The 72,089-nt window shown below is 38.4% G+C and overlaps 4 protein-coding genes across 6 annotated transcripts in view; 1 reads left to right on the top strand and 3 right to left on the bottom strand.

The window, feature by feature from the left end:
* Positions 1-1,904: 1,904 nt before the first annotated feature.
* On the bottom strand, positions 1,905-14,593 carry LOC101487690 (voltage-dependent calcium channel gamma-4 subunit). The gene is made up of 5 exons (XM_004539203.3): positions 14,508-14,593; positions 13,930-14,382; positions 6,375-6,458; positions 3,797-3,937; positions 1,905-3,524 (listed from the first exon to the last, which is right to left on the bottom strand). The coding sequence occupies exons 2-5, from the start codon at positions 14,150-14,152 to the stop codon at positions 2,968-2,970; spliced, it is 1,005 nt and encodes a 334-aa protein (XP_004539260.1). The 5' UTR covers positions 14,153-14,382; positions 14,508-14,593; the 3' UTR covers positions 1,905-2,967.
* A 9,590-nt stretch (positions 14,594-24,183) lies between these two features.
* Positions 24,184-43,642, bottom strand: LOC101463767 (voltage-dependent calcium channel gamma-5 subunit). 2 transcript variants are annotated; one of them, XM_004539205.4, is made up of 7 exons: positions 43,453-43,642; positions 33,558-33,798; positions 32,805-32,846; positions 30,122-30,208; positions 27,752-27,892; positions 27,116-27,261; positions 24,184-26,871 (listed from the first exon to the last, which is right to left on the bottom strand). In XM_004539205.4, exons 2-7 carry the CDS (start codon positions 33,751-33,753, stop codon positions 26,608-26,610), a joined length of 876 nt encoding a protein of 291 aa, XP_004539262.1. In that variant the 5' UTR covers positions 33,754-33,798; positions 43,453-43,642; the 3' UTR covers positions 24,184-26,607. The 2 variants fall into 2 exon arrangements, with proteins under 2 accessions (XP_004539262.1, XP_004539263.1); XM_004539206.4 differs by lacking the exon at positions 32,805-32,846 and having other exon boundaries at positions 43,453-43,641.
* Positions 43,643-49,040: 5,398 nt separating this feature from the next.
* LOC112436526 (sterile alpha motif domain-containing protein 3-like) lies at positions 49,041-55,566 on the top strand. The gene is made up of 9 exons (XM_076885076.1): positions 49,041-49,318; positions 50,246-50,441; positions 50,611-50,769; positions 50,928-51,015; positions 51,211-51,366; positions 51,838-52,044; positions 52,309-52,480; positions 52,586-52,665; positions 52,770-55,566. The coding sequence occupies exons 1-9, from the start codon at positions 49,048-49,050 to the stop codon at positions 53,064-53,066; spliced, it is 1,626 nt and encodes a 541-aa protein (XP_076741191.1). The 5' UTR covers positions 49,041-49,047; the 3' UTR covers positions 53,067-55,566.
* Positions 55,567-58,441: 2,875 nt separating this feature from the next.
* Positions 58,442-72,089, bottom strand: part of prkcaa (protein kinase C, alpha, a) — a 143,966-nt gene continuing 130,318 nt past the window's right edge. For both annotated transcript variants that reach the window (XM_004539207.5, XM_004539208.5), the window contains one exon: positions 58,442-64,034. In XM_004539207.5, coding sequence (XP_004539264.1) covers positions 63,870-64,034 — 165 coding nt within the window. In that variant the 3' untranslated portion in view covers positions 58,442-63,869. The remainder of the gene's footprint in view (positions 64,035-72,089) is intronic.

Genomic DNA, 72,089 nt, shown 5'->3' with positions numbered 1-72,089 from the left:
AAAACCAACAACCAAATTAAACCGATTCCAGCTTCTGCTAAAAATACCCAACAGGGAAGCAAACCATGACACGGAAGCCTGACAAGCATGATGTACTATACCAAGAATGAGTAATTTGAACTTATACTAGCCCTTCCCGCACACACACACACATACAAAACACCCACTTTACTCCAGCTCTTGTTTGGAGACAGGGGGACAAGCTTTTCAAAGTCTGGATGAGCATTTATGAGCCTGTTAGTTCAGTCAAGCATTAACTTGGCTGATGCCGATTTCCTTTAACACCCTGTGGTTGGCCGCCTGTCTTTCATGCAGCTTCATAGTAGAACATAACAGGCCTATCAGCCCTGCGTCATTACCTACTTCTACGAGGAAAAGCAAAGGCTATGAAAAATAACGGCATGCTGTCTCTTCAGACTGAGTCTCAGCTCATATTTTGCATTAAACCAAATGTGAAGACAGCTGAAAGTTGAGTTTTAGAATTTGTCTCCCTGGTGGATGAGCTTGACAAATTTGCATGGGGGTGGCCATGCTTACTAAGTTAATTATATCCCGTTGACACACACACACATACAAAATGTGCTCATATATAGTAGTCAAATTATCCCATAAGGAAGTCACAATTTAAATGGGAGATTGCAGTGTTAAAAACTCTCCATATATTTGTGTTAGCTAATGTTACCATCTAATGCTAGCAAGCTTGTTTAGCAAGCTGTATTCATGTCCAGTTTAATGCAGATGTGCATATACTTGCTTATTATATGGCAGCGATATGGCAGCCTCGCTTCTGTCAGTCTGCCCCAGGGCAGCTGTGGCTACAACCGTAGCTTGCCTCCACCAGTGTGTGAATGCGAGAGTGAATGAATAGTGGCATTGTAAAGCACTTTGGGTGCCTTGAAAAGCGCTATATAAATCCAATCCATTATTATTATTATTATTATTAGTAATTAAATGGCTAATAAAAAAAAGGATTTCACCCCAAAAAGAAGCAAAAACTGGGTGGAAACAGACATTTTAATGACTCTAGTGAAATCTAGCAGACAACAATTGTTGTAGCTGCTTTTGAAGGAACAGATATCAATGAAAGAGGTTCAAAGAACGCCCAAACTCTAGGGTCCAGGTGGGTTATAAAGTAATCCACTCTATCCATTAGTGGTTTAGACACTCACCTAACACATGAAATATCACCAGATTGAGACTGGGATTGGTTGCATCAGGTATAAAAATCTGCCAAATCAGACATGCCACAGACACAGTGCATGTAAATATAAGGAAGTCACTGAGAGACGCTAGCTAGCTAGTTCAATAGCACCAACGTCTATTGTGGTATTAGTTTGAAGAGAAATCTTTTTTGGGAAATTGCTTTGAGCATAATTAATAACTTTAATCCAAAACATTTAAGAGCATGAATGGATCTGTGGTTAACTGTAGTCATCATTGCTATAATAATGCCAAATCTATACAGTTAGACTATACAAAACAAAGTCACATTATTACATCCTCACACAAAAATCTTTATTGTTGTTTTTTGTTTTTTTGTTTTGAAAACCACAACTTCCCCAACAGCTGATTTTGATATGGATCAGTAATAATACAGAAATACTTAAATATGAGATTACAAGTGTCTGCAAGTGTATTTTTCGGAGCGTGATCAAAACTCTGTACCAGACAGCCCTCCCATAAAACCTTCCCCAACACAAAGAAAGTAAAGGCAGAAGCAGGAGTCCTGTTAGAGAACAGCAACACAAAGAGCATGATATAACCTATGCCTTTAAACACGCCAGCTGTAACAGTCTGTCTGGCTTAGGAAAGGAACTCATTTGTTCTGTACATCGTCCCTGAGCGAATGGAGAACAAACTACACAGGCAGTCTGTACCTATAAACACTGACACATTACACAGCATACTGGATGTACTGACATTAATATGTGCCTTGTCACTTTTAATATACAGTATATATACAGAGATCCATATTCATAGCACAATTACGCCATGGTGTGGTAGGCGTGTTTGAGATTCATAACTCACGCACGCACGCACGCACACACACACACACACACACACCCGTCCAGCGATCTTAGTGAGGACCTTCATTGACATAATGCTTTCCCCAGCCCCTTACGCTAACCATTAAAAATGAATGCCTAACCCTAACCCTAAACCTAACCATAACCTAATTGTAACCCTGACACTAAAACATTTTGAGCCTCAAAAAGGCCTTCAAACTTGTGTGGACCGGGTTGTGTGTCCTCACAAGTGACTGTGGTTCTCACAAGAATAGTAGAATGCAGATTTCGGTCCTCACAAAGATAGCTAGACAGGAACACACACACACACACACACACACACACATACGGCAACACATATTTATGACATGACTCATGTACATGGTAAAGGTTATTAAGACGCAATAAAAGTATTCAAATGGGCTTTGAAAGGCTTAAAACTATAAAAGATGTACAGATTGAGTTAGCACCATTTGTGTTAAGGTACAAACAAATACAATACGATTATATTCTGATAACAAACGGTTACATAGATCACTTTTGCAAACAAGTTTGGCAGGTTATTTTCATCTTAATCAAAAGAATTCCTTTTCTGAGACTAAAGGTTCAAGGCAACGTCATAAATGACTACCTTTACAGAATACAAGGACGGGCACATTTCTTTCTGTAAGAGCAGAATATTCCTTCCAGATTTTAAGCATTATATTTTTCAAAAACCAAACTCTTCAAATATTGCTACAAAATTGTGGCAACCACAATCATTAAAAGTCATTTTTCTCTCTCACCCATTGAAATACTGGTGTTTTTCTATCACAGAGGGATGTAAGAAAAGCAACTCTAAATTCGGACCTTTCATTGCTGCCGCTGCCAAAAACAGTCCTGGCGAGAAAATACCCTTTTCTCATCAACTGTAAACATCTAATGTGTACCATCAAGTTTATTGTTGGATACACTCCTGACCTCATACTGGAGTGGTTCTCCTGTTTCCTCCATCCTTGACATCTTTCTGGAAGCAGTTGTGGACTTGTAAAAACCTGGAGTCCCGCTCTGGGCTGTAGGGCCTTGCAGTACCACTTCCACCCTTCAAAGGGTCCCTGCTCAGGGAATAAAGGGATATACCGCCCACTGGCAAATTCAGCCCCAGCCCTGGTCCCCCCCCAATTCCTCCGCCAATCTTCATTCCCACTGGGGAGGGCTCACGGGATGGGTCACTTGACCTGGAACTGGAACGCGATCGCCTCCGCCTGTAGCGGTAACTTGGTATGCGAGAGTACGGCGAAGAGGATGAGGTGCTTTTGATGAAGTCACGTTTGGATCGGGAGCGCGTCTCTTTGTTTTTCTCAATATAAATGTTGACTGCAAGAACGCCCACTGACTCTGCTACAATGAAGGAGAGGGCACCGAAGTAGAAAGACCAACCATAGCTGTACTGGTTCTTCTTGTCCTCGTCTTTCTTGTCACTCGGGTCGCCGGCATTGCTGGAGATGTAGACGATGATGCCAATGATATTGCTCAGGCCTGAAGAGAGGATAAATGAGAGAAGGAATGCTGTTGTAGGAAAGGTCAAAACTGAGACTCTACATGTAAAGAAAATCAGTGTTTTTGCCATTGTCCTTTTGTGAGTGTGAGAAAGGTGCACTCTAATGACTTAAGGTATTTTTGAAGTGCACTGTATCTCAGAATAAAACCTGACCTTTTCCTTCTTTCACTCTCTTGCACTACACACGATCTATTTGTTGTCACCCTGGTTTTGATTCTTTATCTGTGGTACGCTGTCTGACTCGTCCTACCTGCAGCTACAAACAGGATGCCTGCACTGAGCAGGATGTTGTTCTTGCTGCTGTAGATGCGTCCAATTCCAACACACAGGCCACCCAACATCAGCAGGATGGTGCTGAGAATTGGAAACAGGCTTGATGCACGAACTATACCTGTTTAGACGAGAGAGACAGAGAGTGTGAAAATGTCTTGTCAGCACAATTGAGAATATAATGTAAACTACTTCAAAAAGAGAAGATAACCACTGTAAAGTGGAGCACAGGTGAAAAATATATACCCCCCAATATTAGATTATATTACATACTGGCACACAGACATTATGTCTAATGGGTAAGAGAACTAACTAAAAAAGGACAACTACTACTGAAAGAAATACCATTAGTTTCACAGGTGTTTGATCCTAGACTACAGATACTACAGACCCAACTATCATACAGAGAAAACAGAGAAAACCCAAGCAATCAGATGACCCCCTCTGAGCAAGTGCTTTGGCGACAGTGGTAAGGAAATACTCCCTTTTAACAGGAAGAAACCTCTGGCAGAACCAGGCTCAGAGAGGGACAGCCATTTGTCGCGATCATTCAGGGGTGGGCGGAGGGAGACAGGACAAAAAAAACACTTTGTGGAAGAGAGTCAGAGATGAATAATAACTAGGGATTAAATGCAGAGTGGTGCATAAAGACAGGGAGTAAAAAGGTGAGTGGAAAAGAAAGTGCATCATGGGAACCACCAGCAGCCTAGATAGAAGCAGCATGACTAAGACTCACGTTATACAGCACTCACTATAAACTTCATGAAAAAGGAAAGTTTTAAGCCTAATCTTGAAAGTACAGAGTGTCTGTCTTCCAAATCCAAACAGGAAGCTGGTTGTGCAGAACATGGGCCTGCAGCCCGAAGGCTCTGCCTCCTATTCTACAACTTCCTGTTTAAAATATGTCAATCACTATGTTTCTCATCCTTTGTTGACCTTCTTTAACTTTTAGCATCCCTCACTTTGTCAGACAGGTTCCAACTGAGAAAGGGATTTTTGATTAAACACTGGTGAAGGCTAGTGAAAATGAACTCAGCTTTCCAACAAATGTTCAATAATCTTCTAGGGTCCATACAACCTGTGTGCAGGCTAAAAGTGATGAAAAGAATGATTGACTGACAATGACCTTATGTGGCTGACAAGTTTAGTTTTCCACTAAAAAGTAATTCACTCATATTTCCAAGGTCCTTACTAAAACAGTTCAGCTAATCCATCACCATCTCATCAGTTAGAATCATTTTTAAATTTTTTACATTTCACCATTTCATTATTGCTTTAGTGAGCACCACATGAGGACTTAGCGGAACTGCTAACAGTAACAGTGGTTGTTGCCAAGGCCTCTGTTTTGTCTTGTCTTCTTTAGTCTGCAGGCTCTCTCTCTCTCTCTCTCTGCTTTGAGTGAGTGCAAGATTACTTACAGGTGCATAGAGTCTGAACAAAGCCCCACTGACTGTAGCTGCTGAAGTTACCTTTAAATGCTCACTGCTTAACACCAGAATATTGTCTGTGCTTCAGCAATCCTTTGGTTGATTGCAGTCTCACTTGCCAACCCAAGCCCAAGCCTTTAACACATTTTCTAGTCCAAAACTACAAATCCAAGTCTAACCCACAGGCTAGGCAGCTATACTGTAAGTTTTTATTTTTTACAGTTACTGCAGTACAGCACCACACATTAGTAAAATAACTGGAATCGTTTATTCGCCTTGTTTTATCATCAGAATTTAAACCGATACAATTTATCTTTTTCCCGCAAAATATAGAAATATAGTAATTTCTCTTTCTAAATGGTTTCAGTTAGCATATAGGCAAAAATTGTGATGGGTATGTTTAAAATAAAAAAACTGTTTAATACTTGAATTGATGTCCAACACTTAAATGCCACTAGAGGGAATTTGTGAGCAGCCTAAAAGCTGAATAAACGGCAGTAGGTGACACGCCCTGCCAAACAAGCATCATTACTCTTCCACGAGTGAAACAAATGAAGTGAAATAATGTCCAGTGGTTCAGCGCATAAAGGTTTTTACAGATACACAGTCCAGCTAGCATATTCAGCTGCCTTTAAAAAAAAAAAAAACATAACCAAGTGATTCCAGAATAAATTTTTCTTGAGCTTATTGAAATTCATATTGTGGACAACACACGAAATGGTAACAGTTGGCTTGAGGCACAGAGCTGATCTGAAACCTGAAACATAAATAAATATTCAGTAAAATGATTAAATGCTTTGTAATTTTCAGTGCATCTGTTTGTTTATTTATTTTTAACAAGGGTATTAAGCAAAAGGCCAAGGCCAAATATGAAATCTGCTCTCATGTGGCCAAAGTCTGGCTTGTTTTGGACGGGCCTTATTACTCGGCACACAACACACTTCATTATCTCCATTGCTCCAATTGCTGTCATGACATCAGGCTTTTTATGGGAAAGGGATAGACATGCCATAACACATTAAGTAGCCTGGTAATAACTCTATCACATTCAAGAAAAAAAAGAAGGAAAGAGCAGGGAGAGAGGGATTAAGTGTTGGAGTGTTTGAAGATGAAGCGGTTGCAGTGACTTACGTAAGATGTACTCTGAGCTGTCTGTATCGTAGTCGTTATCCTCTGGAAAATGATTGATCCGAAAACAGCTTCCTTTGTTGATACCTGTGCAAAAGCCAAAAACACACTGAGTGTGAATGTGAATGTGCATGTGCAGGTTCGAAACTACAAAAATTAAAACAGCAATTTGGGTCTTCATGTTGAAAGTTAACACGAGAAGCTCAGAGATAAAAGGAGCCACACATCGACCGTTCACTCGATCAGCATGCAACTTTTATGAACCTGAGACAAATATGTTGCAGAAAGCTAAAGTCTATTCTCGGCAAAGTATATCTAACTGGGAGCAGACATGTCCTGTTTTCACCCATAACCATGTCAAAAACCATTTGAGGGCAGACCACTGTGGATCTGAGATTCTGAAGTTCCCAAGCCCTCAGGCACCTTCTATTCACCCAAGCTCTTCACTGAGAAAATCTTCCCTCCACTTTTAAGAGAATAAAACATTGGAGCATTATGAATATTGAAAGGTTAGACTTTGAATTTAAAGTCTGGCTCTTGAATTTCCTGCCTGAACTTATATATTAGAATTTATTAGAACTTAAATCAAATACACACAGTATCTTAATCCAAGAAATCAAACCATGCCTGTCGATTGTCAGCCCTGTCCCGTTTAATTCTGTAGATTTCAAATTGCTAATGTGAATAAATGTGGAAGAGTCGTCCAACATGCCAATATTACACTACAATTAAGGGGAAGAGATGAAGTACTGATATTCTATCCTAGTTCACATGCAGTAGATTCTTGAACTCAGGCATAAGCAATCAAGTGACATCTACCTTGTAGAACATGGGTGCATGTAAACAGTCCATAAGGAAGAGCAGCTGTTTTAGAGGGAGATGTTTCTAATCACTATTTATAATCCAAAAAGTCTGTCACTATTCAACATCAATTCTCCTTCACTTTGCCTGGCAGGGCGACAAAGTCAATAAGATGTGAGTTAACTCACATCTTATTGACTTTTCCAAACTTCAGCTATGCCAGTTGCTTGCTGTCATAGCCAATGAATCTGATCGCGATGGTGTCATCCCCAAGAGCTCTGTAAAGGATGGAGGATTGTCTTTCTTCCCTTCAAGTTGCAAATTTGTTATGACAGTCTTATTCCAGCATCCATGGCAGAATTGTTTAATGAGATGTTTTTCAGTTTTACAGGCAAGAATGTCTCATCTTTTGACAACAATTCAATGTGCACTGTAGTCACTGGAAGTAGGCATAGGGGCTTCCACTGGGCCCGTGGAGTGTAGTTAAGAATTCAGCAACGAATTCTTTTCTGCCTTGAACACTGGCCAAGTCCGAGTCAAAATACTGTAAGCAAAGAAGTCGGCGTGGCTTCAGGAGTCAGATCTGTTGATCACATCAGCTTAAAGGGACAACAAGCTTTCAAGAATACACCCAGTGACATCCACTGACAGACCAGAATCACCAGGAAGTAATTCACTGTGAGCTTCTCATTAGTTTTCATCAGCTTCATCGCTGTTTTTTTCCCCTCATTGCTAGGCATCAATGTCTTTGACAACTCTTTGCATTTCAGGTGTTTTTTTTTTAAATCAGTCTTAACTCTTTAAACCTCTTCAAATACTTATGCATTTCCTAATCTGTTTTTGTATTTGTATCACCACTAACAACTAAATAACTAATAATCATAGAAAGTTGCATCCACCTCTAACTGTAACACTCCAAACCTTATGTGCAATCATTATGTACATTTTATAATATGTAAAATACCTCATGTGAGGTGCACTTTTCGTTACGTTACATAGACATACACATAGCCTCTAAATAAATGCACTATTAAGTGCCAAACTCACTATAATTTACTATAATACATCAGTTAATCAGTTAATTGTGTTTAAATATTGTACTTTGTATTCCTATCCTGTCTTTATATTGTATTGTATTGATATTATTTAAGCCTTTTTTCTTGTACCATATGAGGGAGTATTGTCTTAATTTCATTACACTTGCATGATGACGATGAAGAGTCTTGAATCTTGAATCTGGAATGAGGTGCCTTTGATTTGCAGGCACTCATTAACTGTTACTGAACCTTACAATATCATAGACCAGCGTATGGAAATCTCCACCAGGTAGCTTTGAAGCCGGTTTTCTGCATCTACAATCTGTTATTCAGTGCATTCAAATGCACTGTTGCAAATACTGGGAACAGGATTTCCACTAATGTTTGAGCATTTGTTATTAGTTTGGTCAGGAGTGAGTTGAGGGTTAAAAATCAAAATCAGCACGAACACTGGCTGATTAGCTGCAATCACTGGCTGCTTCTTCTATGCCCAAGTGGCTTTACGCATCCTCAAGCTAGATCACGTTTCTATGATCGACAGCTCATTCAGATGGTTCATACATTTTTGGGATGGAAATGTTTTATGAGGCAGGACATGCACTTAGACAACGTGACACTATGAGTGCAAAGAAAACTTCTACGTTTCACATTTAGAGCTTATGTCAGTGTTGCCACCAGCGCACGGTTTTGATGTGCAAAATTTATGATTCTTAGGGTTAATTTCTGAGACAGCTGGGAAAGAAAATTAAAGTCAGGCTGTGATAAAGTGATGAAACATCCCTAACAGCCCAGATTCAGTCTGTTGGCTCCACACTCTTAAATTCACTCTTTCAGTCTCTTTGAACACCCATTCTGTCCTTTTCTCTCTCGCCACAATCATGTCTGAATAAGCCACTTCACTTCCATTTTCTAAAACCTCTTTATCCACTCAGTTTTCTTTTCAATTTTTTTGTACCAAGAAAACTTGTTAAATAAGATTACTGTGTTACTCTAATGTATATTTGTTATATTTGTAAACATACTATTTTAGTGACACTGGATCAGTTTTTTGAGTGTGTAATCCAAAAGGTCTAAGGAGCAACAGGTGTAGAATATTAAAATTTCATATATAAAGTACACATATGTAGGGTTACAGTTGGATGTATAGCCCAGGAATGTTATATCAGTGTCAGAAAATTCAAAAATCAATAACATTACTATGATTATATGGCTTCTAGACTGAACATACGAGTAAAAAAAATAACAACACAGCTGACAGCTAAAATGTATTATAATAAAAATGAAATAATCTACTCCACTGTGTTGCTTAATCCATTAGGAATCATTAAGAATTGATGACCTACCCTATCCTCCATTGCATGGGGAATTTCCCCATTCTATTTTACTTAAATAGCCCCAAAACAGTTTCCTCAAGGCACTTTACACTGTAAGGTCAAGACTACAACAATCAGATGACCACCTCTGAGCAAGTGCTTTGGCAACAGTGGGAAGGAAAAACTAATTTTTAGCAAGAAGAAACCTTTGGCAGAACCAGGCTTAGAGAGGGGTGGTCATTTGCCACGACCAGTCAGGGGTGAGGGGAGGGAGACAGGGGGAAAAAAGCCTAGACACACAGAGGATTCCGGGTCACCTAATCCAACCCTAACTATATGCTTTATCAAAAAGGAAAGTTTTAAGCCTATTCTTAAAAGTTGAGATGTGTGTCTCCCGAATCCAAGCTGGGAGCTGGTTCCACAGAAAAAGGTCTCAACCAAAGGCTCTGCCTCCCATTCTACTTTTAAATACCCTAGGAATATCTGTGTAACACACATTTTTGGAGAAATGGGGCAGGGATAGCTCAGTAGGTAGGGTGGTGGCCCCCATGATCGGAAGGTCGGGGGTTTGAATCCACTGAACGACTACCCTGAGGTACCCCTGAGCAAGGTGCCGTCCCTACACACTGCTCCCCGGGCGCCCAATGGCTGCCCACTGCTTCACAGAGTGAATGGGTTAAATGCAGAGAGGAATTTCCCCACGGGGATTAATTAAGTATACATTATTATTAAATGTTCAGCCAGTTTGGGAATTGTTTTGTTCAGCTACAGGGGCTGTGTTTCTCAGGCCATAGTTTTAACTTCATTAGAAATGGTTTTTTTAGTGTGCTTTGTGTAATATTCATATTTTATAATATTGTTCCTCAGCCAAACATCTGGGAGAATGAAAGTCATCTTTTCACCTGATATTTTGGTCTATCCACAGACAGTCATGGTGTCATGAATAAAATCAAAAATCAAGAATCAGGTGCAGTTTAGAGCTAATTCCAAGGTGTCCAGTCTCTGCACGTTATGCATCCAAGCTTATTCATAGCTTTGATCCATCCTGTGATCAATCCTGGCATGTTTTTAAGAGAGTTGTGAGTTCCAAATTGATAGCATACATTTCTGCCTGTTTTTTAAACTGTTGAGGCTCAGATATAAAACACTTGCATTAAAGCTGACAAAAATGTGTACGCTAACTTTTTCCCCCCAGACAGAACATTGATCTGGAATCAGTAAGGGAAATGGACCTACAGACACAATCAATAATGACATTTCCTTCAATAAAATCTTACCAATATCCAACCTGAGCTCCCCCCTCTGTATGTTCACTGTGGGGACAATACATTCACTGTGGCAGTTAGGTTAGACTTACTCCAAATATGCTCGACCTCATCTCAACAGAGTAAATTTATCTTGGTTTCCAAGAGCTCCCAGCAGCTTCTTTCTATGTTCTTTAGCACCAAATAAGTTTTTTTTTTCTTGACCATAACACATTTGCCCATTTGTCTTTCACAGCGAGACTGTGCAAGTATCACAGTGTCTTTGATGTCATTTTAGGAGGACAGCTGCTGTGGGTGTGATTTTTGGTATTTTTACGTGGGTCCCGATTACTCCTGACACTGTGAATCAACAAATTATTAGCTGGTTAAAGGTCTTGCGCTGTCCTTTCCTTCTGTCTCAGTCTGAATTTTTCCTTTCTCTGGTCCATTCTTTGTCCATTTTAAATATGTTCATACACTTTCACAGGTTAATAGTAAATCACAAGTGTACTCTTTTCCCCCCCAGTGATTACAGAATTTAACTTGTCAGCAGTCACAGGTGGATTCAGTTTTGCTGTATTTGGTTCATGTTGTTATTTTAGTGCATTCTTTCTAAAGTACGTTTTTGGCTATTCATAGGTGGAAGCACTCTTCTTGTCAACTTTTAAAAAAAAATTGATATAACTTTAATCTTTTAAAGTTCAGTAAATCTTTTAACAAGTTCAGAACGGTACATTCACTGCTATGGTATAATTGATTGTATGCATATAAATCAAACATTTGTGAAAGTAAAATAACCATATCAATATTTCATGCAGCAGCAGTAACAAAATGATCAAGGGAATGTCAGGAGAAAAGAAAAGAAAAGAAAAGAAAAGAAAAGAAAAGAAAAGGAAGCTCACTGGGGGAGGTATCTCCCAAGAGCCCCTGTGTCTGAGAGAGCAGGGCCCATCTTTTATTGCTCAGCATAGCTTCACCATAGCAACCTCCCCCCAGCAACCCAGAATCACATTTCTAGCTCTTCTCAGAGGACGCCTTTGACATCTTACTAATGCATTCATCAGCCAACACACACGCGCGCACACACACACACACACACACAAGAAAAACAACCCTAACCCTCATCACCACATACAAAGCCACATAACAGTTAACTAACCTTTCATGACCTGCATGAACTGAAAATTTAAAGTCAGACCAAGTGTTTGCTTGAATCTAGCGGTGAGTCCCTAAGTGTGAGTTTTTTACTTATTTCAGCATGACTCCACTTGTATTCCATTAGAGTTCATTATCCACCAGTGCTCACCTTCATCTAACCATCAGCTTGTTCTACAACACAAGGCACTCATAGATGTCTGTTTGCTACTCTTTGAAACATTAGCCAACATCTCCTGAGGCTCACCCAGCATCTATGCTGTTGAATTTACTTAATAAAACAGGATAGATTCCTTCGAATTATACACTAAGTTGTAGAAACTGAGAGACTTTTTTTTTAACGTTTCAGGAATGCATTTAGTACTACCGTTTTCAAGAGGCTGTATCCCAACTGACTGGACATGTTGACTTAGCCTGGGTTTGTATGCAGATAGAGGTGTGCCACTAGATAGACTTACACAGTATTGCAGCAAAAGTGCTGATGTTCTCTATGCATGAGAGAGAACAAGGAAAAGAGCAAGATAAGTTGTGTTACTTTCAGTTCCAGGTCCATGCAGGTTGTAACACCCTTCTAATATTTTAAGCAGGAAATGAGAAGATGGTGCAGAGGGAAGATGTTTAGAACAGCGTGCACGTCTGCTTGAATCTCTTAGGAAGATTGAGAGAGGGAACATGTCTTTTGAGTAACAGGATTACAAGAAATCCATAAATAGCCAGGCTTTAAAAAACAAAACAAAACATGAAATTCCAGTAAAAGTAGTAATGGTAATGGTTGGTGCTTGGAGTGTGAGTTCAATAATGGCTGTATTCATCTCCACACAAGACAGACGCCTGGGTTCTGGGAAAATGCCTTGTCTCTTAGATCCCTCACCCCAACTCTTTGGAAAAGGCACTGTACCCCAAGTTGTTCTCCAAGTTACTTGTGGTAGCCTGCTTTGCAGCTTTGTAAATACATGTGAATTATGAAACGCAGTAAGGTACTTCGTCATTGACGAAAAAAGGCGCTTTGTTTGACGGAGCATTCTTCTATTGTTGTGAAGAATTTAATTGTTCTTCAGGTAAAAGAAAAAAAAATCATTAAGACTGAGAATTTCAGAACCAATGGTAATGGACAGCGCCACAATCGAAGACGTCATTGGTGACTACTTCCGCGGATCAGGTGATTGTTTGCGTTTATTTTAAGTCTTTTCAAGGAAGCGGTCCGATGGACGGTGGATAGGTGTGCCTAAACATTAACGACCTTTTCTCACAACATGGAAAGGCGATCAGGAGCGAGATGCAGAACAGCTGAGGGAAACAACAAAATTCCCTGAAACAACAAGTCAGACGCTCCTCGGAACAGATTAAAACAAAGTCTAATACACCGGAAAGCGCTGCGCCCCCTCTGAATGCGAAAACTGGGATCATTCTTCCATGCTCTGCCATAGAAGCAAACTCACAGCATTAAATCGTATTCGTGTTCAATCCATCATCTCTCCGCTCTTTCCCTTTTCAGTGAATGTATAATTTACCTTAAGGGGGGGGAAAAGATGTAAAAGATTCGTTACGCACACACAACTCCTCCTTGGTGCGCAACACGAAGCTCTTTCACTCAGATTCTCGTAGAAAATATAATACTTGTGTAAATTATTAAATTATGTTTCATGTCATTCCATCAAAAAAGGGAGAATTGACTCTGATAATAAAGTTCAGAATCAGCATACTTTATTAATCCCTAAGGAAATTGTGTTAAATGGTTTGTTATAATATCACACAAACTGTCGCAGGTTCCAAACAAATGCGAACTTTTTTAGAAATTAGCAACGTTTCTGGTCTGGTCAGGTGTTCAGACTCGTTGACTATTTAATTAATCTCTGTGCACACCGTCACCTCCCCCACGTTAAAGCAAACATTCGGAAGAAATCAGGTGGCGCAACAGTGAGAAAATCGTTTATAAGCAGTCGAAATAAAACAAAAAAAAGTTTGGAAACTTACACAGTCACTGCATAAGGTACCAGACTTTGTTTACCTTCGATGCAGCAAATCCTCCACAGCCCGGAGTGCGTCAGGTCCCCTTTGACTTTCTTGGTTTGCATCTGGGTTTCGTCGGTTGTGGCATTAGTTGCATTGCAAATATAGGCTCGGGAATAAAGCCAGTAGTCGGTGCCGATGGCGATGGTCATGAGGCTAAAGGCGACGAAGGCCCCCACAATAGCCAGCAAAGTCTGAACCCCTCGGTCACACCATGCCATGGCGTCTCATAATGTGAAGATTCTCCACAGCAGCTTACGCACACCGTGAGGAGCGCACGGTACCAGTGATCATGGCTTGGGGGGAAAGGACTTGCGTGTCGATCCTCGTTTTGCTTAATTAATGCTCCACTTTCTCCCAAACTTCAATCGGACTTCAAACCAAGTTGCAGAGATTGATCGACCACAGCTTTCGTTTAATTCCTTACAGTGAGCTGGTGGTGTCTTCAATCCTGCAACAGGTGGAAATTTAACTCAAAACACACAAAAAAGAAGAAGAGAAAAATTCCTCGAACAAGTGCACTTCTTTTTTACCACAACATTTTGTAAATGACGTTTATAACCGCAGCATACATACGGATCACACACGGCTCAAGCTTCTTTACAGCTCAGTGTTCAAAATAAAACTGGTCGGTTTAACAATGGACGCAGCATCGCTCTTCCAGACCACACCTATAACGGATCTAGCCAATTGGAAACGGTGATGGTAACAGCTGTTAAATGAAGAAAACGTCACTCTACTGGCGGTCGTCATGTGCGGGTGGAAAACGGTTCTAGCTTTTACCGAGTGCACATAAAATGAAGAAATGATCAACAAGTGTACAGAAACGAACACGGTAATAACGAACACTCGTACACACGCACTGAAAACACGCACTGAAAACTGGGCTTCAAGTGTTTAAATGCATATTTAAAATCAAGGAAAAGTCTTTAAAAAACACGCCACCACTGCTAGGAGAGAGAGGGAGATGAGAGAGATTTGCTTTGTGACTGTGCAGGAACTTTAGAGTTGAAAGGATCACCAGTGATGAAATATTTCTGAAAACATCCATCAAAACAACTTTGAAGTCGGAGCAGTCAGCGTGCAACATCGCTGAGCTCGTAAGAGTAGAAAAGCAAGAGCAGATCTTTTCACAACGAAAAATCCACGTATCGTTTCTGCTAACTGATAAAAATCCTATAAAATTATCAGAGAATTCTGCCAGTTTTAGACTTTTTTCTCTCTCGTATTTTATCTTGAAAAATGTCACCGGACCCCTCCCATCACACATAATGCGATACAGTGTGATGCACATTTTCATCAAAACATAAACGTGTATTCATGTATTTAAATAAATTAAATATTTATTTAATTTGATTTTTTTGCAAATGTATTAAAATAAAGGCCAGCGTGATCCATGCCCCCCTGCCGTGGTCTTTTTCACACTAAACAAGAGAGAGGGGTCCATCCTTTAGTATAGATTCAGCTCTAAGATCCCGGACTCTGACTCACTTCCTGGTCCCTGCAGAGTGAGAGAGTGAGTTAAAAAAATTGTGTGTGTGTGTGTGTGTGTGTGTGTGTGTGTGTGTGTGTGTGTGTGTGTGTGTGTGTGTGTGTGTGTGTGTGTGTGTGTTTGTGTGTGTGTGTATAGGAAAGCCTGGAAATATGAAGTAGGACAGAAAAACGAGGATTAGAGAGCAAAAGATAAAAGCATGAAAACAGGAATGAAAGATGGAGCAAAATGAGAACAAAGAGGGTGGACAAAAAAAATGAGCACACGGAGAATGTGAGGACAATTTTGCATAAATACATTTACTGGGAAGCAAGTTAGAAGTATTTGTTCCACATTTTGGCATCTTATGCCACAGCACAGGCTAAGCTCTCCCTCAGATGGCTGATAGGACTGGAGTGCATCCACTGGTCTTTACTCAGTCGGGCTTTATCCTTAAAATGTTTCTTTTTAATGAAGTTTATGTGGACTTGGGTGACCATGACCTTACGTCCAAGATGGAAGGTCCTGAGATGTACAAAGCACCTCTGAAATACTTACATCTCCTTAACCTTCAATTCATTTATGCCACTATTGCAAGATACTATTGTGTCTTCACTTTGGATGTACCTTTGGCAAGTATCTCTGGCTCATGACTTGCACATTTCTGGGCTAAGCAAACTGATTAGTGGATTTTTTTTCAGTTGGTTTTGAATGCACATTTTTTTCTCTCCAATCTACCGTCACTTTCACCGGTCAGGGCAGATGGTCTTCCTCCCTGAGCCTGGTTCTGCCTGAGGCTTTTTCCTGTTAAAGGGGAGTTTTTCCCTTACCAAGTTCCTAAGTGCATGCTCAGTGACTGGCTATCTCCCCACAGCCTTGTTTCCAAAAACACAGGATGCTATGTAAATAACAGCAGAATGCAAAATTATGAATGTAATATTGTATAATATTGCAAGCTCTTGACCTCACTGTGTAAAGTAGCTTATGTTGTGATTTGGAACTATATAAATGAAACTGAACTGAAAGGTGAACACGAGACGATCACAGCAGGTGAGTGTTCAGAAGATGAGATGTGATGCTTCACATTGCATCATTAAACAGAAAACCTAGACTCTGAAATCTTCTGTACCGTCATGTAATAGAAAATCATCAACTATCTATCCTTTCATCTATTTTGGACTGTTTCAAATGCTTCCTTGTCTGCTGTCGCTTTCAAAGCAAGTCAGAGAAATTGGTCCAATTAACCGTAAGCTGAGACGAGGCTGGTAAAATACTGCATGTCTCTTAAAATAGTCGTGTAATGAGTCAAATTTATATTAGAGGTCTTGTACAAGTTGGAGTAGAGTGCTTGCAAGATTACCCAGATCATAAAAATAAAAAAGTAAGACATAAATCTTTGTCACGACTAAACAACTCAAATTTCCTGTTACTAGGAGTGTTTATTATCAAACCCTCGGCAGTTTCCAGTGGAGATCTTTTTCAGTGACGCAACCTTCTTCACTTTGACACGGGGAGGGGGGGGCAGACTGGTTTCCCAGCCAGACTATCTCACTGTACTGTAGGAGGTGTGTGTGAGTCTTCCCTGCATATGCTTGTTGTGGTTTGGATTCCAAGCGCATTGTCCTCGGGCTATTTTTGCATCCTGACAAGAGATGTCTGAGTACAACTGACATTTGAGCTTTTCAGCCCAGCCTGGCCAAAGTAAAGAGTGGATGAAGGCAAGCGACAATGAATTTAACCATTTTATTAAACACGTCTCGAGCTTTTCCCTCTCTCCATTTTGACAGTTTGTTCCTTTCTCTATTTGAGAGGATGCTGGGACAGCTCTTCATTTTATTCACTTTACTGATTTTTCATTTTCCAGCCTCCTTCATTTTCTTTTTTTCTTTTCATATTTTTCCATCCAGATTGTGGCCTTTGCCATCTATGACCTATCTTTGACCTTTCTGAGATTATCTTCTATATTTAGGTTTTGAAGTATGGTGTTTTAACTGCTTTTATTGGACTGTTTTTCAAGTAGTGTTGAGTAGCTGGCCTTTTCATTAGAGGATCCAGTGAAGCTGCCTGATGGACAGAATTAGAGAATGTGGAGGCTAATCAAGGAGGTAAATTGTTATTATCTTAGAAATGATCTTAGACTGATTTCTGCTAAACTGTAGTGCGAAGGCAGAAGCCTTCTGATTTGTTTATTTTTTTAATGTTTAGAAGCACATGAGAGAAAGTTGGCCTGGGTAAGATAGGAAAAAGGTCAGAGGCAAGAAAAAAAATTATATATGCAAAGAAGAAATGCACCAGCTGTGAAATGTGGTAAAAGATCAGCTTAAATTCAAAGAAACATTTTCTTAGGCTTCTGAGACCAAACAGAGCAGCCTGCATGTTTTAAAGTGAGTTGTTTTATATCTCAGACTGAGACTGTAGCAATCAGCACAGCACAGGGATGACCTCTACTCAAATTTGGTCGTATATATTCTCTTCTATTGGAAAGTTAACATGTTATCAAAATGAAATCCATTTTTTCCTATTATTTTGTGAAGCCCATTTATTGTAGGCTATAACTACTTTAAACCAGTGGAGAAGTGTGCTGAATAAATAGCTACATTATGTTAAGGTTAATCTCAAAAAGGCAGCAATAAATATAACAGGTTGTTGATAGTTCTCAAAAACTGCCAAAGGACACCAACAGTCTTAAATATAAGAATCTCTGAACATTATAATTTCCAGTGACTTAAATAAAGGACGTGAGTATCTGTTATTCTGAAATAGCCTGCACCAAAAAAGGGTTAAAAGATACTGACCAATGTGCTCTGTGTCTATTGGTTCATGGTTAGCATTAAGCAAAGCAAACACATGCAGTCCGCCTGCTGCAGTCACACGAGGAGCTGTGTGTGTGCAGACAGCGCCTGAAGCAGAAGAGAGAGATAAAGAGCATATGAGATTGGGCTAAAAGAAAGCAAACACAGACTTATCCGTCAGGCTGCCAGAGGCTGGCTGCGCCGTGACAAGCTGTACTTTACACCAGGAATCTTTCCTCTTTTGCCTATTTTTACCTCTTGCTTAAGAGGAAAACAGATTATTTCACCTTAAGTTGTATCTTAATGGTTTTAGACACATTTGCTATGTATGTAAGGCCTGTTCTTACTTCATACTCCAACCACAGCTCCACCCAATCTCATCCTCTGAATTGGACAGTTGGACATTATTATTATAATATATGTTAGGATGAAAATAAGACCCAGATCTAATTAAAGCAATTTTTTTAGAATCACATATCACTTTTTCATATAATAGATGGATATGAATTCAACTGTCACATCATATGAAACAAGCTATAAAAGGACATTGTTTTCCCCATTCTGTTTTTGCTAGCCACTCAGCAAACTGCTGTATCAGCACCAATGCACCAAGCTTTAAGGGCCCTCAGTGTGCACATGTGTTCGCTGTGCTTGCTGACTTTTCAAACCTCTACATGTTTTAGGCTGGAGACTGTAAGCAGTGGGTGGTCTAGGGATTTTGAAGAGGGTGCATACTGGAGGTCTGATCTTCAAAGACTAATTTTCAGTTCCCTTGACTCCAATAAGACTTTGAATCTGGCTTCGACACTTGCGATTAAAGGCGTGACATTCTCTCTGAATATTTCAGGAAGCCAAAGCTGTTGCATCTTCAAAAACAGTTGCTTTGTCTTTAATTGATTTGACAGTTATTTGGTATTAAAACAAGCAACTAAAAGGAGTCATTTAATTAATAAGTGATGAGTCAGACTTTATTTTTGTTGTATTTTTGTTTTGCTTGTTAAAAAGAACACCCAGAAGGGTTTACCTCTCCTATTAGCAGTCTGTTTTGCACACTTCTGTGCGGCTAGACCGCCTAAAGCGCAACAGTGAGACACATCTGCGACCATGAACCACAACATCCACTGATTGATACTGACTGGCGACCTTAGTTGCATTTCATATATCTTGTTTTTGTTTCCAGCAGTTTAAAATAAATAGATCAAAATCCATAAAAAGAAAATGTTTTGACCGAGATTCTCTAGTTTTGAATCCATCACCCTAAATATTTAAACCAGCAACGCAGCATAATTGTTATCATTTGCTTGCTAACTATTTTTACATGCACCCACAGTGCACACAGGCCTACACATAGACAAAAGTATGGCAATATGTAAAGAAACCCCACCTCGTCGTCTAACACCTTCATCACAGCCACAGAAGAAACAGCTTTGTGATTCTATTTGAAGTTTCTGAGGCCTCTCTTTTTGATTTTTTTCTCTTTTTTTCTGTCTCCAGTTTTAATGAGTAAACGTACCTCAGTGATTTATCCCACAGCGTGCACATTCTGACCTATTCTCAGGACCAGTGTTTTAACTTCCAATCAGCTTTTGAAAAAATGGAAGCAGTGCAGAGGTCCAAGTGTTTGGTGCTTGTTAGCGACATCCCTCGAGGAATTAATCTCTGTTGGATCTGCTGTTGTTTCAGCTCAAAGAAAAATGTTGCTTAATAGTTTGTTTTATTCTTTTATACAACAACTTTCTTACTCTCTTTCTTTTTTGTCTTTGCTACATCTGAGAAGAACTTCGCTCGATTTTTTTTTAAAGAGCAGGGGGTTCACAGTTGGAGTGAAACTAATTGTACGACCACTGAGTGAAAAAGAGCTAATCAGTTCCTTTAGTTTTATGCAAAACACACACAGCCACAGTCTTGTTTTCATCAAGTCAGAGGACATTACATCGACTTACATTCTTTTCCTCAACATTTAGCCCAACCACGCCTGCCCGTGACCTTTAAAAACTAACTCTAACCTTTAAATCAGGTTTTCCTTCTCATGCTTTCATATTTTATCCAGTTTAGTATTTTACAAAAAGACTTTATAAGAAAATATTGAGAAGCATATGGTGTAATTCATTTAAAAAGTTGGTTGGATATATTATCTATGCAGCTTTTTTAAAATCCATCTGGTGGCATGTGGCTAAAGGAAGAGCCTATGAAAGTTTCAGCTTGATTTTGATTTTACTTTCTTTAATATTTCAGGTTTCCTTAATAGTTTGTGCATTGGCGTTAACATAGGGTTCAGCATCATTTCCTACACCCAGATCCTGATGTTCAAAAAAAAAAGAAAAAAAGATTTGCATGACATTAATGAAAACAGATGATGCACACATTGATTTGCATAGATGTCAATGCTACACCAAATTGTCCTGAGTACCCTACATGTTTAGTAAAACATTTCGGATATTAAAATGCAAGGCGATGCCCCGTTATTTTTAATTTTTTAATTATATTTTGCCTGATTTAGGTCTACATTATATCCGCCCGGGGTCTTTCTGTGTGGAGTTTGCATGTTCTCCCCGTGTCTGCGTGGGTTCCCTCCGGGTACTCCGGCTTCCTCCCACCGTCCAAAGACATGCAGCTTGTGGGGGTAGGTTAATTGGATAACCCAAATTGTCACTAGGTATGAATGTGAGTGCGAATGGTTGTTTGTCCCTGTGTGTTGGCCCTGCGACAGACTGGCGACCTGTCCAGGGTGTACCCTGCCTCTCGCCCTATGACAGCTGGGATAGGCTCCAGCGCCCCCCGCGACCCTGAAAAGGATAAGCGGAAGTGAATGGATGGATGGATTTCAATATGGATGTGATTTTGTTACTCAAAAAATATTGTGTGTTTTTCCATCCAGCTAACGTTTACTGCTGTTGCCAGTCAACTGCTTTCCAGATGGTACATAATGGTGGATCAAAATCTGATGGCCCATTTTTATGTTCATAACTTCATCAATTTTGGATCCCCAAACCCCCTGGCTGACATGCAGCCTCACTGTATGCACTCACTATTGTTCATCTCTGGTGACCCCCTCTGTAGATATTGATGAACCACAGAATTTTAAATCTGGAGTCATCACTCCAGAAATTGTATGTCTATTTCTTGTGTGATTTGCGATGCCAGAGGCTTTTCTTCCTTTCTCATTGTTTCCCTTCCTTCTTGACAGCCACCCTTCCACTGAGACCATTTCTGATGGGGCTTCAGGGAAAGGCAGGGATCAACTGAAAGGTCAGATGCATCTCTTTGGTTCTGCATCAGATCTTTGATGCAATTCCCCCCTATTTTTTAAGGACATTCCTTTCAGAGACCTGTTTATGTGCTTTTTCATTTTTCCATAACTTGCTTAGTTTCCTCAAAGTTTTCAAAGACACAGTGCACACCATGCCAAGTTATGGCAAGTTATGCAAAACTAATAGCTCTTTAAGGGAATCCCAATACTGGTGTAATGATACTATTTCAGTAATCTACCTTAGACTATCTAAATTATCCAGATTACTATTCCTACACTAAGCGAGATAAGAGCTTATTTAACTTCAACTTTTAAAAAAATCTCATTATCATTAGATTAAAGAGAATTATAAAGTTTTTTTGGTTTTGGTTTTTCCCTTGTGGTAGTTTTGGTGTTTTAGCTATTTCCTCTTCATGAACCAATAATGAATAGTCTCGGTTTGCTCCAGTTCCTTGAGACACATATGCAGCTTGTATATATCACTTTAGTCATCCTATTTACACCTTGAATTAGTGATTCAGTGTGAAGCTGTAAATGCATTTCTTACCTGAAACAAAACTGTGTATGTTTCCCACCTCTGTGTTTTTTGTTTGGGGTTTTTTTTTTGTAAAGTTTCACACAGATAAAAATTGAGAAAATAGGTTTTGGGTTACTTATAAATGTCACTGCATAATGAACAAACCGGATTCCAGTGTTGTTGGGAATGAAACAAAAAGCTGTTCTGTTTGTAGCATTTTTTATTAATCTTAAGATCTTTGCATGGTCAGTGTACATTATGTGGATGTAAGTGAATGAGAAAGAAAAGAAATGACCTGGTAGTGTTGTACATTCACAAAAGTAACACTAGATGGAGGTGTTGTCAAAAGGCACTGGGTCCCCTTCTAGCCAAGACAGAAGAATTTTGAAGAAGTGCAGACACACATTCACTTGATTCATCTGGAAATGTTCTTCTTTAATTATACAGAAACTAGAAAGGGAACTTTGACGAGTTCAAATGAGCGTGTGTCCCAAAATGTGTGTTAATTACTTATTACAGTAATTAAATTTGCAACAAATGGTTTCATTGTTATAGAGGTAATCAGTCTGGGAATGTGCCATCTCATCAGGTCAATATATAAAACGGTTCATTCAGTTTGTGGGCACATCAGTGCACGGTGCAGATTAGCCTGTTTCCATCCTGCTGATAACCTCATTAAATCTCATCCACCTAGATGGTGCCAGCTCGCACAGGGAGGCCTGGTTCAGAGAGAGTGACTCACTGTGGCCGTATAGTTCATAAAAGACATTACTGATTGCAATGTATTTTCTCTTAGTCTAGCTGTTGATTTACAGATTTATTTAGATGCCACATAGTGGGAAAAGAATTTGACATTGAATGATCAGTGGTTGATATTCTTCTGTTTATTAGGTACATGTAGTTGCTTATCCACCTTTGGTCCTCAGAACTTCCTTAATTCTTCCTAGCATAGATTCAACAAGCTACTGGAGAAATTACTCAGAGGTTTTACTCAGAGCATCACTTCCTGCAGATTTCTTAGTTGTTCACATCCATGATGAGAATGTCCTTTTCCACCAAATCACAAAGAAGCTCTAATTGGAAGCGATCTGCTGATTATGGAGGTTGTTGCTGATAGGAGGGGTACCCAGTGTGTCCTTCTGCCGCTTCAAAGTTCACTTTTGTAGCTTCAGAGATGCTCTTATCAATAAGTTTATTGCAACAAATGATTATTTGGGTTACTCTTGCCTTCCTTTCAGGTTGAAGCCATTCTTCTCTGACCTCTGGGATCAACAAAGAATTTTCACCCTGATAGCTCATTAAATATTTTCTCATTGTCTGTAAACCTTAGAGATTGTTGTGCAGGAAACTACCAGCAGAAAAGCAGCCTCTGAAATACTGTCGTCTGGCACCAACAACCATTCCACGTTCAGCATCAGTGAAATCACCTTTCTTCTCTATTCTGTTGCTCGGTTTGAACTTCAGCAGGTCATCTCGAACATGCCTAAAGAGATGCTGCCAGGCAATTGGCTGATTAAATATTTGCATTAGTGGCTGAACAGGTGTGGCTAATAAAGTGGCCAACGGGTGTGTAACTACAGTTTCTATTTGTTATGCATTTCCACTCTGTGCCAACAGAAGGTGGTACTTGACTACACATTTACTAGACTTTGTAGTTTACCAGCAGATCATTTTCTTTAATGGCAATAAACATCCACAGCAAATGGCTTTACCTGCCTGAGAGTAACAAGGGTCAATCTCCTTGCATTAGTTTGTTGTTTTGTGTTATTGATCGAGCCACAGTCTCCTTCCCTGACTCATTTTGTGCAGTTAACTGAGTATTAGTTTAGGCAAGCTATGAAATCAAGCGCCACAGCCCCGATGCAGCTGTTCTCAGTCTTCTCAGCAGTTCTCAGTCTGCCCACAGCTGCTGAGCATCTGCAAGCCGCTTTTTGACCCACATCCAGCATTATGTCTGTTGCTACTGATACTTAGCAACAAGACTCTGATGTGATCCCAGAACAGATAAATATTATACGAGCTATTACAGATGTAAATAACAGTTTCCTCTTGAATATGATACTCATGATTGAATTTAAGGATGCCTTGCTGTTTTTAAGATTTATCGTCATTTTTAGCTGTAATAGTCATGGATTTTAGAGATTTCAGGTTCAGAGTTTTGGAATTTTGAAGGACCCTTTAGGGATATGCATGCACAATAAACTCAGACTTTAGTAGATTCATGCAGTGAGTATTTATCAAATAATAATTTTATTTGAGAGAACACACCGTCAATTGCACATCTAACATCATGAATATGACTGAATGTAAAAATACACATATTAACATTTCATGACACCATTTGGGATACTTTGCATTAATGTAAGCTTAACAATATGAAAAAGCTCACACTGTCAATGTGAAGCAGGAGGCAAAGCAGCTGTCAAATATACTGCAAGTAAGTCTACCCAACAATAAAACAACCAGTTTTTACATGAATAGATGTCTATACAAAAAAAATCTATACACATAGATGATTTTATATTTACAGTGTTTAAAATAAAGAAAATAGAATGGGTGTGTATACTGTAGTTTCAAAGAGTGAAAGTTTAACTTGGCACAGTTTGTGTTTGTTAGTTTTATGTACTTGTGCAGGTGGAACAATGTGATCCAGTGATGAAATGTTGCATGCATTAATATCACGTGGAGCTCACACCATATACTGACAATAAGTAAAATTTTATTTATATGTCAAACTAACACAAAATTATTGCAACAAGACAAAATGCAGCTATGTAATATGTTTTTTTTACACTTATACTGCATGAAATGTGTATATTCAATACACTGGTGCTTAACCTGGATACAGTGTCTTCCTTGGCACACTCAGGACTGCGGTGCATTTGTTAACATATAAGAATATTCTTTCTTTTTGAGGGAGAAATAAAAAAATACGCTTACAGAACTTGGTTGAAGTGTCTCTATAGGAGAGGTATTTCACTATATGCAGAAACATCCCACTTAGCAGCATCTTCTTTGCACATCTTACATTCACAATAAACCCATCTGAAAATGGTATTTAATACAACCTGACTGACTCGTTCTACATCCAAGTAGAAACTTCAAACTTCAACTTCTCCCCTTTGGCATTCTCTTATAAACTAATAGTTTATAACTCTAAGTTAGCAGCAACACTCAAACACTGTTGCCTTTCTGATATTTTTGTTTCCTTCTTGTTTTATTTGTTTCAAAACTAATAAGTGCACAAATTAATTATAGGTCCTCTTTGAGTAAAAGGGTTGTTTATATACGGATAGTTATATTCGCCGGTGTGACGCAGTCCTGTATGTAATTCATGACGAGATATGAGTGCATATAAAGCATTAGTTTGTTTCCTATGTACAATAAAACACTCAGTTTCTATAGCCATTAGCGTGTTTGTATTTAGGCCTTTGAAATAATGTATCTCATATGTGTGAACAAGCAACTTATAATGCAAACCCATCCTTTGATGTCAACATTTACATTTCTTAGATGGACCAATGCGAACAAGCTTGAAAATGAGTAATATTATGCGTAAATACAAAATAATGACATATTCCTGATAGTGCTTAAAAAGTTTACAAAACTCTCATGGCTTCACAACAACAAACGGTTCTTATTCGGTGTACAGACATGGAGAAAATCAACTAAAAGTCATATAAAAATGTCAAATACCAACTGCATTGGACCCAACAAATACATCTTTTAACTGTTTATTTATAAGATGGAACATCAGTAAAATTATCTGAGCAGTTGTGATTCACAGCTGTTTCATAACCTTAAGCCTGCACTTGAACATGAAAATGTTCAAAGCTGAATTTTAGAGCCTTCACATGAACACGTCTGAAACAACTGTGATGTGCATACAAAGATGTACATGGCAACAAAATGTGCAACGCTTTGCAGTTGAGGCTACTTTAATTAGAAACAGCTGAGCATGTGAGCATGTAATGCCTGTGCACACTAACACCGCTGTTGCACATGCACGTTTATAGAATAAATGAGAAGCAATTTTCTGAACCCTATTAGCTGATTTTCTGAACCCTGTTAACCTTTATGAATGGCAAGTGCACGCTATTTGCTCAATTATCACATGATAAGAGAATCAGAGTGAGGAAACATTTTCTCAGAACAAGAACCCGGGATGTTTGAAGCACATCCAGCTACACTATGTGATTCCTCTGATTAGCTGCTTGTTTCTACGTGAAACTACATCGATGTAAAATGTTTGCATTTGAGGAAAAACCTGCAGATTCTACAATAATTACATATACAGAGCCTACTGATCCAGTTCTTACCTAGAGTCTAAAGCTAGCAGGGTGGCAGCCAGCTTTCACACAAAAACTTGAGAAAAAGCTAATAAAAGTAAAACCAGGTAAAACTATTTCCTCTGTCACTTGTTGTACAGCCTGGAAACAAAGTGAACCTGCGACTTTCAGTTTACTGTTGCTCTCTACAAAATCAAAAACTGCTTAAAAAACTTAATGGTAGAGAGGGTAAAGATAGTTCAAACAGCTGAAGCGGAAAGATCAAGCTGGATAATATTAAATTATTCAATAATTTTATGTCAAAATTCAGGCAGCTCAAACAGACCCCATCAGTGAAACAACCGCGCCTCATCTGCCTCAGCAGGGTGAGGAGGACATTTGTTCATACTCTGGACACTTGAGAAGGGCGGGGTAGTTAGAGGAGTTCATCTGGAGTGAGGCCTCGGAGGAGATGGAGGAGGGACTGCGACCACGTCCGGCCCAAGCGTCTGGATGGAGGAACTGACCGGAGTAATCTGAGCAGTTGCTGAGACGAGGTCTGTAGAAGCCCTGATGGGGCCTGTACATTTCCTCTGCTGTGTAACGCTTCATGAACAGGTACACTGACATCACACCTGCCGTCTGGGGAGGGAATAAACAGATTAAGGCTGGGACACAGTACATCTTCAGCTGCTATAAGGACAAGATTTGCTAAATGCCTGAAGTACAAGGCAAGTGATGAGATTAAATCTATACAAACAAAACTGAGACCAGTGCTAAGTTTATGTACATAAAACCATTAGTTAGACAGAAAATGGTTAAATATTACTGTGGCTTTGAAACATTCTTGTAAAATGTGAGATACTATTTGACTTTCTGAAGTTACCTCAGTGAGCAAGAAGGAGATGGCAGCAAACGCAAATGACCATCCATACTTGTAGCTGAAGTAAGCCTCATTAGTTTTGGTCCTGTTCAACATTTCATCATTAATATTGGAGATGTACAACACCAGACCAACAACCAAAGACAGACCTGTGGAAGGCAGAGAGACGAAATGATTAAAACTTATTTTATATAGCAAAGGTACACATCACTGATAGCTGCATAAGTTTGCATAATATTTTCCAAAGACAGAGTTAATGAAAACAATCATTCTTTTATATGACAGTGATGGACATGCACAAATATATTGGGCCACAGTCTCTCTTAATCTGTGAATGCATGTGTTTTCAGTCCATTGCCACAGATGTATGAAATCAAACACCAGGGTTTGCAAAATTTGTGAAAAAATTGGAAAGTTTTGTTTACTTTCCTGCTGTGTGCAGCAGGGGTCTGGTAGCTGCAACACTGGCATACTGTAATTCATTTTACAGATTATAATGTGACAAGATGAATGACGTGCAACAGATGGTAGCACAGTTGAACCTTGTCCTCCAACCTCCCACCAAGCAAGCACACGTGCATGCACACATGGCGCCACTTTGTCCAACTAGTGCAGATACAGTAAGTATAAATCAAGTACCTGACAAGATGAAGAAGATTCCAGAAACAAAGGCCAAGATGGTGCGATGTGGTCGAATGTGGCCGATATTACTGAGTACAAAACCAATGAACATGAAGAAGAGGCTGACCAGAGGAAAGGGTGTAGAAGAGCGAATCATCTCTAAAAGGAGAGAAGGGAAGCAAAAAGAAAATAAACTGATGAGTTTGAGTGTGTTTTATGGGTCCTTATCTTAGCTAATATAAAATTTCAATATCTGTATCTATTTATTTTTCTTATTAAAATTTGCTGTAGTAGCAGCATGAAATATTCAGTCGGTCTATCTTATGCCTCACTTTCATGGATTTAGTGTTTAATTACCTTGACTAACTTTTGATTCTTTTATGTTAAGACGGAGCAGGGCCTGCTCGCTGTGAGAAAATGGCAAAAGACCTCTTAGAGTCTCTGGTACTTTTTCCCGAACCCCCATTGTGTTCTTCATTACCCCCAAAATATAGCCTTTTAGCTAAGTGGGCCAGATGTCTAAGGCCATAATCTTAATGGAATTTGGCTTTAATGTTCATTAGCTGGTAAAACTTTGGATTCAGTGGCAATCTTGCCAGTTGAAATCTACAAGAAATATTCAAAAATCTTTTCTGAATGAAAACATAAACATTTGGCTAGCGGATACATTGGACAGTGGTTTACTTTCAATGTCATCCTAAACTGTTGTTTTAAACATCCACTGTCACCAGATCTGGACCCAAATCCTTGAGGACTGTTCACAGCATCTCGATTAATTTATGGCACAAAAAATTCAGCCAGTTGAGTAAACAAGAGGAAGTCCAACCTAGTTCTAGTCCTAATTAATTAAATGGCTGGTCAGTTTATGCTCTCCTGTTGTTTCCCTTGTCTTTTGGCCATTTGTCCCTCTTCACAGCTTCCTGCTTGCTTCCTCATGTCTTTAGGTATTATTATTGTTAGCTTGTACTTTGCTGGAATTTTGTTTAACTCATCCTGTGGCTCTCATTTAGTTATTTGCTTCTTCCAGAAAATGCAATCCCTTACATTTTATTTTTCAACTTTTCTGCATTTGTGTCAGTTTTTTTCAACCCCCACATAACAGCATAAAAGAGTGTGCTAATCTTTGAGTTACTGCACCTACTCAGTATAACTATATAATTGCAGGCTCTGGAAAAACTGACTTTTATATAGCTTGGCAATGTTATTTTCCTACAATTTGCTTGCTTGACTTGGTGAGACTCCACAGATTTAAACTTAAAGTGCCAAATGCTAATGCGTATATGTATGCCCATGCATTTTCACCATGTAGGGAGTTATTTAAATAGCATCACTGAACTTGGGGATTATTCCACAAATTGCAATATCACTCCATCCTAAAAAAAACCCCACATACTGTATGAGATGACAGGACAGCAATGAATGAATGACTGAATTCATTTCATTAAGTGATTTTAAATCTAAACTACGAATCCTTGAGGCCAAGTCCATAACATGCAACTGTTTCAATTAGATTGATTATCATTTTAACTGACTTTTTTTATTTTATTTGAATTTTATTGAATTTTATTTTTTATTTTATTTGTATTCTTTCACTTATTGTTGCATGTGTGTTGTTGCTGCCTGTGTTTGAGTAATTTCTGTAACTGTGAGACACTTGCTGCTGCCTATCTTGGCCAGGTCTCCCTTGAAAAAGAGGTTTTTAATCTCAATGGGATCTTCCTGGTTAAATAAAGGTTAATAAATAAAATAAATAAAGAGGTGTGGACTTAATTCATGTGAGTTGTACTCAGGTAAAACTTAGTTATTTTCTGTTATCCTGTTAGACTTTACAATATCAAAACAGGATTTACATATGAATTGAGTGTTTGTTAAGAATAATCTTATCATTCAATTCAATTCAATTTTATTTATATAGCGCCAAATCACAACATAAGTCGCCTCAAGGCGCTTCATAGATACAGAGAAAAACCCAACAATCATATGACCCCCTATGAGCAAGCACTTTGGCAACAGTGGGAAGGAAAAACTCCCTTTTAACAGGAAGAAACCTCCGGCAGAACCAGGCTCAGGGAGGGGCGGCCATCTGCTGCGACCGGTTGGGGTGAATCATTGTCTTGTAAAAAAAAAAAAAGACTTCTGACAAATGTATGTGGCTTCAGTTAACACAGTTCTTTCACACACTTCTATATAAAACATTTATGTTTTTATCATCTTGGTTCTGCATTTCTGTGCAGTAGCTTTGGTACGGTACATTTTTCTATGACTAAAACCGCTGTGCCCCTAGATGCTATTATGGTGAAGCATTTTAAACTAAATGGCATCTTTTCAGTTTAGAAAATAGACTGAAAAATGGTCAGAAATAATCATGACATGTGAACAGTTACTTACTGAGTACACTAACAGTGGACTCAGATGTCATCTGCACATTAGTAGGCATCACATACTCAATGGTAAAACACCGTCCATTCTCCTCTCCTGGAATGAAACACAGGGAAAAAAAATATTAAGTGAAATTTCAGTATATGTTTTTGTACACAAGCGATTAATTAAATCCAACCCTGAAGGTCATACAGTACACATGCAGAATACATGGATGTCTTGACATGATGAATACCTATAATGGCAAAAACGAATAAATGTCACAAATGTCATGTTTTCAAACAAGTTGTTGGAACGACGAGTTGCAAGTGGTATCTAAGGACCAAGCTCAGTTTATTTTCTCTGTGAGGCTCTTAAATTTAAATATCACTTAAAATCAGTCAACTTAGAAAGAGAATGGGGAGTTTATAGCTTCCACACAGTTTATGCTGTCAGTATTTGTTTGAGGAACACCCAACATTAGACTTTAACACCTTTCTCCTTATCGCGCTGACACATACAGTACAAAATGTGGCAGCAAAACACACCAACTGATTTTTTTCATCACTTCATTAACTCCACACACTATGAGGTGTTGGATTAGGTGATATTCTGGGGTTCAGCATATGTAATTACCTTCATACTGCTTCCACAGAATACACATATAAGGATGTGTTATGTTTTTGCATAGCTATTTAAGAAAAATATAATATATCAAACAAATCTGGGAGATTCTTGAGACTGTTCTCCAAGGATTTAGCCAGTTATTGACCCCATGTTTATAGTCTTGCTGGTTTTCACTTTAATGAAAAGTCAGTTTTTATTGTGCATTTCTAGGGTTTCTTTGTGTATGCAAATATCGGGCCCCCACTTCTTAGTGATATCACATACAGTATGTCTACATTTGCACATATGCGCAAATACAGTCTGTAATTTGTTAGTTAATTACCTAACTATATCATGACATAGTTATATTTAACAGACATTAGGATTAATATGTCTGCATATGAATATAAGACAGACAGGCAGCAGGAGAAACTGATGGAGGAGAAGTTTGTAAACGCAGACTGATTGGACTAGTTCAGCTCCACATTGTGTATACATATGTAAGTCATTGCAGATCTCCCTCAAACTTGCTCATTGTATCAGCTTTTCTTTTAACATAAAGTAAAAGCTTGAGCCACTATGCAGTAAGTCCAAGGTTCCCTTTGGTCATGAAATATTTTGTACTCCAGTCAACAGCATTTCTGTACTACTACTAATCACCACTTTCTTTTTATTCCCAACAAAGGAAAATAACAACTATTACAGAACTTTCATGATGAAGACTTATGTTATTATTTCAATTTTTCTCTTATTTTTTATTATTCTCTATAATAACTGATTCTGGAATAAAATACTAACTGTAAAACATGATATACTTCACCTGCCACAACACCGTGCAACCTCATTCACATTCACTGGTGTAACTACACACTGTGATGGTAAGCACTGGTTGTTTCTGGGTCAAATTAAGTGGGCAATAAGGCCACTCAATTGCCCCTAAAAAACACACTAAACCATTAGTTTGTTTTAACCAAAGGCCTGCTTCATGGCAGCAGAACATCTCTTACATAATCACAACTGGAATCCCAACATATTTACTAAGACTTAACCATTAACCCTGAAAAAGGACGAAGCAGCTCAATTGTCGTATAGATTAAATCAACAGTAAGTGGACTGATGTTAAAGGTTATGTTACCATTTAAGAAAAACACAAATATTCTTCCTGACCATACTGATCAAAATAATTGAAACATTCCCAGTGTAGGCTGGCTAAAGTGAAATGTTAAGCTAAACAGTACAAGTTTGTAAAGATGGAATTCAATCAATAAAATCAGGTTTGCTGAAACACCTTTTTTAGGTTTGCTGTTCTTAAAAACGAGACTGGAAAGGCTTACAAATTAGTATTAGTAGTTTAGAAATAACTATAATTTAATGCAAAGCTAGACAAAGAAAATGGAGTGTGGCTAATCTCCCTAGATGTGGACATTCAGTTAAAAACAAGAAATACTGGTTGGTGGTGAGCAATATCTCATACTCTAGACAGAAAGAAGCTGGTGTTCTCCAGCTGTTTTAACACTCCAGCAGCTGGCAAACCAGAACAGATTAGATCTACAGAAATACTGGGAAAAACCTGCTTTACGGTTTTCCCAGGCAGCGCCCAGAACTTAACCAAGTAAAGTGAACTCTGAAACAATCTAAAGACAGCTCGTCTGACTTAGAGTATGACTAAGCTCAAACACTCCTGAAAGACACATGTCCTTCTTGTCCTGACTGATGCATAAACAGTTGATCAAAGAAAGTTAAACCAATAATAAAAAAGAAGAGTCAGTATGATTATAACTGTTGGTATGTCTCCTACGGTGGGTTAAATACATTGTGTTGATCTGTACTTGTGAGCAAAATCAGACAAAATCAATTTAATGACCAAGCAAAAGAGGAAAAAGCATGTTATTTTAATTGGTTAATATACGTCTGGCTTCTGTAGCATAACTAATAAAAGCATCTTAAAGACCTAAGCACAAATATCATTAGATGCAATACAAAACATAAAGGAGTTTTTTTCTTTGGTATCTAGATATCCAGCAAAATAACAGAACATAGTACTGCAAGTACAGTAAATTGTTGTGATTACTGGAGGAATCGAGAGGGTAAGAGCAAGAATGGATACCTGGTTTACTCTGGGACAACACTTGTCTGGACGGTTGTTTCTCTAAAGAAAAGATTTAAAACGGTTAGTATTTCCAATATTTTCCAATCAAGAACTGTGGAGGAACACGTTAAGATGGTGTTTATCCATGCAATGTGCTGTGCTTCTGCAGTTGCTTTTAATGTGGAATGGTAAAGTGAAAAATGCAGGTCAAAAAGAAGGAAAAGGAAAGTCCAGTTAAGGAGCAGAGAGGAGTGTCTGCACCAACCAAAACTTCATCTGGCACCACTGAATGTAAATCAGCAATCGGTTAAATCATGAGAGAAGCAGTCTTGAATAGCTCTCTATCAACAGGAAAAGTGATTTTGAAGGATACAGCATAGGACTGGAAAACAGTTTGGAGATAGTATACAGGTAAGGTGATGGATCATAAAGCTATGCAGAGGTGAAGGCAAAGTTTCAAAGTTCATGCTCAAATATTCAAGTGCAAAGCAAAAACAAAAATACATCTTCTATACTTGCAGCAGTCTAGTGGTTAAAGAGAAGTAAAAAAAGGAAAGAAATGAGAGGGAAAAAATGCAATGCACAATATACTGCAAACGAGACAATGCAAAAAATTTTGGTGAATGTGTGCTTCAAACTTAGCTGTGTATAATAAAAATAGTTCTGAAAGATGGCATCACGATTTTATTTCCACTTTGTTACTGCTTTTGAGACTAACAGGAAATCTACTCTACTGTGTTCAAACTGTATTCTGACTTCAAACTAACTCACCAGCCAAAAAGCAAACCCTCCACAGACCAGAGTGGAGCGACATGCGCATCTCGGTGCTCTGGTTGAGAGGAAGGATGACGCCCTCTTCCAGGTAGAGCCAGTAGTCGGTGCTCACGGCGATCCCCAACAGGCCGAGGCCGCAGACGGCGAACACGCTGCTCAGCAACGTTAGCGCCTTCCTGCCACATAGGCTCATACCACAGCCTCAAGAGCAGGGGGGCACCGGTGGCGGAAAATGGAACTATGAAAGGGAGAGAGAGATAAACATTTTTACTTTTATTTTTTTCCTTTTTTTTTGTAAAATCCACTTTTTTCGGTGCTCAGAGGTGGTGGTTGGGCCTTTGGGTGTTGTCATGTGTGACGTTCTGCAATATTTAATTTCACTCGAACTGAGGCTTACGACTGAAAATGGAGATCAGGTAGAAACAGAAAGTAACAAACGCACCTGCAGATAGGACAGTTTTATCTCTGCTGAATTTTAAATCTGGGAATGAGTCTCTTTCTTTCAAATCTCCCATTAATCTTTAAATAACCAAACTGTGCAGGACGAAAGATTTAGTAGAGCATGTTTGAGGAAAGTTTTTCACTTGACTACCCTTGACTGCTTCCAGGCAGAAAGAACACTCCTGCAATGTACCTAACAGCACTGATTGCACACAAAGGAGAATTACAAAACTGAGTTTGTTTTGATTTGTTTCTGCTTTAATAATCATGTCTATGATTATTAAAGCAGTTATGTAGTACATACATAACTGTCTGTTATGTATGTACTACAGCTGGCATACAGTATGTCACGGCATATGAATGTGAGTGCTTGCCAAACAAAACGATGGCTCTGTTCTTAGCTGAAGCCCACTTTTGCCGGAAGCTAAAGCGCTGGGAGGCTGAGATACATGTTGAAAGGAATTGATTTCACATAATGAGATCTCAGCATGCTGCTACTTTGAGCACCCACTGTGAGCTTGAGAAGATGGAGAGAGAATTTGTGAAAGGATTTTGAACTTTTCAGAAAATTCGTCGCATTTGGAAATCGCTTTCCTCCAACAATTCCTTATATGAAGACTTAATACAAAGCCCAAGTTAGAAGAAAAGAGTGAGATCTCCATGCAACCGTCAGCATGTAGTGAGGAACAAGTTTGCATAGTGAGGAAAAGTCCATGTAATACAGTAGAGAGAAAGACGATCATCTCCCTTTAAGCAAGCTTTTGGTAACAATGTGAAGGAAAAACTCCCTTTTAACAGAAGTTAACCACTGAAGTATCAGTCATCTGAGGGTGGGCATCTCAACCAGTTAAAGCACACAGTGAGAGAAAAAACAAAGTCTGATGGGGATAGTAACTTTAGATCAAAACCACACAGTTCATATAGTGATGCCAGTTGTAAGCAATTGAAATGCACATACTGTAAGTAATCAGAATTCACCAAGCACAGGAGCAGCATTAATGGAAAAGGACTATTACTAAACCTAAGCTATTCTTGGCTCTGTTGCAATCAGCAGCTATTCATTTACAATGACCATAAAGGCTGTATATTCAGGCAATTGCTACTGAGCTGTAAGTAGATGGATGCATTCCACTCAGTAACCCTTTTTGTGTACTTCACTTACCCAGAAGGGCTGTTTTAGCTGTACAGTACAAAACCCACACACTGGAGTAGTGACTGTGCTTAAATATACAGTCTTGAACAACCCTTCATTTTTTAAAATATTTTTTAATCAACAGTTCTCCAGGCTTTCTGATGATCTTTCAGACATTCTCTTGGGACATTGGCTGCCGGGGGGCACTGCACACCACCCAGAATTTCCAGTAAATTAATCAGTCAATCAGTTAAAACAGATTATTATGAATTTCAAAATCTTATTTGGTTTTCATATGTACATGTTATCAGAGATGTCAACTCTAATAGCAGGGAATTAACTAGGCAAATGATTTTTTCTTTCTTTCTTTTTTGCCATTTTTTTTTTCAAGTAACCTATATTTGACAACAGCATAAATAAATTGGGAAATTCTGTTTTTGGTGTGCCACCCCATTATTTTTAGTGGCCCCCATATTGCCCCTATGAAAAAATTCTGGAGCAACCCCTGCCCCCTCTGTCCATCAGTAAATAAGGGTGTGACAATCATGGTGACACTGTAGAATCAAATAACTAAGACCCCAGTCACACAGGCCAAGAGAATAGTTCATGACCATCTGGCACCCAGTTTCAATGTGACAGGATGCCAGAGGTTGATGGTAGTTGTTGGAAAATGATTGTTAAAGTCCCAGTCATGCTGGCCCAAGTCAGTGACCCCCTGAAAACCACTTATCATTAGAGAAAAATGTGTATTCCACAACTGGTTGGCAAAAGACTCATTGCTTTGGTCAGTAGCATATTGTTACAGTCATGGTTTGAATGGAAATGATGGACTTGTCTGCAACAACTGTCCAGCTACACTCCAAGATGTAATAAGAAAACTAGTTTGCATTGCACTTTTTCCAAGCTTTACTACTGTTTGGCTAATAATTAGTGAGCATTTCAAGACAAACATGGTGTGCACATGGTGTGGATATAGATATTTATTCGTAGAAATTTGTGCTTGTATCAGATCCAATGTGGCTGTTAACTTTTCAGCATGGTGTGCATGGCATCAAATTGTAATAGTGTTTGGTAGAAAAAGTCTCTATTAATAAACAGCTGAAGCTGTTTCAAACAAAATAGTTCAGCTAATATCTGACTAAATACAATTGCATTGATGTCCAAAATGTTTCTTGCCTTTCTGTGTGTGCACCAAGTTCCCATCTCTCTGGTCACTCAACCTGCACACCTGATAATCAGCCAGTCATCAAATTCCAGCAGTATTTAAGGTTCTGGTCTTTACATCAATTGTTGCAAGACCTTTAGTCACCTCCACGTGGTGCTAACACTACAAGTTGGATCTATTTTTGTGTGTGTGTGTGTGTGTGTGTGTGTGTGTGTGTGTGTGTGTGTGTGTGTGTGTGTGTGTGTGTGTGTGTGTGTGTGTGTGTGTGTGTGTGTGTGTGTTTGCGCATGTGGTAATCTTTATCTCCTGTCCCTCAGGATCAGTTTCTCCAATTTCCACTGTGCCAATTGCCTTGCCCTGTTCACCACCTTCACTCTGCCTTCGTAAAGTATACCTGTCTCACTTCTAGCTCTGTCCATTAAACTTCCATCAGCCAGCCATTTCCCTCACCAGCCACAGCTCTGGGGCCTTTTTACTGGAAAAAAGAAGTATAAAATCACAAGCTGTTTTCAATAAAAATCAGTGTCTCGGACTAGAAATAACCATGGTTGACTTTGTGTTACCTGACAAAGTAAAAACAATGAAAACCAATGAGCAGTGCTGATTTTCATGTTTGGTCTAGTCCACCAAATACTCAATAATGTTTCATCTGACTTAATTAACCTCAACAAAGCCTTCATTTGTGCATTTGTGAAAGGGGAAATCACAAGTCATTTGTTGTCAGTTTACATTAAGTGACATCACAAATGCATAAATTACAAATTGGGATTTTTAGAAGCTGCTTAAGCAAGCATTTTAGCACGCCATAGGGACTGAACACAAGACAAGTTTTAAGTATTAATCTAACAATGTTTTTTACAGATGAGTTCATAAATTAATACCACTGCTCTCCAAACAGTTTTAACCATTTCTCCCTACGCTAGGCAGGAAGTGAAAATTGCATTGTATAAAAATATAATATGATCCTGTCTCTATTGTCACAGTTTATGGTTATTATGAGGAAACTGTTGCACTGGCAAATGGAGGAACTTCTGCATCACTGTCCCTGTAGTGTCTGGCTGAATTATGCTTCAAGTGTTAAAAATGTTTGTAGAGTTTGCAAAATGTATTACGTTTTACTCCGTAAGAGTATTTTATAAAATTATTTGCAAACATATACCAGTTAATAGAATGTGCAACCAATAATAATAATTCCCTCATTCAGGGGTCCCATACTAACAGACCTGGTATTATTTTTCATGTTTTGTTCTTTTCTTTTACATTATTCCTTAAAAAAAAAACTAAATAACAAGTATTCTAGTTTCAGATGTCATCTTTAGACTTAAGCACTCAGTTTCATCTATCATCTATAATCTGTTAAAATAAACTACATGTAGGTTTGTCCTAGCTTGTGTTTCTTACTATTATGAAAAGCAGGAACCAGGAGTAGAAAAGACAGCACCAAAAAAAAAAAAGGTTCTTAGTCCATCATAATCAGTGAGATCCAACACACTTGTCAACACACACACAATTACCATAACCAGTCATTCATTAATACTAATAATTCTGTTCATTGTTCTGTTCTTGAAAGGACAGTAATTGTGACTGATCTTAGATGAGAAAAATGTGTTTTCATTTTGAAAGCTTTCTCTTTAAATGTTCAAAGCTACGGGCACCAAAGCTTTGGCTCTTGTTGTGGGATCAAAGGAGTACACAAAACACCCTTCTCCTGCATACTTATCAGAGCTGCCTTTGGAGGAAAATGTCTGAACCTGTGACTAGAAACCATCCATCAATAAATGCGAGGTTTGTATTTGTTGCCGTCTTCTCAAAAGCTGCGTGCTCGTGCAAAAACATAGAAATGGCACTAAAAAAATAAGCAAGTTAAAATGTCAGTAATGAGTTTTATTGGGGATGTTTATGTAGTTAATGGAAGTCAGAATGCTCAAAATGCAAAAACATTTGCTAATTAATTTGAATGAAAGTAAATAATGTTCACATTTTCTGCCACTAATGTGATACAAGGCCACTAGGGGCCCAGAGGTGAAGTAAAGGAAATGTACACAACTGCTAGAGTAAAGGGCACATCATCACCAAAAGTAGGGCAATTCCTTTTCTGCCTACTTCCTTAATATGCACCGACCCTCCTGTCAACCCTAATCTAAATGGCTCACTGCCAGAAATACAGCATTTTCCCTAAACTGAAAATCCAGAGGTTTTTCATCAAACGATGGCAAAGCAAGAAAACACATTTTGATCTATATTTTTTTGGTAATAAAAAATATATTGTAACTTGAACACAAATTGTAGTAAGTTATCCAAATGAAATTATTATTTATATCAACATATCTCTGTATAATTATGATATGTCAGTAGTCCTTTCGTGGTTCATGAAATAGCATTGCTATAAAAAATTCATGATTTTTGACTGATACCTTTGATTGTCAACTAAAATATGCAGTCACAAATTAAAATGGTCACAATGTTACCATGAAGAATAGATGATGTCCATCACAGCTGAGTTTGAAGTTGTATTTGGAATTCAATTCAAAATGCCACAAAATGGTTGTGAAATCTATGAAATCTTGCAATGAACACCCTCATTTGAATTTGTGTATTTGTTCTTCTGCGTCAAGGGTTCGTCAGTGTCGTAGCGCGGATCTCTTTTGGCATGCTTATTGACCCAGTTACTGTGGCTGTAAGAGCGTGGCTGAGTGCATGTCCCTCTGTTGCTTCTGATGTGGACAGGCAACTAACACTGTGTGAGTTAGTTCCTGTTGGCTGATGTTGCCAGGGCTGGCTGGGGGAGCCTAAGGACAATAGCAGTCCAAAGCAACAGAGAGGAGATATGCCATGTCATCAAGCCACAGTCACAGCTGGGTGAAGCTGGCAGCCCCATCACTGTGTGGCTGGGAACTGCTTATATATTTTCAGCAGGCATACTAAAGGGGAAACACATGTCAACAGTATATATCCACAAGCTCAGCCACGCATCAGATCTACAAATATCCATGAAGTGGGTCATACGGTATATCTCACAAATTATACTTGTGAATGAACACATCATTGCAGAGCCAGTTGTCTACAGCCAGTTTCTGTTAGCCTCACTTCACACATAATAAATCTTACAGAGGGAACGTGTCATAAAGGGGTTTCAAGCAGTGCTATTTTTCTATGTTTCCTCAATCCGTGATAGAGTTAAGAAATACAAATACAATAGAATAACACAAACCCAAATAAATGACACAATTATTTTACCTTTACTATCTCGATTAAAATGATTCATTTAGATAAGTCACTGAGTTTAGTTTCCTTATTTTAAAGACTACTTCAAATCAGCATATAGTCTTGGCTTTTAAGCAAGGTACCATAAACAACCATAAACAACAGTTAAGGTTGTAACAATTTCTTTACATGCTCTTGTGTATAAGCGAGCATTTTCGATCCACACCAGCCTCAAGCACATAGCTAACAAGCAGGAATAATTTCTCAGTGGTCTAATTTTGGACATGCCTCCACTCTTGCTTGAAGGCATGCCTACTTAAAATCACAAAATTCATACTATAGTCCAAGCCCAATCTCTGCTGTAGGCCAGACAGCTTACAATGCCTCATCTGGCACGAAGCAGAGAAAGGTGGTGATGGTGGTGCAAGTTCAAGTTGTCAAGACAGAGGATAGTTTTAGTATTTTTAAAATAAAAAAGTTTGGTGAAAAAATTTGCCAATTTGTGTTACTATGTTGCTACGGCAGTTTAACCAGCTGACCTAATGTGTCTCCCTCCCACTCTCGGGACTCTAAAGCACTCTGTATCAAAATGCAGTCCATCTCTCTTCTGTAATGTCAGATCATCTTAATTTGACAGGGCAGCTCTGGATACAGAGCTGGATATAGCTCAAGCGTTTAATTCTGTTCCAAATGTGCTTCCCTTATGATTTTTAGCAAAGCATTTTGGCTTTGAACTATCAGCCCTTGAGGATGCCATCATATAATATCATGATTTCTTGCCTCTCCACTTGATCTCTATATCTTCTAAGAATAATAAATAAACAGAATATAAAATAGTAGCAAAAGGCTGAACAAAGGCTATAGCTTATACCCTTAAATATATAAGACCATTTAAATACCCCATTTCCTTTGCCATGACTTTGTGTAAAGCCGGGACAATTATCTGAACTGCTTTTTTTCTCTTAGACATATTCATAACAAAGAGCACAGACAGGTTCACTTTATTTAATAAAACGAGTGAATGGCACTTTTGTGATCTCTAAAAGGGTAGACACTTCATTGACTCTGGCACAAAATAAAATAGTGACCCACAGCAATAGCACTAACATCATTTCCTCATGTTTGTTGTAAGAACAAGTCTCCCATTTATTTATAAGTGCCTGACTTGGCCTTGTCGCCAGGCAACGCTATACAGAGAGGCCCACAAATTAGTTAAGCATGAATGAGCTGATGAGTGAGTCCCAAAACAAGGCTTCCTATTTGGCTGTGCACTTTTACATGCTGGGGAGGGGATAGAAAGGAAACAGGAGAAAGACACGGGGAGGCAAATACATTTTAAAGGTTTACAGAAGGAAACATTAAAAAGACATACTACATGTAGCCACATAGGCACAGAATGATCTCAAAATGTAACTGGAGATAAAATATATCTAGAACAGGCATCCTAAAGTACATCCTGTCTACACTCTACAATACATTTACTTTAATTTTCCACAGACCCAGAAAGAAATGCTTAAAACTCCGGTAAAACTTTAACAGCAACTTTGAGAGTCTTACTCAGAATAGGTGTTTAAAAAACTGGGCGCATGGCAGCTGTGATCAGCAGAGAGCACTGTGTTTACATTTTGGGGATATTCCCATCGGGGTGCTTTTTAGAGGGTGGCCGATCGCTGACCCAAGTGATTTGCTACCAGGACAGTAACTGATGCAATGGGGAACACTTATTTAATGCACTTTGTTTAATTGCTCGTGCTTTGTGCCCACACTGGGAATAGAGAATTAATTTAATAAATCCTGCAATTCTGACAAAAGACATATTGTACGTGGGTTTCTTTTATGAATAGATATGCTCATTAAATCATGGATTAAACCTACACCGATCTATTTACTAATGATATGTTATTTATATTTTTTGTCAGTGTTAGGTGATTGCAATGTTTTCTGCCACAGAGATAACAGGGGAACATGGAAATTGTTCACATTTATCAAAAAGGAGCTACATTTTGCTTTTGTCATGAGTGACAACTGTGAGCATTGGTTATGTGTAAACAACAAAGAAATAAGGATGGGGAAAAGAAAATAATTGATTATTTTAATGGCAAGACACAGGGACAGGGCTGTATAACCCTGTGTAGCACAGTCTCTGATCCTATCATGTTTGAAACGTGGCCCATAATAATGTTTTACAAGGCTGCCATGATAAACATAAAAACTGCCAGCCAGAGTTTAAACATGTATTTAATTTATGGCATTTATGACATGGGCACAGAAAGAAAACAGTGCCTGCAGAAGTTTAATGATGAGATCAGTAAAAATCAGTGCTTAACAAAAACCCCAAGATTTAGGTCGACTGACTTTCAATTAAATACCAAACCTCTAGATACATCTTTGAGCTTCTTTAAGAGCTATGTGGCTAAAGAGGCTTTTACAGCGGAGAAAAATTAAAAGCTCTACAAAATGTGAGGGGCTAATTCTGCAAATCTAATAGACCCAATTGAAAGTGCATGAAGTCACATTTTCTGTCTTTGAGTCACAGCCTGAACCGTTATGTCCAGATAATAATAGACTGTAAACTACCTACATGTACCTCAATGCAACAAGTACTTTCTCACCTGGCAAATGCACAAGTATCCACAATGCAGCCTGTATGCGTCTGAAACTGTTGAGAAATAATCCCCATACTGAATGAGTGTTTTAACAATGTTTGTTTGGTTGACACACTGACCCAATGACACAAGCTGCCTATTTAAATCTTAAATTATACAAATGCCAAGGATTAGTTTAGTATTACTTTACTATAGAATAATCATGATTTGTATTAGGTCAGATTATAATGTACACATGTATCAGATCTTACAGAATCATTTTCCATCACAACACCACAAAACTATCTACTATTTTAAACCTCATAACTATAACACATAATCATTCTGAATGGCCACCATCATATTAATGGAAGCAACAAATCAAGTAATTATTAGATGTCAGATGACATAAAGCAAATATATTAGCCTTATATTCAATCTCGATCGGAGTTTTCAACAAATCATTATGTCATTTAGCCAGAGAGACTGTTGTTTGTAGTGCAATCAGCCAGCTGTTTGTTAGGCTACTGATACCAGTTAATCTTTGGCTCCGGCTTAAACCGCTGTCCGCGGTACTGAACCACTCACACACGTTCTCGTATTGAATCAGTGATAAACTTAACCAAACCTGATGCTAAACAAGAATACCTCAACTGTCCTTTTAATACACGCCCTAGGAATGCGCACAGTAAATACTGCATGTGTCTTGTTTTCCGTTTTAAAGCCGTGGGTTTCGCCTAAAAGTCTCAACGACTCTATTTTTTAATTCGTTTCCATCCCTCTAATCCTAAAAAATCTAAGAGCGATATTCTTTGTCACACATGTGATACTTTAGTTTTCCTGCAAGTTACAGCACTTCACGTGTCGATTAGCGGCATTGTGACACAATTGAAAGGGTGTAATAACCGAACAGACTTTGAGTCGGCATAAGGGAGGTATCGGCTTCTCTTCGACTGCCACTTAAGGCGTACATTTATCTTCTAAGTTTTTGTTTTAATCAACGTGCAACAAATCCTTTTGAATATCGCTAACATGTGTCAGAGAAAAGCAACTCCAGTCTTCACATGCAGATGTGAGTAAAGGATAGTCACATACAAAGCTTAGTAAAGGCTTCAACAGTAATTATGGAGACAAAGAGAAAACATGTGTTTTACATGTTAATATTTCAAACAAGTCTCAGTCTGATTGGAGCTAAGCAAAAACATTAGTAGCATGGGGGAGAAAACAACAACAGGAAAAGTACTCCGTGGTTTTTTTGTTGTTGTTGTTGTTTTTTGTTTTTTTGCTTTCTCCTCCTCGAAATATTCTCTGTAACGACTTGCTTACAGTGGACACTCAAGGAAAAGTTGGCTAAAAATAATTTACCTTCGCGAAGAAGACTCGTCGATGAAACGCCTTTCTCCTGGTGTTCTGTTATCTTCTCTCTTGTCTTCCTGTTCAGTCGCTCCGCGTTATCTCGGCTTTGGCTGGAAATAAGCCCGTTAACTGAACCTGACCCGCAGCTGCGTCGCTCGCGCACCACTACTATCCAAAACAGCAATACCTTCTGCCCGCGTGGAGTGAGGCACGTGGCACCCCAACTCCTCACTCCACCTCTCTTCAGGTGAACGGGAGGGAGGGAGGTGAAGTGACGTGATATGGATCAGTGAATTTGTAGTTCAAACCACATGCAGCGATAAGATTTCAGCAGATATTGTTTTGATATGAAGCAGCAGCACAAAAATCAAGCTCTGCTATAGGATTTACCACAATGTTATGCATAAAATAAAATTTAAAAAATGACCTGTTTTGCAAGGATCTTTGTGACTCTGTGGTCTACCTTATAATCAATCTAACCCCCTTTGACCGCTGAAACTATCTCTATAAGCCTGTTAAGTTATATTTGTTGCAAATTCTGCTGCCGCCTTGGCCATTTCTTGAAAAAGACTTTTTTTTTTTATCTGGATAAGCCCCAAACAGCTTGTACCTCGTGTGAAGAATGCTCTCTCTGGATCACCCAACAAGTCACTTACAACAATGATAAGGGTTCAGTTCAAATTAGTTCAATTCAATTCAATTTTATTTATACAGCGCCAAATCACAAAAATAGTCGCCTCAAGGCGCTTTATACTGCAAGGTAGACCTTACAATAATACATACAGAGAAAAACCCAACAATCATATAACCCCCTATGAGCGGCAGAACCAGGCTCAGGGAAGGGCAGCCATCTGCAGCGACCGGCTGGGAGAGACAAGGAAGACAGGATAAAAGACAAGCTGTGGAAGAGAGCCAGAGATCAAGGGTGCAATACTCTGTATTTAATTATTAAATTATGAGTTATTATTCATCTCTGACCCTCATCCACAGCACCTCTTTTGTCCTCCTGTCAACCCAAACCAGTGCTGGCAGATGAATCTGGTCCCACTGGAGGTTTTTTCCTGTTAAACGGGAGTTTTTCCTTCCCACTCTCGCCAAAATGCTTGCTCATAGGGGGTCGTTTGATTGTTGGGACTTCTCTGTAGGGTCTTTACAATACAATATTAACTTACCAACTTTGTTATATTTTTGCACAATATAAAAAAACTCTTCCAAAGGATATTACCAGAATTTATATTTTGGTGTATATGTTTGCTTGATTTTGATGAAGAATACTAAAACATCTGTACAACATCATCCATATGGGTAACTGAGTTTATATCCAATGCTTGTAATGGCCATCATGTTCATCAAACCACCAGGCAAAGTTCAAAATTATATTCCTTCAGCATAGCTTGCTACCAGCTTTTAATAGCTGTACTCAGAACTAAATGACTAGATGAGTGAGAGTGAGTGGGAACATTTGTGTGTCCTCGTTGTTTTCCCATATCTGACCTTCACTTTTCCATTAAGACGCAAACATTTTTTAAAATTGTGCATGTTGTGTCTTAAAAAAGAGCCTTCAACAGGCTTTAATTCTTTTTCATTTCCATTCATCCATGTAACCTCTGTTTCTACTTGCACTTGAAACAGATGCACTGTATAGTCTGTGCACGTGTTTCCACATGAGATTAGGAGCTTTGTGTGATTGCTTAAATCGATGAAAAAAGAATTCAAAAAGTATGAAACTTATTCAATGTACTCATGAAGCTTATTCAGTAATAATTTTTAATGTGATAGTGTGGCGAAGCACTAATCTGTTGGGTTCTTTTAAGAATGAATTTAGCACTTCTATACATGGATATTCATAGAGTCATATACAAGCATGCTAATCACTTCCAGATGACTAACAATCACAACTGATCACAGGAGTGAACAATGAGCTGTCATCATCTGTGCTCTGACTCGGCTTTGTACATAACCACTCTCTGGCTCTACTGGAAGCCAGACAGGCCCCTTCTCTTTCTATTTTCCATTTCTTCTTGTTTAATAAGGCCATCTCACTTGTCTCATCATTACAGTGCATAATTTTTTTTTTCTGCTTTCAAACAGAATCTAAATTCAGAAATGCTCAGCATCGTCCTTTTTCATTCATTCTTCATTTTTTATGTATGTAAAGCAAACATAAATCAGTCAGCTTCAGTAATGCACTCTTTCTTAGTCATTAATCACAAAGATACAAATGTGTATCAGGCAGTAATAGTAATGTATCTGCTCTACTTAAGGCTAGAGCAATTCTCATAAAAACTATGACAGTATATCATTTACAGTAGCTCTAGAACTTTCACAACAGCTTAAGTTATTCTGATGATTATTCTGTGTGTGTGTGTGTGTGTGTGTGTGTGTGTGTGTGTGTGTGTGTGTGTGTGTGTGTGTGTGTGTGTGTGTGTGTGTGTGTGTGTGTGTGTGTAAAATAGAGAATGAGAGAAACCAATAGACTGAAACATAACAAAAGTTCACACACCAGCTGGGTCCAACACTAAACATACTGCAGGACTTTTTCTAATCAGATGGCAGCTAAGCATCGTCTCAAAACCCTGTATACCCAAACAATATCGTCCTTTTCTCTATTACAACCCAGAACAGAATAAATAAATACAATTTTGATTCATTTAATAGACTTTAAGTCATATTAAAGAAAAGGAAATAATTCCCTTTCAGACTCACATTGTCATATTTAGGTCAAATTTGCAGTGTGACGGGCTCAACATTGAGATTCAAGAGCTATAGAGCAAGGATTGAAAACTGAATAAAACCAGGCTCAGTTTGTTGTAAAATCCTGGCAAGCCTCTTCTTATTACTCTAAGCCACCACTTAGGACATTGGCTGCCTGCCAGCAACGAGCTATAGTAATTATGGGCTCTCATTTAAGAAAATTTCAGTAAGATGGATGAAAGCTATCAAGTGGGTTGAGAATAATATGAGCTCAAGTTTTGCGACTAACAAGATAACAGATTCTCCTCTGTCTTGGTCAAGGTTGAAAGAAATTAGTGGAAAACTGTTTGGGGATCAATACTATAATGGAGGCAGCAGTAAGAAATGCTTGCAACCTGTTTTCACTTGTCTTTGTTTCTTTCTAAGACTAATAAGATTAGCTCACAATGACCACTGAGATGGTACTGTCTTTTGTTTTGCTGCCTTCTTTAAATTGGCACAAGGTACATGTCAAATGTTACATTTTGTTTAGACTACACTAAAGAGGCATGTCAAGCTTATACTGTCATGTCAAAGAGAAAATATGCTAGTGTGTGAGAAACAACAAATATGACATCACAATCTATAACAGTAAGCACTATGGATGCTGGTGTGTTTCATGAAAACAAAAATCTGATATTCTGACAGGTATTTGATTAGGTGGCAATCATGCTATGCTTCTGAAATGTCAGCGTAGTGCTCAAACATGCTAATGGGCTCTACATTAACCCTTGTGATGTCCTCCCGATTTGCATACAATGTGAGCCATCAGGGGTCAAAAGTGTCCCCACTTCATTTGACTGTTTTTTAAAGTATAAAGTATAAATTGTCAATCAATTCAGTGTTACACCTTAGTTTTACTTAAGACCAACACATTAACACAAAATTTACTCAACATTTTACATTTTAGGGCCACCAGACCTTCTTTACAAAAAATAAACCCTGTTTTTTTAGCGAAAACAAATTGAGAAAATTAAATATTTAATTGTTTAGATAATTTTGACTATCTGAATAACTAGAGAGTGCTGTATGTTGAACTTTAGTGAGAATTTTTTTTTTCAAGCGTTTATAAATTTTTAATGGCAGCAAATAATCACACTGGTGGTCCTCAGGGGTCAAAAGTGTCCCCACTTCATTTGACTGTTTTTTAAAGTAAAAAGTATAAATTGTCAATCAATTCAGTGTTACACCTTAGTTTTACTTAAGACCAACACATTAACACAAAATTTACTCAACATTTTACATTTTAGGGCCACCAGACCTTCTTTACAAAAAATAAACCCTGTTTTTTAGCGAAAACAAATTGAGAAAATTAAATATTTAATTGTTTAGATAATTTTGACTATCTGAATAACTAGAGAGTGCTGTATGTTGAACTTTAGTGAGAAAGTTTTTTTTCAAGCGTTTGAAAATTTTTAATGGCAGCAAATAATCACACTGGTGGTCCTCAGGGGTCAAAAATGTCCCCACTTCATTTGACTGTTTTTTTAAAGTAAAAAGTATAAATTGTCAATCAATTCAGTGTTACACCTTAGTTTTACTTAAGACCAACACATTAACACATAATTTACCCAACATTTTACATTTTAGGGCCACCAGACCTTGTTTACAAAAAATACACCCTGTTTTTTAGCGAAAATAAAACAAGAAAATTAAATATTTAATTAAATTAAATATTTAAAAAAAAATTTTTTTTTTAAATTCTCACTAAAGTTCAACATACAGAGTGCTGTATGTTGAACTTTAGTGAGAATTCTTTTTTTGAACCATTTATAAATTTTAAATGGCAGCACATAATCACACCTGTGGTCCTCAGGGCTCAAAAATGACCCCGTTTGCTTTGAAGCAACAAGTATAAAATATCATCCATCTCTGTGTTTCAAGGTTTTATTCAACTTTATTCCAACTCATTGCCTGACAGTTTTCTATATTTTGGCATGGTAGGAGGGCATGAGTCTGAGTGAAGGCAAACTTTCATGAGGACAAAGGCGTGTCCATATTTGACCCAAGTGCAGGAGGAAGCTCAGGTTTATTCCTCTGCACTGGTCCCATCATGGACAGCATTCTTTCTGCAGTTGCAGGCCAAGGGGCATATACAGTAAACAAGCTGTTACAGGTGATTGTTTTCTTTTGGAAACCTGCAATGTTAGGGACAACTCGTGTCCTGACTGCAGGACAGACGGTTTGCCATCGCACACGAGCATGTTCCATGTACAGCTGGACCTGCATCACATGCTGCCCATGTTTTTGTCTCAAAGTTCCCTGGTTTACTTGGATGTTCTGTTGGAGGGGACAGAGTCCTCTGAAGGGGACTTGGTGCTCATACAGTCACATCAGTACCAGGATCTTACATCACAGCAGGAGGAACACCCACTTGTGTTTCAAGTCAAGTCAACACACAGTCAGAAATAGGGGTACGGAAGGAGTACATTACTGTGCCCCAAGGTACAAAAATGACATTAATACAGTCTAAGGACAAATATTGGACCTCGGGGGAACTATCTGTACCTTTTTTAGCGTCTGAAAGGTACATACATGTTCCTTAATTGTGAAAAGTACTTATTTGTACCCATTCTTTCAAAAGATAAAGTACAGGTTGATTAAGCTCTTTTTGATTAGAGGTTTTTTTTTAAATTCTTTTTGACAGTAATTTATTTGCAACTGTATTGATTTAAGCATATATTTTAGTGTTTTTATTTTATTTTTTATTATTTTCATTGCTGTTGTTGTTTTTGTATTCCCTGAACCCCCCTTATTTTTAAGCTGCTTTAAGAACAATGAATTTATTTGGAAGAAAAAAAAGTAAAAATGCATTTAAACATTTTTTTAAGAGAGCGTTTTTTTTGTTTTTTTTTAAGTATAAGTATTTGGATGAATTGCAAAAAAGCACCCTCGGAGTGCGAGTTGAGCCCATCCTCACAACATCAAACAAAAAGTAGAAGAAGAAACTCAACGAATAGCTGGTGGATTCTAGAACTTTCTTTAAATGCAGCAGGTGCCATTTTGTTTTATCAACGGACGGAGATGGATTACGAACTTGCAAGTCCTGGTGTTCTCTGTTCACTTTCAACCGAGGAACTCTTAACAAAAATACAAGAGTGGGGCTTAGATGTCACCGAAGCTGAAGCTCAGCGTTTCAGAGGTAAGTTTTATTTAAAGAATAATGTAGCGTAATTACTAATTATTGGTTTAGCCTAGCTTAACGTATATTAGCAATTTAACTAGTTTCGGCACTCTCTTAGCTCAAATTATGTCTCTTTACAAACGTTTTTACAAACGTTTCATGTGTAAAGTTGAGGTCACAGTTCTGAAAAATGTGTACACATAGTATTTGTATAAGTTTGAACTTATATGTGGTTCGGCCACAGTCTATGGGTTCGGTAACCCCTGCGCAGCGGAACGGCGCGAAATTTGATTCCCTGGTAGCTGAATGCAGTTTACCGTTAGTGTATTAATGGTTTAATAAAATCACGTTTTTACATCCACTCCAAGGCCATTAACACACATGGGCGGCGTTTAAAGGAAATATCTTGACGCCGCACTTGTTTAAAATATAACAAGGGTGTCGCAGCTGGGGTTTGATAGTCCCGTTTTCAGCAATGTGGGAACTTTTTCAGCATGTAATCTGAGCTTGTAATACGGTCCTGCGGGTGTTATCGCTATAAGTAATCGGTCTGAAAGAACAGACGGCAGAAACTGTCGGAAATCTGGAGAAAGGAGTCACCTTAGTAGTGAATATTAACAAATTACAGCATTCTAGTCTTTTTTTTTTTCTTCCAAACTTGAAAGGGCACAAAAGCATGCTCAGACTCTGCTCTCCTGTGTCCAGTAGTCGCAAACAAACATCTAAATTTAAAAATGAAAACTTTGCATATCAAGAGGATTCACTCTAAAAATTTGGTTTATTTTATTTAATTTACTGATTTTTTTTAATGAATATTTCTTTGAACTGAAAGAAGTTGTACAAAAGGTTTTAATGTGTGTGATATACGGTTTTTACCCATGTAAAAATGTGGTGATAAATATTCTTACATGGAATTTAGAGTTTGTACTACCATTTATCTTGCAGACAATGAGGTTGATGGTGACACAGTTGACTGCGGTCTTACTGAGACTATGGTTGCATACCTTTTCCAAGGATCCTTCAAAAAGCAGGTTAAATTCAACCAATTTGTGTCAAGGATGAAGGAATCTCCAGTGACGCTGACTCTACAGACTGTCTCTCCAGAAGACTGGCAACCATCTACTTCGTCAACTTCAATAAGGTATTTTCTTATTTATAATGAAGTTAGTATGTCTGAAGCATACATGTTGGCCATTATGCACTTTTAGGATTTAGTTAATATGATCATTTTTTCTACCATATGTATTGTTACTGTAGTGTTTTATACTTCAATTCATGCAATAAAAACAAACATTTAACTGTTTTCACAGCAATGAAAATACTTTGAGACTGCCAGCCTCTTTTGAAATTCCAAGATTTCCCAAAAATCTGCAACTAAAACTGGACAACAAAGAACCGTGCCATAAAAATCCAAGGGACAGACACACAATAATCAGAGTTCTATATGAAGCTGTGGCACAGTATACTATGTAAGTTAATCAGGGTAATGTTAGCTTGTTGCTTTAGAAAAAGCTGAATCTGTCATATTGAAAATAAACGCTACATTACTAAGAAACAATAACTGACACTTGATAAAGTTTGTTTGTCAGCAGTTGCTCTAACACTTATGTTTCTTCTGATATTACAGGTATCCCACAAATTCTGAATATGTGCAAGCTGTGAAGACGCTGGTAATGAAGTATCCTTTCCTCAAGGATCGTGAGGGAAATGGTTATGTAAGTTAAATTTAAAATTTGCATAAGGTTCCTTCAAGATTACAAAGTAAAAGTGAAGCTTTTTTCAATCTTGTTTTGTTAGTAAGACAATCTGTAGCCTCTCAGTAGGTTTGTATGAAGTATGTTTACTGATTCTTTGTTGGGTGTATTTTGTGTAGATTGTTTTTACAGTAATTTATGTTTCTGTTCAACAAGCACACATGGCATATGTCTTTGAGACGTAAATTCAAATCAGAGCGAGCACCACTAGTCGACAGTGAGGCAGTGAGGCGGTGTAAGGAGAAGTTTGGTTCTACGAGGAGAGGGCAGCCTAATAAATGTCAACGAACAAGTCAGAGAAATGTTTGTCAGGTTGGTGTGAGGGACATCTTGAGCTATAAAATGTTCTTGCCTCTGTTATTACATCTAAAACTAAGGGTTAGGGATGCAACTGTACCCCTTTTTTCAAACCAAAACTATACCAATACTTGGATTAGAGCACTTGCTAATACAAAGTACCATTGCTAATACTTCTACCTCACAAAATATTATTAATTAGAAGGCGCTAAAAGAGGGTGAACTAGATAAAAAAAAAATTTTTTTTAAAAAAAACCATTTTAAATATGACTCCAAAACTAAAATTTCAAGTTAACAATTAAGATTTTATGTGAAATTATTTCAGAGTTTCCATATTTTAAATATTGGTTCATGGTATCGGTTAACTTTAAACGATACGAGTTCTTTGTGATGCACAGATCGTGTCAGCTCTAATTGTATATTTAGTCTTATGTTGGGTTTCTAATCTGTTTTGACTTTCTCTTCTCACTCTTGCTTTCTTTCAAGGGACCATGCGTCCAAGGAGAGGATTTATTATCCATAGACGCCCACTTAAAGGTCTTACAGTGCCAATATCAGAAGATGCAACCAGATACCATGGTGGTTCATAACCGTATGCAGCAAACGTTTGCTTGGCGGCAAAAAGAAATTGCAGATGGTATGCCTGTGGAGGATGTGTTGAAGAAGTACCCCTTCTTAGGGATGCCTACTGGTGTAAGTCAGAAAGCTGAACTGAACTTGGAAATAGCTGTCACATTTAACATGTTTATAGTAGTAAATTTTATTTGCCCTTGACCTTGCTTTCTTCATCTGTCCCTCTTTCCTTTTTTTGTATGTTCATGTAACTTCTTACAGTATTGTTGTTAAATTCTATAAAAAAAATAATTATGCAGCACCATACATAATTAATATCAACTTTAGATTATTTCATTTTCATACACTGTTATTTTGTACTGAAAATTAATTTTTTACTTGTAGCTGTGCAACGAACTCGGGTGGATCCAACCAACAACGGGTAATGTAAGCCAGCGATTTCGTGAAGGGCTCTCATGTGTTGCAGCAAAGGTGATTGACCTTACACGAGGGAAAACCCCACTCTACCAGCTCTACCTTGATGCAAGAGAGGAGGCTCTCACTGATGACCTACCAGGTATTTGCTTTCAAGGCTTCCATTTTATATAATTTTTATAGGTAACTGGAAATGCCAGATAAAATGCATGGGTGATCTTGTGTTGTTTTTGGTTTTTTTTGGCAGATCTTGACACAAGGGCTGCACTTTTATTCCTGCCATACGTCTTCAAGGAGAAACTGGATCTCTTTGTCATACTTGGAGAGGTGTGTGTATTAAAATATTTAGTCTATATAAAAGGAAAACAAATGTATCTTTTGTTAAGAGACTAAGATATTGCTTTCCTCTACCTTCTCTTTTGACTTCAAAGGTTCATCCGAAAACCCCCTATCCAACTGTGCAGCTACTTCATGAAGACTGGAAACCAGTGTTCTCCAGAAGCGCTCCAAACATTGTGAAGTTGGATGGCAGTGAAGTGTGCAGAAGCTCGTGTATTTTTGAAGGAATCATCTCTTCTTTCTGCTTGTATTTTGTCTTCAACCTTGCTTACCCAAAACATCTGAAGAACACCCTGATTTTTCTCCAAAAGTACATTGTGAAAATAGATGAGGGTGAGGACCGGCCTCTGCCAATCACAGTCACCAGACAAATAAATCTTCTGTATTGACCACCATGCCTCAGCCATATCAGTGCTCCAAATGTGGCAGAAGAACCTTTAGTTTGACAAAGCTTATTCAGCACATAGGACTTATTCATTCCCATGATGCCAATTTTGATATAACCTGTGGACTCAGTGACTGCTGTTCTTCCTTCAAAAAATATGAATCTTTCAGACGACATGTGTATAGGAAACACAGAGAACAGGTGTTGTGTCCCCATAAAGACTTAGATGAAAATGAGCAGGAGGTAGTCAGTCCACACCCAAATGAATTTGCAAATGACATGACTGAAAATATTGAAACCCCTCCATCCTGGGATGAATTTTTGATAAATTTCAGAGACAATCTTTTCAAGTTCATTCTTAAGTGCAGAGAGAAAAATTCTTTACCAGTCTCTGTTCAGGAAGAAATTGTGGAAGATGTAAATTTTCTGATGTGTTTTTTCAAGGAGAACTACGATGCTTTTATAGCATATCATTTAGAGAAAATGGGTCTTGATGTGTCTTTGTGTCCAGAGCTTAAAAATGTCCTGCATTCAAATGAATTTTTTGAGAAGGCTTCAACAGCTATTCGATCTCCTTATTTGGTCAAAGAACATTGCAAATCAAAGCTCAACATGACAGAGCCTGTTCATTGCAAATTAAGAGACTCTGTGGGTCATACAGTTGGCTCGTATTCATATGTGCCTGTTGATAAGGTGCTAAAAAATTATCTTTCTCATGAAGACATACAAGATCACATTTTTTCAAGTGGCAATTCGGAAACTGATGAATTTCTAACAGATTACTCTGATGGAGAAATCTTCAGACATCATCAATTCTTCAAGGATAACCCAAATGCACTGCGACTCCATTTTTATGAGGATGAATTTGAAGTACTTAATCCTCTAGGATCTAAACGATCCAAACACAAACTTAGTGCATTTTATTACACTGTAGGCAATTTGGACAAAAGGTACACTTCTCAGCAGAGGCACATTCATCTAGCGTTATTGGTACGCTATTCTTTCGTTAAGCGGTGTGGTTGGCATGTTATCCTTAAACCTTTGCTTGATGATTTGGAAAAACTTTCCACTGATGGCTTTACTTTTACCATTGATAAAACTGAACACACTATTCATGCTGCTCTTGCAACTTTATCTTGTGATAATTTATCAGCTCACATGATTGGTGGTTTTTCTATGTCATTTAACACTGGTAGAATTTGTCGGTATTGCATGGCTTCTTATGAAGATATGAAACAATCCTTTGAGGAAGAAAGCTTTGTTTTAAGAACATCAGAGGTTCACCAGTATCATCTTGCACGAATCCAAGAATTTCCGGATGATAAAACAATATATGGTGTAAATAGTTCATGTCCTTTTGACAGACTGAGTTATTTCAGTGTTACGCAAGCTTTACCACCTGATGTAATGCATGATCTGCTGGAAGGTGTAGTTCCTCTAGTTATGAAACTAGTGATTTGTAAAGCCCACACTGAGAAGCATATTACAATTAGAGAGATCAATGAAGAATTGCAAAAAATGCCCATCGGTCAGAATGACAAAACAAACAAACCAGTACAGTTATCAGAGAGACTTCAGAGTGTTGGTATTGTTGGATCAGCATCTCAAAAGTGGTGCCTGTTCAGATTGCTGCCATTTCTGATGGCAGACCGTGTGCCACCTAATTGTAAATATTGGCATGTTTTTCTTCTATGTCGTGAAATAACAGAGATTGTAATGGCTAAAAAAGTGCGAAAAGAGAATATTTTATTGTTGAAGTTGCTTGTCCATGAGTTTCTCACAAAACTGAAAAGTGTATTTGGGGATGTAATTACACCAAAGTGTCATTATTTAATCCACTATGCAAGACTGATTGAAATGTTCGGCCCTCTACGTTTGTTATGGTGTATGAGATTTGAAAGTAAGCACCAGTATTTCAAAACGTTGTCCCGCAATTGTAGAAATTTTATGAACATTGCTACAACTTTGAGCAACAGACATCAGTTCAGACAGTGCTGGGAGTTTTCTAACAAAAGTTTACTTGGTGAATTTGAAAATGTTTTTGGAAAAAGTGTGACTACACCATTTTTGTCATTACCACTGGAACTGCAACAAGCACTGACAGTCTATTGTGGCTTTTCTGAAGTTGATAGTGCTAAGAAAGCTTTCCAGCGTGTGTCAGAAGTAATTGTGAACAGTGTCAAATACTGTGTAAGAGATGTGTTTGTCATTGATGTACTGCATTCAGAGAAGATTCCTCTGTTCTGGCAAATTAAGTACATATTTAATATTGACACAATGTGGGTCTTTTGTGGAAAAATTCTCATTCCTCTGTTATATGACAACCATTTTCATTCATACAGTGTTAGAGTTGATAGTGAATGGACGTTGCTAAAACCTGGACAGGAAATTGATGTTGCAGCTTATGACACATACTCTGTTGATAACAGTTTGTATGTAACAGTTAAGCAATGTATTTAAGAAGGTAATAAATGTGACAAGTATTTTTGACTTTGTATCTTCAATTTTTCAAATCCTGAGAGGAAAAATATAGGAAATCTGTGTGTAGATACTGAACCTTTAGAAAGACATTTTTGTACTCCTTTTAAGGGTTCTTTTTTGTACTTTATACTAAGGGTACAACTTTGCCCTTTAAAGTACAGGTTTGACATGTAAAAGGTACAAATTACAAGGGTACAAATCAGTACCCACAGTTTAGGGTACAGAACGGTACCTTACAGGGTACCACCCCAGTGACAAGCCATTGTACCCCTATAGGTACATTTCTGTACTTTAATTTCTGAGTGTGCACCAACACACATCATACACCTCAAATGGGAGCACGTTTGTGTCATGAACGACGATCATCTATTGTGTCTTTATCAAGAAATTATGTCCTTTTCGTGCTTCTATGATTAATCTTGTGTCAGCATGAAAACTTCTCTACCAGACTCAGGATGTCATAAACTGGCCGTAGCGACTCTACTGGATGCACGGCAGTAAGAATCAACACACCCACATATGCCTACAGCTGCATTCGGTCCATTTTTCTTCCTCTCTTGTTGTCCCTCCTTGTTCATCATTGAGTTGGCTGTAGAGCAGGTCATCTGCTAATTGGATGGTTGTTGGTTCAATCTCTGTGTGCTCTAGTCTGGAGTTCTTACCAAGGTGTCCTTGGGCAAGTTACTGAACCCCAACTTGGTCTCTGATGCATCCATTGGCATGTGAACGTTAAAAAGCAGAATACAAGCAGAATACACTGTGTATAATGCTTTCAGTACTCGAGTAGAAAAGCCACTGAAGGAGTATGGGACCTGGCACATGTGCTTGGACTGTGGTAGATCATCTTTCTCTGAGGCACATGAGAGAGTCAGGCATCGTCTGTCACTGGGAAGGTTAGAAGACCAGATCAGTGTTTCCTCACGTTACTGCAAATATTCCTCTGTCTCAGCTGATTCCTCTTTCCTGCTTGATTCTTTGTCTTCATCATAATTGAAATGGATGATGTGTAGTCCTCTGACACATCTTCTATTTCAGTTTCACATTCTGAAAATTCAAGAAACTTCAAGAAGCCCAGTCACTTTCTCTCCAAGCTCCTCAGACTACCATGTCCTGGATGCCTGAGAACCTACTTGAACATAGTTCAGATTCTTCATCACTTTTCTTCACTTCATAGCCTTCTTCCACTTCTGCAGGTGGCTGATGTGCTTTTTCAGAGAAAGGGTAGCATGTGCTCTAAATATTGACAATATTTTCTATATCTTCTAACCCTGGATCTTCCTGAACATTGATTCTCCCTCCTCATTATACTAGAGGACAATATGTGCTTTGTCCTACTGGTCATTGCTTTGCACAACATGGTAAAAAAAAGTATGCTCATCAAAGTATGCAAATCTCCAGTGCAATGGAGGCTTTTGAGGATACTTTCTGTGTATGTATTATTGTAGAGTCTACCTTACAATACGAAACACTTTGATGCGGCTGTTGTTGTGATTTGGCGCTGTATAAATAAAATTTCATTGAATATAGAGCACCTGCCTCCTCATTGTGCTGCCTGTTGTGGTTGTTATGACCAGTGCTTGACCCCACACATCAGTGATCCAAGATCAAAGATGTTTGAAAACAGTATGGTGTGAAAATACGGCTCTTTGCAACACTTTGTACTTTGGGGTCATTTTTGTCCACGAGGGCCAACAACGTTATAAAATTCAATAAAAACCACATAAATAAATCAAATTACTTGAAACTTATTCCAATCATTCATAGTATAGTAATGAATAACTTCTGTTATTTTCAGCCCATTTGATGAATAACAAATACATTTTTGATAGCAAAAGATTTCTTTAGAGGACAAAAATGACCCATGGACAACACAAGGGTTAATCCCTTTCTGGTAGAAAAGTAAAGCCCCAGGTGCACCAAAAACCTAATCTGCACCACATCTAAAGATCGTGCGGTGTCCCTCAGCTGTGGCACGTCTGTAATGCTCTTCAGTCTAAGTCAACACTGATTACTCGTGACAGCAGTGACTACCACACTATGTCTTCCATCAATAACAACCCTCTTCCTTCATCCGGACTTCAGCTCAATAAATTCACATGTCCTCCATCTGTGCAGAATAAAATCATCCTAATACATTTCAAGCTAAATGGATGAATGCAGGTAAAAATTCAGAAATATGTATTGCAGCACATTAGATGTTGGACTGATTATATATATGTATATATATATATATGTGTATATATATATGTATATATATAATCAGTCCAGGCCTCTGGTAGAGGACCCGAGCTTGAAGGATAAACCGCCCGCAGGGGCGTGCTGGGTGTTTATATATATGTATATGTGTGTATATATATATATATATATATATATATATATATATATATATATATATATATATATATATATATATATATATATATATATATATATATATATATAAATAAATGTATTTAATATATATAAATATATATATATTTGCCAACTTAACGGCCAAATAAAGCACATAGAATTAATTAAATTAATCACAGCTTTTCATTGCAGAAGTTGACACACACAAACTCACACACACACACACAAAGAAGATGGAAATATAAAAATAAAATTAAGCCACAGACTCACTAACAACACTCAGTTCAAACTTTGTCTAAATTGGTCAGTATCAATTTTGTGCGTGCATGCGTGTGTGTGTGTGTGTGTGTGTGTGTGTGTGTGTGTGTGAGAGAGAGACACATCATGTGACACCAATGACACATTGCTCAAAATAGACCAACATGCTTGTGTTCCATCTGAGGAGAAACATAAACTAAACCCCAACAATACAATGCATTTTGAAATAATACACAGTTCATGCAAAGTCTGAAAGAAGCCAGTAACAAAAACATTCACTTGTGTAAGTATGGACCTCATTTTTCTTTTTTTATTTGCATTATCATACATTAGGTACAAATGACACAATCAATTACAAGGTAAGTAGCTCAGACTCATTTTAAAGGTTTCAGGCTGACAAGGGAAAAAAAATAACAAACATACACCATTTGCAAAATACAATATGTTCTTTCTTTTACAGTCTATGTAGATATCTAATTTAAGTCATTTATGTACAGGACAGGGGTGCAGAGATTATAACTGAACAGAGGAAAGTGGGAGAACTGGTTACACTGTGGATTAAGATATAAGGCATTCTTGCACATGATCTTATGCTCTGATTGGCCAAGAGGATAGTTTACTTAAAACTCTCTTAATTCAAATCGAGCAGGAAACAGCAGAGTGATGACTAACTACAAAGAAGACGTCATACCAGATTCATCCACAGAAAAGGACTGACAGAAGTACTAATTAAAATCTATAAATTAAAATAAAATCTTGAAACAGCTGTATGACCATAGCTTTAAACCTAACCCTAACTAAATTTAAAAAAGTTGAGGACATGTAAAAAATGTAAAAGAACAAATACTTTTGGCTAATTTCTTTCCTGCGGTGCATTAGTCAAACCCAGAGAGAACTGAAAAGTCTTGGGCTGATGTCGTGTCTGTTGAGTGAATTGCGTGAACTAGAAACTAGAGACCAACTTGTGATGGGATCAAACCAGCTGCAGCACCAAGGAGTTGTAGGACTAGCCCCATAGAGGAAAGTAGTGAGTTTATACACCAAATATGACTCTTCGTATGGTGATTTACAAATACATATACAATACAAAAGACTGATAGGGGCGTGATAACAGACAGGGCCACTGGGCCTCTTGCCCCCCTACTTCTAATCTTTTTTTGGGAACTTATGGTTTAGACCACAACTGCGTTTGATCCCAACTACACACCTGTAAAGTTGTGATGTTACTGTGTTCACCTGCTTTTGTGGCAGTTCCCACTAGAGTAGGTGTCCCCAGGACCACATTTAGTCTTGATGACACGTGCAGACTCACAAAGTGAGACAATAACCACTACCCTAGGATCTAAAAGGTGGGGGACACTATCAATGAGGAATGGATTTACATGGCCCAGGCACTGAGGAAGGAACTACAGATTGATTCAGAGAGGACAAAGGAGGGACGGTTCAATATGATGAGGCACGGGGGTTGTTCTTCAAAACGAGCAATTATCATCTCTCCTGTCATTCATTTCGGCTTAACCCAATTCATCACCTGTTCATTCTTCACTCATCCATCAACAAGCGTAATCTTTTGATATTTTTGAAACAGAATATTAATTAATTCGCCATGTTGTACAGTCATAAATAGGCACAGGGAGGTAAAGGTAGGAGACACGCAAGAATGAATCCAGTTTAAAATCTTTAGACAGTTAAAGGTTATTGTGACAGTGACAAAAAAAACCTTTAAAATTACATTCGTGTGAATTATTATTATTATTTTTATTAATTACCTAGTTTGAAAACACATTTAACATTAAGATCTGAGACGCTGAGTTGTGATATGAAGTAAAAATGGAAAAGAGACTTCAGGTTAGAACACGGTAGACAAAGAGTAAAAAGAATATGTACAGTATAGGTGTACAAGCTGGGAAAGGCACACAAGGGAGGAATAATCTTTATGCCCACACCGACTGTGACTTGACATTTTGAAAACACAGCAAGTCAACAGAGATTCTATTAAAGGGATGAAGCTAGGCTATTAAGTCAGCACTTGTCACATACAGAGGTGCAAGTTAGGTTTAGACAAGGGCAAGACTGCTGCTGAGCAAACTCTGAGTATGTACAAGGAATATTTTCTCTCATTTCTCTGAAATTCACTGTGAATATCAAATGCTCTACCAAATGAAATGTTCTGCCCAAAGGGAACAACGTGCAGGATAAGTTGATTATCAAACCGACTGGCATTGTTAAGTGTACTGACACAATGTGCACTGTATACTCGTGTTAGCATGCTACTGTAATGTGGCCAACTGACTGTACAGCAGCGTATGCCTTTAGAAGCTGCCAAACAAAGTTGTTTTGGTGACCGCAGCTAGTGCGACGCTGCAATTTTCAAATTCCGGTGTTTTCCAGGTTTGGCACATGCAAATGTCCGTATAAGATGGGAAACAAACTAGGAGAGATCGGACAAAAATACTGACAAAATATTAAGTTCAATTACATTCAAACAATATCCATCCTATCTATGTCAGTTAGATATAAGCTTTGCAGTATGATACTGAGATATATCCTTTGAAACATTCCTGAATTGTGCAGATGCTAGAGAAATAAAACTGACAACAAAAAAATGAGAGCAAAAAAAAAAAAGAAACAACCAAAAAGGGAAAAAAAGCAACAACAACACAACATTAAGATTATAATAAACATTCATGAGACACTAGAGAGCGTGTGGTCCCCCCACTGATCTACCAATTATCAGAGTGTCTAAGCCAAAACTCACCAAAGATCTGGACTCTGTGTTCCAAATTCTCTTAGGTAAAGGCAAAAGGAGCACGGGGACATAGAGTGTATACGCGTGCATATATATATCTATACAATATATATGCAGTATATCAAGCTTCTACAGAAGACAGCACTGATCTAAGCCCTGTGACAGCGACTAGGTCTCATGAAAGAATTTAAAAAGCAATTTAAGTCTATCTGCTATTACTAGATGTATTTACATTTATTCTATAATAAATGTCTATTCGATAGCATTCAAATCCTGTGATCTGCATTCTTTTGGCAAATCACTGTTGATCTTGTAGCTTGTTTTCACAATCACCAATCTATCTGCACTGAATGACTGAGACAGCTGACTAGTTTTCTCAGTTAAGCAGTGATAATAATCTGCAGGGATGTGTAACGGCCCACCTTAAATCTGGTTTTTGGTGAAATTGTCTTTTGACCAGTTATTTAAACAGCAACCACGATAACAGATGGTCGAATTCTCTGACTGCAAAGGAAAGGTTTTTCAGTGCCTCCTTGCTTCCTTTCTTTTCTACTTTGGCATATCATACACTAGAGAATCCTTTACTAAAGAAATCTCGAAAGCTAACAATCAACATTGCTGCTAAGGGATGCAGACCACTTGCAAATCATTGCTGTGTTGTCCATAAACCTCCTAATACAATTATGTGTTTTGAAATTTCAGCAATATGTTAAACTCGTAGGATTGAACAAATCCAACCTTGGTAATGAAGTAACACCTTTTACTGGTTGATCCACATTTATACAGCCTACATACTTCAGATGTGGTCTCTCTAAGATGAACTGCTAGTGGAGGTCACATTCTCCTAGCACCACTGTTGTTTCTAAGTCCCTACAGATTATCCTTAACCTTTTTTCCTGACTTCATGACATTTTCGATTGAGGTAAAGGAAAAGGTGTAAGAGAGGAGAAAGGAGCGCGTTGTTTTTACTATCTAATCTTTTGACTGTTTAACACTCACAAGGCAAGACCTACAAACAAGCTGAATGTGGGTTTGTTTGGAGCTGTGTGGGCGAATTGAGATGGAAATAGTGCATTTTTGTAAAAAAAGAAAAAAAAAAAGAAAAATACAGTTTGTACTAAACAGCACATACAGAATCAGAGCAAGCAGGAGCAGTTTGAGACATTACTACTAACATTTTGACAACTTGTTCCATTAAGAGTGAAGTGCTATCAGTAGGATTTTTTTTAGCCAGCATGTAGTTAAGCTAATCACGGTCACCATTCTTTAAGAAACCAGTAAAAACATTAAAGTGGATCTGTACTTACTGTAAACCATGATTTTGATTACTGTGACATTGTTATTCTTTGGAGTTTCGTACTTTTTTAGCATGCAGCATTTACCGTAATGTATCACGTGCATGAATGATGCCTACCAACAGCATGCAGATACGAAGGGACGGTCAACAGCCAGACGTGTATCCAATCAACACACAATATTTGCAGTCAAAATCGCTCAAAAATTATTATTTTTTTAAAAGAAGAATTTTATATAATTCAGACAAAGAGTAGAACAAATGTTTCACAACTTTCTAAATGTGGACTCTGTTAAAGAAACTGTTACAGTGCTGATCTGTACTGGGCTTTTAACATACAAATATTGGCTTATCTAACTGATGTAATAAAAGCACATTCAGGTGTTGGTATAAAACTGTAACTTGCTATACTTTCTTTTCTTTTTAAAGAACTTGTAATTATTTACAGATGAGATACACACCAGTTTTAAGTACATTAAAATATTATTCTGCTATAATGGAAAAATATGGTATGAGAGTGAGATCAAATCTGTAAAAACAGTAAAAACAAAACCCCCAAAACAAAAACTGATTTAACTAATAATGGCTCCAAATGCAAGACAAGTTTGTTCTCATTACAGCAACGCAACGGGAAAGGATTTCAAATTTGATATCAAATTTCTGTATCGAACTTCAGTGTTTTATCAGCTTTTAAGCTGATGACACCATATTCAATAAAACATTTTATGGTTAATGCACACTGATACAAAATGTCATGTGTTCAGCAACTGAAAATTTCTTTACAGTCTCTGTTACAACATTTAAGACCAATGTGAGGCTCTGTGGGTGTAGCATGGGACAAAACAGTGATTAACTCTAAAAAGTGTTAGACTATGACAAACTGTAAACGGTTTGATTTCAAGGTAGGTTAATAAGACTGCCACTGTTAAACTTGTGTGTCCGCATACTGTCCACAAAATCATTCACAAGGAAAGTATACAAGCTGAAGCTTAATAAGGACAAGGGATTGGGAGCTTACACTATTATTTTTTGTCACAATCAGGTCAAAGTGGCTGATAACAGTAAAGCCAAGTGAACTTGTTGCCAAAATGACGCAACACTTTGATAGTTTACAGGCTGCATATGTTTTAGAACCTCACCGTTAATCCTTCAGTTGGCTTGCTACACACACACACTGGAAGTTGAGACTGCCTAGAATCAATTTGTAAAAACATTTCATTTTACACCACCACCATGAAATCAAAGGAGAGAAAAACTGTAAACATTATACAGGAAACATTGAACAACAAGGTGCTGTTTAAACGCCTGCACCGCCTCTCCTTCATATTTGGCTATAGCATCTACACTGCCTAACGAGTGTTTCTCAGATTATCACATAATATCCATACTGTGATTATCCAAGTAGATACAATTTACAACCTGCCAATTATTTCTGTAGAATATAACTTCAATCCATTGAGATTTATACGCAGAGAAATACATTTCTTAAATTGTAGACAAATACAGCCTCTCCAATTCAAAATATATACTGGCAAAATGTGCATGCCCTAGAATCCTGCTTAGGAATAACACCAACACATTAGGATTGAATGGTAGTCAGATGTTAGGTGGGTGGTTGGTTTAATGGGTAGCGATGAGCAGAAAGGTTCCTCACAGAGGTTTTCCCATCCTTCTCATTCGCTGTTGTTGAGCGACGGGTGTACAAACTGGGGGTTGATGAAAGAGAACCCTGCGAACTCGGCCTGGTCAATGTTGGCAATAACCAGCTCATCTGGCGGTGTGAGCTGGGGCTGGGTGCGTGTGAAGAACTTGTCAAAGTTCTCTGCTCCTTTGCCGCACTGTAAAAAAACAAAGAGAAAGCAGAGAAGAGGGAGCAGTTTAGACGTTAGGTGTGGAAAATGATTTGAAAAGTGCAAGTAGATCGACTCTACAGGGCAGAGAAGAAATTGTGGAGCTCAGGCAGGAGTGTGCACACTGCATCTCTTTAAAAGGCAAGTACACAGCAATTTTTTGTAGGCAGCAGCCACTGCATTCAGCAGGATTTGTTTTTAACTACTTGGTAATTTTGCACCAATGCGCCCAAAGCACAGGACACACTCATCATAGTCGTTGTCTAACATCATTAGTCACTACTATTGTCTTCGCCATTCATATCGCAGAATAACATTGCACTAGCCTGGGTATTTTGACAATGTGCAACAGGCAACAACTATAAATACTCCTGCTTTAACCTGCCGACTAATCAAAACCTTTCTTCATTCTGCCTCTGACCTGCATAGATATGGACGAGATCTCACACCTGACACCCCCCCAATGTAGATTACATGCTCCACATCTTGCTCACCTGAATCACAACGCACCCATCTGAATACCGAACCAACATCGGCACAGCTGTGAAACAGCAACGCAGTTTCAAACAAACAAACTGTGAACTGATTCTACGAGAGGAAATCGTGTCAGGACCTCCAGGATAAGCCACACTCCATTTCCAAACCTCTGAAAACCTGCTGCAATGCAAAGCCCTTGTTTTGGCTTCAGCTAAGTATGTTACAGAAGAAGAAAGTTATTCCTTCAACAAGAATGACAACATCATCGAGGTGCAACAAGGTCACAGAGGGGTTAATTACTATATTCATGAGTGGGGTGCAATATAGAATGGGCGCCGTCAAAAGTGTTCATGCTCGTGAGTTGAGGGGACACTCAGTAAGATCACGTCATACGATAGATGCGGAAATGCTTCAGAGAATTCCTCAGCAAAGGAAGAACTTGCATGTATGCAGACCTGGGTGTGCATATAATTTTGTTGCTCTTCACATCGAATGGAAAAAATAAAAACTGTTTTTAGAAGTGCAGTGTAAATATGTATATAAATTTAGTATATTTAATTACAGCGATATGACATGAGTTGCTTGTTTTTCTTCAGACGAAATTTATAATAAATGTACAAAATCTGTTTTACAGTGTCCAGTGTTTTCTAGTAATGTTTCTGTGTATGCCATTCATAGTTATGCATATTCCACTGTAATTGTCTGTTCAGGAGTGTGGCTTCCAAACACAAGCATGCCATGGTATCAAAGGCAAAGAAACAGAAACGAAACAATATTTTATTTGTCATGATCAAGTCTCTACAAGGTTTGTTCAATTCAATCTCCAAGCACAGGTTTAAAATTTTGCCCTAAAGGTAATGATGAAAGCCAAGGGTCGTAGGGTGGTACAGTGGTTAGCACTGCACCTCAAAACCCACAGGCTCATGGTTCAAAGCTCCTAGTAGGCTGTTCTCCCTGTTTTCATTTAGAAACTCCTGCTTTCTCCCACAATCATTGTCATACTAAATTAGCCCTAGGTAAGGGTGTAAGGGTGAATCTCAGTGTCCAGGTTTCTCTTAACCAGCCCAGCTGGGGTTGGCAAGACGGTAAAGAAATCAGACAAATTGATAATTTTTTAGAATAATTTTAAAATATTATCTTGTTTAATGAAAGTAGATTGATTATTCCTTGTCCTCAGTAAGGAAAAAGGAATACAAAATCCTTCTCTATCCTCATTTACTCGTCCACCCACACACAGACTTCATCTATGTGGATGCACAAATTCCCAAATACACATATGCTCATACTCTAGTAACTTAGTGAACAACTTGATAAATGTTCATACTTGATTCACGAATTATTACTTCTGCAGCTGACTGATAGCATAACACACTCTGCCAAACTCCATGAGACTCTAACACAGAACATGAAGAGAAAGAAAGGATGACAGCAACCACAGCGCCTTTAATTCTGCTGTTATACAAAAACAATCAATGATGCAATAAACTGAAAAGGCTGTTTGAATAAAAGGAAAATATTTAATGAGTAAGTAAATTTGTGTGTAAAAATAGTTTGTTTGGAGAGTATTTATAACACAATAATGAAACCTGCTAAACCTTTTCAGATAAAATATGTTTATATCCAGCTACTTAGTCAAGTGGTGACAGCTTAAGCTTGATTTTGTCCTCTGCTAAGCAAACTCCTCTTGGCATGCACTGACTTGTGCTTCACCCATCACTTCAAAACAGCCTAGCAGACATCAATCTCCACCATCACAGCATCTGTCCCTTCTCTGGATTGTAAACGCTATGACCACTGAACACCAGCAATTTCAGCTTGGCCAGCCACTATATACTGTCTTCCCCTTGTTTTCAGCCCCTTTCAATCAGTTTTAATTATTAGTATCTGGGCATTTGAAGCCCACGACTGACTGTGACCTGGATTTGAAACTCTTGACTAACTGACCTTTTTCGCTGTTGTCCTATATTCCATTCACAAACAAGATAACGCTGTCTGCCTAAGTCTATGCATGCTTAAATTGACATCACTGTCACTGTGCATACAGGAAATTCTGTTTTTATGTGTGTGTTAAGGTATGCCTGTCTTTGTTTGTCAAGTAAACACACACAAGTATGAAGGTGCAGACATTTCTATTTTTATTTTCTCTTTACTATTTTTTTAGGAGGCTAGACAGAGCGTGCCAGGTGATGTGAACACAACATACGATGAAAACATAAGACACTGCTGTTTCTAAGAGGCGTGTGTTTGTGTGTGAGGTTTTTGATTGCGACTGTTGTCACTGACAGGTGACATTCGCTCTAAGCCATCACCACCCTGTCAGAGTAGATAGAGGGCAAAGACGCACATCAAGATGTGACTCTCTGTGTGCGTGTGTGGTGGGGGGCCTCTGAATTTTCTGCTTCGCACACAGCGGGCACCTGATGGGTAATCGCTAGCATCCTTCCACCGCTGCGTCTCTGCTGCCCACTTGTCTTCTTCTATCCATCACTGGCAATCCATCGCTGAAGTGAAGCAGCACATTTTTAACTCTGACCTCCAACGACAATCTCCAGCACCAAGATGTTCCTTTCTAGGTCACAAAACTCCTTGTGACATGAGGCTTCTGCTCTCAAGCAATACTCTAACCAGTGTGTACGTAAAGCATATGTGAGCTTTTTTCCCCCCCTTTTGTCAACAGAAACCACTGTGACAGTGGTTAGTGTTGTTTTTACCCCTCGCAGCACCAAGCGCTGAGTAAACAGTTTAGCTCCTGGCGTCAGATCGTCACACTCCAAGTAAAGGACTTTGATGAGAAAATACCATATTCTGTATGTTGAATATAGGAAAATGAAGAACAAAAAAAAAGAAGATTATCTTTTGACCCACTGTCTTGGAAACATGGTCTTAGTGTTTTTGTGACTTTTTAGGCGCACAAACATGCTCTGCTGGAAAAGCACAAGGCTGGTCTTACAACTCCTATTTTTTACTATGTGATTCAACCAACCTTGATTGGGTGAGACCAAGGCTATGATGCTGCTGATACATCCTCTCATACATAGTGACACAGTGTCCTACATGGGTTTTTGACCTACTTTCTCTCATCTTTAATCTCCCTCCCTCTCTCACTGCACACATACAGACGTGCACGCCTCTGTGCCCAAGCATATTAAAAGAACACTCAGCTACTTAGGATGACAAATGAGTGCCTGCCTCCATTAAGAGTTGTGCCAAGACTCTCTCTTCCTCTTTTTTCTCTACCTTCAGCTCCCTGAAGCCAGCGGCCTGGGAAGCACTCTGTTCTCATCGTCTTCCAAACATTATGTTTTCTTTGTTGGGTTGCTAGTTTGTCAACATCAACGAACCACTTAAGGGAGAACATCAGTCAAAGTGTGGAAGAAAAGGTTTTCCAGAAATGTGCTTTGGATCTGAACAGCTTATCTGTAGGGAAATTTCTTTGCTTTTTAGCTCTCACAAGGCCATAATGTGACTAAATTGCAAAGTACAGCTGAAGCCTGTGATTACTGGTGCAGAAAGATAAAAGAGAGATGAAATCAAAAGTTTGTATTGCAAACTGCATACTGGCTGTGCTCCAATGAATTCAACTTGTAAAAACCCAACCCAAAATATTTCTTTAAATACGTCTTTTGACTATAAGATATTGCAGTGTTGTAGTTACAAATTTGGTCCGTGACAGATAAACTGTGTTTGATGGGAAACCAATAAGTTCAAAGATTTTACAGAAAATGTGATAAAGAGTCGATTTCTCTTGACCTCAAATCAAAAACACATAATAAATAAAACTTCAAAATGAACAACAAAAAAACAAGAGGAAAGGCTCATATCCTTAGCAAAAGGCAACGGTGTTTGCCTCTTATTTCCCAAAGCCACAGTGACTCAAAAATCACCCATATTGCCATCATTTTCTCAGTGTGTGTGCCTGTGCGTGCATCCTATGAGCCATGCACATCCCTTCCTTCAACGTTCCAATGTTCCAAGACTTCTGTGCAGTGACTAAGTCCTCCCACTCTGTCTTGCCCTGCATCCTTGCCTTCATTTACTATCAATCAGCAGCTTTGACCTACTTCTTTTTGACATAAACACTATCGGCCATCCACAAGTAGGCGTCAAACGTGTGGGCATCAAGTGTCTTGTACTCTGAAGAAATCGGCCTGGTTTCATAGCAAATACCAACACAGTTAGCTGAATGTTGCTGGCATTTAATTGTGTGTCTGCTACCTGCAGTACACAGTTGAACGGTCACAGCATTCAGCACAATAATGGAACAGTGGATCAACGCTAAGTGAGCCTGCCATGACAATCATTCTACTGCACAGACAATGTCCCTCATGCTATCTGACACCCGGTCCAATAGATACAGATGGTAAAAGTCTCCCAGCTGGGTGCAGCTAGTGTATTGATTGCAATTCCGAAGCTGTCATAAGGCGGATGAAGTGAGATTGAGCAAGGAAAGATGCACAGGGAGAAAAGAAAGAAGAGGAGTGGATTAAAAAGACAGGAACATATTTGGTAAGTTGTGAGAAGGAGATGTATGAAATCAGAAACAACATTGTATTAAATGGCACAGCGAGATGGACATGATAGACCATAAGTGTCTTTACATGGCTGCAGGGAGCATTCAAAAATGTTAATTATTATCTTTCCACCTCTGTCATCTTTCCAACTTCTCTGCACCTATTAGATCCATGCAAACATGCACTATGCCAAGAGCATGGACATTTGCATGCTTTTACCTGCCTTCAACTTCACAGAGACCTTTCTTTCTCCCTACGATATTGATTACCACCCCCTACACGGCAACAAACTTGCAGGCTTGTGCAGCAAACGAACGCAGAGACAAGGCGTAAATGCAAGGAATGATTCCACCTCTGTTTGTCCTTAATCTCCTTTAACCTTTTATATTTACACTTCCTCCACACATACATTTACCCGCACATACAAACGCAAAGCATTTTCAGGAAAACCCAGCACACTCAGCAGAAAACTACATGGAAGAGGTCAGGATTCACCTTATTAGAAGAACTGGAGCCCTTGAGGGTTGAAACAGAAGAAAACTACAAAATGAATATGTAATGGATACAGGCACACACACATATAGAGCACTAAGTGACCTACTATATATATTTTTCTGTTTAAAGAAATGCAGTCTATATTGAAATCTGCAAACATATGTGCTCTACATGATTGATGTGCTGCAAAATGTGTGCTCTTTATAACTATACACTGAGATCTGACTCTGAAATAACCAATTGTTGACAAAGCACATGTCATTTGCAGCTTACGCCTACAGCTTGGTTTAACAAGACAAATGAGCATTATGTTAAAGCTGTATCAAATTTCACATGGCTCACTGGAAATCAGAGTGACTTCAGGCTATATTTAATGTAACAGTTCTATTAATTGTCCCAAGCCAATAATTAGGTATTTACTGTGAGACATACAACGCTGTACAGTTCTGAGCCTGGATCTGCTGTTACGAAACTCTAAGACTGATTTCCTCCCACTATGTTTATGACACTGAGTTCTTGAGTGGGTAGTAGATTACTCCAGTGGTAAGGCTCTCCATCTTGTGTTTTAAATTCTTAATAGACATTCCTACCACTGTCAATCACCATTAATGGGTTACAATGGACTGCAGTCACATTAGATCAGCTATTTTACTGCACATTATAAACCATTCGATCCAGTCAGGATGATATATTATGTTCTTCAGTAACACCATTGGTCTTGTTTATATTCAAAAACAACACATTGGATCGCCAACAACACATCTCGTACATATGTGCTCGCACTCTCCTTGTTGTTGATGTGTGAATGTGTTGTGGTCATGCAATATCTGCTGAGTTATATAAGAATACAAGAGCGTGCAGTAAGTAACTGCATTTAATCAAATCTTTTACTGATGGAAAAAAAAATTGTTGCAATAAAGTAAATCTTCCACCAGAGGCAAGGATAATGACAAGTATTAATGTGTATTAAAGTGAGACTGTATCACAGTCAGATCCTAATGCTCACTTTTGCACACATTAACAGACAGAGCAAATAAGTGAGAACACCATGACATCACAATGTTGTGTAAACAGTACTCCTCTTCAGTGATGGATTTACCTGAATAAACGATGTTTTCCAACTTACCTGTTGTAACTATGCCGATTCGTGCCTCTGAGACTTAAAGTAAGCTGTGAGGCAGGAAGCAGTCACACTGACTTGCTTGTCATCTTTTTCACAAGGTGCTATAGCACTTATGCTTAATTTAGGGGCGATCGTGGCTCAAGAGTTGGCAGTTCGTCTTGTAATTGGAAGGTTGCCGGTTTAAGCCCCGGCTCTGACAGTCTCTGTCGTTGTGTCCTTGGGCAAGACACTTCACCCGTTGCCTACTGGTGGTGGTCAGAGGGCCTGGTGGCGCCAGTGTCCGGCAGCTTCACCTCTGTCAGTACGCCCCAGGGCAGCTGTGGCTACAGTGTAGCTTGCCATCACCAGTGTGTGAATGGGTGGATGACTGAATGTAGTGTATGTGCTTTGGGGTCCATAGGGACTAAGTAAAGCGCTATACAAATACAGGCCATTTACTTCTTAATGGAGATATGGTTTTAGAAATACCAGAGGGCATTTCGTTGGCGGTTTTAAAAGGTGCATGACAACTAATTAAAACATTGTCATCATATGCCCTCTTGCAAATTCAGCAGCCAAGGAGGCAGCTGAATTTGTAATTCTCTGAACAAACTTCCAAGGTATACTCCCAGGTATACTTTTAACCAAGTTGGTCAAAGAGTTTTTGATATCTGGCTGCTAAAGAGCCAAACACAACATGACAGAATGGCTGGTGGAGAGTGTGTGTGCGTGTGTGTGTGGATAAATAAAGCAGATGGGGAAAGACCAGAAAGGAGGGGTCATCTGGGAGTTTTCCGTCATTTCTCCTTCACAGGAATGAATCTGTTTAATATAAACTTTACAAAATCCTTAAATAAACATTAACTCATGTCATGTGACATGATGTTAATTTTTTGGGTGAAGAAAATCTTTATGGTGCGTTTTATAACACAATCAAGAAATACTGTTTGGAGGGCCTTTGTAGAGCTTTAAAAGAGAATGGATCAAATGCTAATGAACCCCTTAGGAAAGTAAGCACACTGTGTGGCTTGCATAGATAAGGATAATCTGAAATTGCTTTGTCTGTACTTGTGTCTATATAGTTTTTGATCCACAGATAAACTTATATATAAATCTCATTTAGCGTCGCTGGATCTCCTATATTTGGGTGTTTAATACTTCATAAAATATAACTTTGTCTAGATTATTTTCTGACATTATCCACCATTTGAAAAACACCAAGTAATGAACGTCTGAATACTGCAAATCTAAGACAAAATTTGTGAACATATAAATTCATACAGCAATCAGCCAATAGATATAAAGTATGAGGCATCGTGAAGATGCATTACTCTGGTTGTGTACAGTAATCTAATAAGTTTTAACCAGTAACTCTTGAGTTTTTGTGCGTATTGAGACAAATCTGACTGAAGGCTGAGACAGAAGTTCGTAAACAAACAGCCAAGAACAGATAGTCCC

The sequence above is a fragment of the Maylandia zebra genome, linkage group LG6 (assembly GCF_041146795.1).
Source record: "Maylandia zebra isolate NMK-2024a linkage group LG6, Mzebra_GT3a, whole genome shotgun sequence".
In the NCBI taxonomy this organism is placed as follows: Eukaryota; Metazoa; Chordata; class Actinopteri; order Cichliformes; family Cichlidae; genus Maylandia; species Maylandia zebra.
The sequence above is the reverse complement of the archived record's forward strand: the minus strand, read 5'-3'. Positions and strand labels throughout refer to the sequence as shown.

Coding starts and splice junctions, on each gene's coding strand:
- LOC101487690 (XM_004539203.3), bottom strand. CDS start 14,152: ATGGCATGGTGTGACCGAGGGGTTCAGACTTTGCTGGCTATTGTGGGG. Junction 6,459..13,929: donor GAGGATTTGCTGCATCGAAG/GTAAACAAAGTC, acceptor GCTTTTGCACAG/GTATCAACAAAGGAAGCTGT. Junction 3,938..6,374: donor CAGCTCAGAGTACATCTTAC/GTAAGTCACTGC, acceptor TCGTCTAAACAG/GTATAGTTCGTGCATCAAGC.
- LOC101463767 (XM_004539205.4), bottom strand. CDS start 33,753: ATGAGCCTATGTGGCAGGAAGGCGCTAACGTTGCTGAGCAGCGTGTTC. Junction 32,847..33,557: donor GAGGGTTTGCTTTTTGGCTG/GTGAGTTAGTTT, acceptor TCTTTTCTTTAG/AGAAACAACCGTCCAGACAA. Junction 26,872..27,115: donor TCTCCTTCTTGCTCACTGAG/GTAACTTCAGAA, acceptor TTCCCTCCCCAG/ACGGCAGGTGTGATGTCAGT.
- LOC112436526 (XM_076885076.1), top strand. CDS start 49,048: ATGAATTGCAAAAAAGCACCCTCGGAGTGCGAGTTGAGCCCATCCTCA. Junction 51,367..51,837: donor GTCAGAGAAATGTTTGTCAG/GTTGGTGTGAGG, acceptor CTTTCTTTCAAG/GGACCATGCGTCCAAGGAGA. Junction 52,666..52,769: donor TCTTTGTCATACTTGGAGAG/GTGTGTGTATTA, acceptor TTGACTTCAAAG/GTTCATCCGAAAACCCCCTA.